The sequence below is a fragment of the Protomyctophum bolini genome (genome assembly GCF_963924005.1).
Source record: "Protomyctophum bolini genome assembly, chromosome: 1".
Classification (NCBI taxonomy): Eukaryota; Metazoa; Chordata; class Actinopteri; order Myctophiformes; family Myctophidae; genus Protomyctophum; species Protomyctophum bolini.
Window position 1 is genome coordinate 2,534,110 of NC_137862.1, and position 72,089 is coordinate 2,606,198.

General features: G+C 42.7%; 1 protein-coding gene across 1 annotated transcript; it reads right to left on the minus strand.

Annotated features, from left to right (window-relative positions):
- Positions 1-1,350: 1,350 nt before the first annotated feature.
- Positions 1,351-35,037, minus strand: LOC308314390 (LIM domain only protein 7-like; the record flags this gene model as incomplete). The annotated part of the gene is made up of 30 exons (XM_080762008.1): positions 34,888-35,037; positions 30,489-30,559; positions 30,302-30,371; positions 29,699-29,805; positions 27,930-27,960; positions 27,258-27,371; positions 26,743-26,893; positions 25,246-25,402; positions 21,967-22,284; positions 20,329-20,382; positions 19,491-19,629; positions 19,204-19,394; positions 18,320-18,509; positions 14,517-15,416; positions 13,860-13,922; positions 13,462-13,576; positions 12,648-12,809; positions 11,648-11,820; positions 11,500-11,548; positions 11,317-11,376; positions 10,786-10,821; positions 9,856-9,881; positions 9,415-9,525; positions 8,843-8,935; positions 6,949-7,406; positions 5,392-5,444; positions 5,115-5,295; positions 3,138-3,341; positions 2,336-2,444; positions 1,351-1,479 (listed from the first exon to the last, which is right to left on the minus strand). Exons 1-30 carry the CDS (start codon positions 34,954-34,956, stop codon positions 1,351-1,353), a joined length of 4,584 nt encoding a protein of 1,527 aa, XP_080618134.1. The 5' UTR covers positions 34,957-35,037.
- Between the last annotated feature and the right edge of the window lie 37,052 nt (positions 35,038-72,089).

The following is a 72,089-nucleotide window of genomic DNA, read 5'->3' on the forward strand; positions in this document are numbered from 1 at the left end:
AATGAGCAACAGTGAGCTTGTGACTAAATATCTACGTTGGATCCACTGTCTGGAATAGTTATTAATTCTCCCCATTTCCTGAAAATGTACCGTTTACACACGTTTTCTATCCTACAGCGACAGTATATTTAAAAAGGCTTTGTGAGTATTACATTGCATAGATTGAAATAGCTGTTTTGTGTAGTGGTTAGTTTTCATTAGAGCAGAATGAAGTATATTTGTGTAGTGGTTAGTTTTCATTAGAGCAGAATGAAGTATATTTGTGTAGTGGTTAGTTTTCATTAGAGCAGAATGAAGTATATTTGTGTAGTGGTTAGTTTTCATTAGAGCAGAATGAAGTATATTTGTGTAGTGGTTAGTTTTCATTAGAGCAGAATGAAGTATATTTGTGTAGTGGTTAGTTTTCATTAGAGCAGAATGAAGCAATGTGTCTTGAAGTTGGCTTTTACTCCTCAATGAGCCGCAATGCATTCTGGTCACATGGGGGGGGCAGAGCCATCTACAAAAAAATGAAAGTGTAGAAGCACATGATTTACAGAATCTGTCTATGCTCGACATTCCACCTATTTCCAGACGTTTGATGCGTGTAGGTCACATGCAATGATTCGGAGCGACTAAAGCCCAACACACACCGTCTGTGCGCAGCGACACGGCACAGGCGTTGCCGCGCGGCAACGCCTGGAAAATAGAACAGTGGCGTATCGGAGCGTCAGGCTGAGGCGTGAAGTGAACGCGCGCGTCGGACGCCGCCGGTGTGGGATAGGTTCATTGAAAATAACGGAGGCGGCTGCTTTGACGCGCGGCGTTCGCAGACGGTGCGTGAAGGCCTTAAGGCAGGGATGTCAAACTCAAATACACGTTGGGTCAAAATAAATAAATTGGTAGAAGTCAAGGGCCGGACTGTGTTTCAACACACGGGCACCGCGGTCAGGAGGACGTCCCATAGGTCAGGAGGACGTCCCAGGCAAATAGCAAAAAAGTAAATGCATTTAAAACTGAAAATGCATTATTATTAAGCTCAGGTTCCTGTTCTATGATCCTCACAAAGCAGGACTTGTAGTATTATGGTGGTCCGTGCAATATACCAGAGGGCCAGTTCTAATACTAATTAAATATCATCCCGCGGGCCAAAGATAATTCATTCACAGGCCTGATTTGGCCCCCGGGCCTTGAGTTTGACATATATGCCTTAAGAGATGGCGCGCATCAAATGTTGACAGCCAAAAGTACAAACAATTATAAAATGAGGAAAACTGTGGAGAGGGTGAGGTGTAAACTGTGGAAAGGGTGAGGTGTAAACTGTGGAGAGGGTGAGGTGTAAACTGTGGAGAGAGTGAGGTGTGTAATTTGTTATTGAGAAAACATATCAAACTCACATTTGAGCTTGACGTAGCACAGGTCACAGAATGGCTTCCCACTTCGGATTCGAACCTGGGATCCTGCCTCTGTTCCTCCCAGATGTTGGCCACATTCCACACACTGGGGAGGGGGAGGGGGGGGGGGGGAGGTTGATTATGTAAGAGAAGTTCAGCTGACAGAGTTTACGGACCATCACCAAATTGTTCACCTCAGCAAAGCTTTACTGAAAGACCTTCACTGTTCAGTAAAGAAGAGTTTCTACATCTATCCATCAATTCTAAATCGACCCCAGACAGTACAGCTAAATGTGGAGATCCCGTTCCAATGACAAACCTACAGTGAACATGAAAAAGTCAAGCTTCCTCTATTCCAGGGGTTCTCAACCCGTGGGTCGCGACACCTCGGGGGGTGGGGGTCGCTAAATTATTTTGGGGGGGTCCCCAAATTATATTAAAAAAAAAAGAAAGGGTTATTATTATAATTGTTTTGCAACTGAATGGCTGGAAAAGGAAATGAAGAGTTTACATATAGTACACATAGTACAGTACATGCATACACCTTCCCTAAGGATTATATCTGGTTTCAGTATTTATTTATGGTGCATTGTCTCTATTATTAAGGTTATTGTAGCAGTCAATTTATATTTGGGGTCGGGAGGGGGCTGGGCGGGGCGGGGCGGGGGTCCAGAGACATTGCCAAAGTATTTCCGGGGGTCCCCGGCCAAAAACGTTGAGAACCCCCTGTTCTAGTCTACAACTTCAACCCTTCAAACTGAAAGGAGAGGTAGAAAGATCCTACAAACTGAAAGGAGAGGTAGAAAGATCCCACAGGACTGAAAGACTACATAGTGAGAAAGGAAGCGTTGAAGTGAAGGAAAGGGAGTCTCTGAGATACGTGCGTGTGCTTATAAATAAATAAAAAGGTAATAGCAGCAGCCTTTGGGATCTACAGCTCAAACCCATCTGTGACCTCTCACCTGGAAGCAGGTGAAGTGGAAACAGAGCCCCAGGGTCTCGATGACCATGGCCGCCCCCCTACCCAGGACATGCTCACACACACAGCAAATCCTTCGGCCACTCACCAACCTGGGGCAGGAATGACCAACTCTATGAACATGCACACTCAAATATCAGTTGCAGAGCCAGGTTAATATAAATGTTTTGATCGATGTATCAGTAATTATTTGGCTTTTTTGACGACATCAATATTGGAAATAGGCCTGTGAATCTTTGGGTGTCTCACGATTCGATTCAGATTCTTGGGGTCACGATTCGATTCAAAATCGATTCTCAATCCAAAAACGATTTTCTTTTCCCAGATTAAAAACGATTCTCTATTCAAAATGATTCTCGATTCAATACATAGGATTTCATCACAATCTACTCCAGCCAACTGAAGTGACTAATACTACAGTAACTTGAAAATGACTGAAGACATGTTTACTGTGACTGTAACAAAAAAAAGTTAAAAAATAAAAAACGATTTTTGGAAATTATGAATCGATTTTGAATCGTTCATAACGGGAATCGCGATTCTAATTCGAATAGATTTTTTTGACACCCCTAATTGGCAATTGTCATGTCAATATAGGTGAACATATTCACACGTTTTCAAATGTGTCAAATGTCGATCGTTTGGTAGTCTACTACGACTCTCCAAAATCAGGTCGTAGCCTAGACAAAAACAATCTGGGGTCAGGCTCTAGAAAGAAACGCCACACGAAAACACACAACATGCGGACAATGTAAAACAGTCCAGACTGATTCACATTATAGTACCTGGTGCCTTGCTGAGAACTGGGCAGGGCTTGGGCGGACGGCTCCTCTCTCATGGTACAAGATGCTAGTCTGTGTGTCATCTCCGACCCCAGGCTGTAGCGTGAGGTGCAGTTAGTGGTGGGGTATCCAGCCGCCGACTGAGGACGTGAGGTGGAACCTGGGGCCTGATGCCAGGAGGTGTGGATGTTATCCAGGGACTCGTACCTGATGGGACAACATAAAGTACTGTGAATGTTTGAAAAATGTCCACCTGGTTGAAAGTGCTTAAGCAGTGCCTCATAGCTTAATTGCTTTGTAAGCAAGACAGACAAACATTTGCCCCAAACTTACAAAATCTCAAAACCTGATGTACAGATGTACAAGTGCACGGGCAGAGCTCAAAATGCAAGAGGTTGTGAGCTTGTAGATTGGTAATTATCACCATTTGTCATACAACAAGTTATATATGGGCTTAGGGGTGGTTAAGCAGGTACCCACCTCCTCAGTGGAACTCAAGCAGGTACCCACCTCCTCAGTGGAACTCAAGCAGGTACCCACCTCCTCAGTGGAACTCAAGCAGGTACCCACCTCCTCAGTGGAACTCAAGCAGGTACCCACCTCCTCAGTGGAACTCAAGCAGGTACCCACCTCCTCAGTGGAACTCAAGCAGGTACCCACCTCCTCAGTGGAACTCAAGCAGGTACCCACCTCCTCAGTGGAACTCAAGCAGGTACCCACCTCCTCAGTGGAACTCAAGCAGGTACCCACCTCCTCAGTGGAACTCAAGCAGGTACCCACCTCCTCAGTGGAACTCAAGCAGGTACCCACCTCCTCAGTGGAACTCAAGCAGGTACCCACCTCCTCAGTGGAACTCAAGCAGGTACCCACCTCCTCAGTGGAACTCAAGCAGGTACCCACCTCCTCAGTGGAACTCAAGCAGGTACCCACCTCCTCAGTGGAACTCAAGCAGGTACCCACCTCCTCAGTGGAACTCAAGCAGGTACCCACCTCCTCAGTGGAACTCAAGCAGGTACCCACCTCCTCAGTGGAACTCAGGCAGGTACCCACCTCCTCAGTGGAACTCAAGCAGGTACCCACCTCCTCAGTGGAACTCAAGCAGGTACCCACCTCCTCAGTGGAACTCAAGCAGGTACCCACCTCCTCAGTGGAACTCAAGCAGGTACCCACCTCCTCAGTGGAACTCAAGCAGGTACCCACCTCCTCAGTGGAACTCAAGCAGGTACCCACCTCCTCAGTGGAACTCAGGCAGGTACCCACCTCCTCAGTGGAACTCAAGCAGGTACCCACCTCCTCAGTGGAACTCAAGCAGGTACCCACCTCCTCAGTGGAACTCAAGCAGGTACCCACCTCCTCAGTGGAACTCAAGCAGGTACCCACCTCCTCAGTGGAACTCAAGCAGGTACCCACCTCCTCAGTGGAACTCAAGCAGGTACCCACCTCCTCAGTGGAACTCAAGCAGGTACCCACCTCCTCAGTGGAACTCAAGCAGGTACCCACCTCCTCAGTGGAACTCAAGCAGGTACCCACCTCCTCAGTGGAACTCAAGCAGGTACCCACCTCCTCAGTGGAACTCAAGCAGGTACCCACCTCCTCAGTGGAACTCAAGCAGGTACCCACCTCCTCAGTGGAACTCAAGCAGGTACCCACCTCCTCAGTGGAACTCAGGCAGGTACCCACCTCCTCAGTGGAACTCAAGCAGGTACCCACCTCCTCAGTGGAACTCAAGCAGGTACCCACCTCCTCAGTGGAACTCAAGCAGGTACCCACCTCCTCAGTGGAACTCAAGCAGGTACCCACCTCCTCAGTGGAACTCAAGCAGGTACCCACCTCCTCAGTGGAACTCAAGCAGGTACCCACCTCCTCAGTGGAACTCAAGCAGGTACCCACCTCCTCAGTGGAACTCAAGCAGGTACCCACCTCCTCAGTGGAACTCAAGCAGGTACCCACCTCCTCAGTGGAACTCAAGCAGGTACCCACCTCCTCAGTGGAACTCCAACATAGGCAGGCTCCTTGCATGCAGTGGGGATGCGTTGGCGAATCCAGCTGTTGTCGTTTAGAAGCTGATTTCTCTTCCTCATTTCCTCCAAGATCTGCTGCCTCTCTTTCTCTGCCTTTGACACAGATGGCTCAAAAACACTTTTTTTCTTGTGTTCATCTCCTGGAACCACGAGATGAACACAAGAGACATTAATTATACCAGGGAATATTGTATACCCAGAGTTAAAACACTTTTCGCCACCTTGTGTAGACTAACCTTTTGCCTGCTTGTGACGGCCACCTAATGCCGGAGTAGACTTTGACTTTCGCCTGTGAGAGGAGAGACGGGGCAAACGGTAAGTATACATTTCATAATGGAGATTTATTGCATAGGACCTTTACACCAGAGATGCAGATGGCAGTTATTAGCCTGGCTAATAAGCCAGACTAATATCACACGACACTGGCTGATTCGGTCTGGCTTATTAGCCAGGCTAGGAGGTTATAGCCGCAGTTGCCACAGTTCAGTCAATTAAATATAATTATTAATTAATATAGTCTAAACCTTGGGTGAAATAATGCGGGAAATAAATTAATGACATCTATAGAGGGTGGCGGTGGTTCAGGGGTAGAGTGGCTGGACAGTGGATGGTAACCGCGAGGCTGCCAGTTCGAACCCTGTGGGCTCCCCCAGAGCTTAGTGTCCAAGTGTCCTCGAGCAAGACACTGAACCCCTATTTGCTCCCGATGTGCTGGTCGGTGCCTTGCATGGTTTCCGCCGCCATCGGTGTATGAATGTGTGTGTGAATGGGTGAAGGTAATGCACAATCTATGCAACTATAAAATAAATAAAATAAATGGTGCATTTAAATAGCGCTTTTATCCAAGGCGCTATATAAATGCACCATTTATTTTATTCCTTTTATAGTGCCTATAATAAAGGAGGAATAAACGTTTGAAGTGGGACCGGGAGGGATTTAAGTTCTTAACCCTGAAATGAGAAAGTCAATTAAGACTTAACGGCTTGTTATCATGGATATGGATATATACGATAATGAACGACAGTGGTGAGTGACCATTTGTTGTACAAGTACATTCGGTGCGTGCAGATAATATAAATAGGACGAGGTGATTAATGCGGTTGGATAATGGGCGGATAATGAAAAGTGTACACTACATTTAAAGGGGTTATTTATAACACCAAAAGCCCAAGTGAGTAAAGGATGCACTGACCTGTCGGCAGCAGACAGCTTCACAAAGCCACAAGAGTCTCCAGCCCTAGAGAAGCAGCATCCGCAGCAATTAGACCCAGCCAATGAGCATCAGCAGCAATTAGACCCAGCCAATGAGCAGAAAGAGCAATTAGACCCATCACACATTTAACCCATTTAGGCGGGGAAAAACATTTCTTTTTAAAATGTATTTTTTTTCTGAAAAACCTCATGTTTCTATATCAGTGGTTCTCAATATTTCATGTCAAGGACCCCAAAAATGATATGCAATATGCCGCCGACCCCCATCTGGAAATATGTTGTTCCATGGACCCTCCCCCAGAAGCAAAGATTTGAGTTAAAAAACTGAAACTCTGAAAAAAAGGATTTGAGGCACATTTTCACGATTTTTCAAAAATAGTAGACCTACGAGTGGCGCGCTACGAGCCTGTAGATCTGCTATTTTTCAATAGCTAAAGTATAACATAGTGCTTAGTTTAAAACACCAAAAATGGGTTAAACGTGAAGCGCTTCAAAGTGGACATGATTGCACCCAGGAGAGTAATAATAAGCAGCAGCAACAGCATTAATGCTCATCACATCAAAACATAAAGGTTGTTTACCACTGTCGTTCTGTCTGGTTGTCGTGTTTCTCTCCCAGCTCCTCCTTCTGGGGGCTTGAAACTGGACTGTTAAACTTGGAGCGCTCCTCTGCAGCGCTGTGACTGGTCACTCCATTCACACTGTTAAACTTGGAGCGCTCCTCAGCAGCGCTGTGACTGGTCACTCCATTCACACTGTTAAACTTGGAGCGCTCCTCAGCAGCGCTGTGACTGGTCACTCCATTCACACTGTTAAACTTGGAGCGCTCCTCTGCAGCGCTGTGACTGGTCACTCCATTCACACTGTTAAACTTGGAGCGCTCCTCTGCAGCGCTGTGACTGGTCACTCCATTCACACTGTTAAACTTGGAGCGCTCCTCTGCGGCAGTGCGTTGCTCAACGTCCTTGTTGAGACCACCGGTCACTCCATTCACAGCCTGGGGTCGGCTTACAGTACGGCAGGTCAACTCACAGGAGCTCTGTTCCAAATACATTAAGTAAATATAATTATACCACAGGTCGACGTTTTCGAGGAAGCAATCTGATTGGGTTGAAACATTGCCTTCTAGCCGTGGATTAAACCAGCACCCTCACAAAAAACATGCAGTAATCCTGGTCTCTAAACTGCCTCCCCCTGGCCAGCCGGGGCGCCTGATGGAGGGGAAAGGAACTGGTTGGAATAACGTGTTCCTGCCACGCGCTACGTCCAGCCAGGGAAACTCCCCCCTGTCAGGTGTAAAGGAGCAACTTGGACACTCAGGCATGAAGGAAGCATGAGTTCAAGTCCGTTGCTCTCCCCAGGTTGGCAGAGGGTGTGTAGAGACCAGGATCACATTAGATAATTGACACAGGAGTGAAAAGCACCATTCACCACCTAATCAAAACAACAAGAGTTCAGCTTCTGTTCTCCCAGAGCGCTAGCAAACTCGGTGGCTTTAGGCTAGCTAGTTTCTTGGGACATTTGTGGTCATAGTGACTACATCTGTCATTAAAGAAAATATATTCTTTCAGCGATTTTCTTAGTTTTAAGGGTAACTGTTGTATAATTGCAATATCTACTTCAGTGATGCTTGCGGAACTCGACTACGTCTCGTTCCTGACCGCATCACTGTCGTGGCAATAATCACGTTAAACCACACCCTCTTGTGTAATATTGCTTAATTATTATACAAATTATGATCCAACAGTGACTCCAAAAATAGGCCACATAACCAGCCTTTCTTTTGCCAAATTTAATTTAGGAAAAAATAACTACCCACTGGGCCACCGGTACATAATGAATTAAGTTAATTATAATGTAATCTAATTGAAAAAGATCAGACATATTTTCAGAAGGGGGTATGTAATGTAATGTAATGTTGGAACAATGGTATGAAAAAATAAAGCAAAGCCGTTTAGGAATCCCTACTTTCGAGCAATGTTTCTTTCTTAAATGAATTCAATGACTTTCAATTAAGGTCAGGTCAGTGATTTGATGATTTTCACCCTTAACCGATTTAGGCCAGACATTGAAAAAAAAAAAAAAAAAAGTCTTCTAAATACTGACAGTTTTCTGAAATACCCTATGTTTCTATATCTGTGGTGCTCAATATTTCACGTCAAGGACCCCAAAAATTATATTCAATTGGCCACTGACCCCCCCATCTGAAAATATGTTGTTCCAGTGACCCCCCCTGGAAGAAAAGATTTCAGTTAAAAATGTTCGCTGTGAAAGAATATATTTAAAGATTTGCGCCACATTTTCACGATTTTTCAAAAATAGCAGACCTACAAGCTCGTAGCGCGGCACTCGGTGCCGCGCTATGAGCTTGTAGATCTGCTATTTTTCAATAGCCTAGCTAAAGTATAACACATGATGCTATAAACACCAAAAGGGGTCCCCGCCCCCAAAATGGGTTAAGATACACCTATTCACCTCTGGTCTCTTGTACTCTTGGCCTCCCATAGCATCATGTTGATCCCTCTGCCACTCTGCATCCAGCCTCTGCTGATCACGCTGGTACTGCTCCTACACACCAAATAAAACAAACACAGCCGCTTACAACAAAACAATCATTTGAATCTACAGTTTTATGAAACGTACTGTGGATTTTTTTTGTATTGTGCTAAGCTTACAGTATATGCTCTCAAAATGAAGACAAGTCATGATTAAACCCACTCCCAAAGAGTGGGTTTAAACGGCTGATTCGGTCTGGCTTATTAGCCAGGCTACGTTATTGGTTCTTCAAAGGGCTCCATTTTCATCACCGCTAAACCCCTTATCCCTAAACTTCTATGCCTTTTTTTTTTTTACCAATCTACATTGACACGTTGTGAGCTTGTAGACTGGCCATTTTAACTATTCAAAAATGTTTTGCAAAATAGTAAAACAAGGCAAAGAAGTTTAGGGATAAGGGGTTTAGCGGTGACGAAAATGGAGCCCATAGTGATAAGTCTCTGTGTAAAAGTGAGTTTTGAACCCAGTAGTGTGCTAGTACTTATTCCGACCTGTAGGAGGCGCTCCTGTTCCTCCTGCCACCTCTCCTGGCGCCTGCGGTCTCCTTCAAGGTCCCACGACCAGCGGTCGGATGAGGGGGGATTAAGAGATGGCACCTGCAGCTGGTGGCGCAAAAAATACAACTGCACTGTAATAATAACCCATTCTGACCTGAGATCAGATTCTAAAAATGTCTTCTACATCCCGACAGTTTTCTGAAAAAGCTATGTTTCTATGTCAGTCGTTCAACGATTTTTCAAAAATAGCAGACCTACAAGCTCATAGCGCGCCACTCGGTGGCGCGCTATGAGCTTGTAGATCTGCTATTTTTCAATAGCTAAAGCATAACATAATGCCCAACACCAAAAGGCGTTCCCACCCAAAATGGGATAATGCTGATTCACCACAACCTTGCTTCTGATCTAAATGGAAGTGACATCTACTATACTTACATCTGATATAGCAGATTCTGATCCTCCTATAGGATGGAAACACAGTTAATACGACAGGAGACGTCAGCTCCTGTCAATCATACAGATAAAAAGGGCACTGCGCAACAAAAATACTCAAAGCAGTTAAAGGGGAATTCCACCATGTCATTAATATACCTTAGAGCTGTTGTGTGGAAATAATTGTTAAAAGATTTTTTTCAGACCTACAGGAAACAGAATGGGGGGGGGGGGGGGGGACTTTTTAAAAAATTATTTCCACACAACAGCTCTAAGGTACTGTATATTAATGACATAGTAAAATGTTGAAAATGAGTGGAATTTCCCCAAAAAAAAGACATAACAGCATGCAATATTATATCATGCCTAAATATAAATAAAGATAATAACAGCCTAAACAAGATAAAGTGCCAATCGGCACAGGTCTCCACCAGGGCAGGTCAGGTTGTGGCCTCCTGGTGGCACTATAATAGGCCGTTGAGGAATATTTGGGGCAGAGGTTCGTCCTTGGCATCCAGGGAGTGTGTGTGTGCAAAGTTTGGCATGGATCGGGCCAACGGTGGCGGAGATTAGCTGATAACGGACGTGTGTTTTGCCTAAATCGGCCTCATGGTGGCGCTATAACAGGCCGTTGAGGAATATTTGGGGCAGAGGTTAGTCGTTGGCATCCAGGGAGTGTGTGTGCAAAATCTGGCGTGGATCGGGCCAACGGTGCCGGCGATTAGCTGATAATGGACGGACACACGGACGGAAGGACGGACGGAGTGCAGAACATACTCTCCCCCCTGTCCTTCGGCCTGGTGGAGACAATTAAATGACACACATAGCTGCAATGTGTGTAATGGGTTGCAAAAAGTAGCCAGTCAGCACACGACACAACTACTGCACCACATCTAGCATGCTCTTAAAATGCACACCACACAAGTACTGTACCACATAAGTACACCCATGAGCTGACCCCTTGACAACCTGCAGAGAGAGGTCACATGTGTATAAGTTGTATTCCTGCCTTTCAGTCGTTTACTTTTCTGTTTGGATGTACGCGCTGTCAAGGCCAGAAAAGCCACTGTACTTTCGTCAGGCAGCCTCTGTAGACATTTTTAAAGCACAGCTCAAGACCCACTTCTACAACCCTTGCTTTTAATTGATCTTTTATTTTTTGTTATTCATGTCCTCACTGTATTGCATTACTGCTCTTGTTTTTTAATGTTTAGGCCTTGCTTTTATTTAAAAAAAATCTCCATTGCTCTGTAAAGCACTTTGAGCTGCATTTCATGTCATGAAAGGTGCTATACAAATAAAGTTTTATTATTATTGTATTCCCGAGTGGAGTCCATCTTCGTTACCCTCAAATGATTGACCGGTACTAACCTTTCATTCTCATTCACCATCTCTACATGTTCTGACAGACAAGCCAAAAGCCACCAAAAGCTACAAGCAGCTGCAATTCAAGATAGCTTTTACCTTTCGGGGTGAAAAAGTCTGCTCTCCTTTGCCAGTTTTTCAAAATAATATGTCCATAATCTACACATGGGGAGTGTTGTGCAATGCAGACAAGTGAGACAAGTTTAAATGCACTATACAAAATAATTACTAGACTGGGTTTCTCTTGGAGATTAAAAAACAGAGTTATGTTATAATTATTACCTTTACTTCTTCCAATTAAGTCTCCATCTGCTTCTTGACATGCCGTCCACTGGGGAATTGAACAGATCAAATCTTCACCAGTCCCACATCATCCATGTCAATTTATCATATAAAAATGAAACCACATAATAATAGTATTGCAGCTCACATTGACCGCCTGTCCATTTTGTTGGGAAGATTTGGTGACCGTGGTGGCTTCGGTAGAGACGGCGGTTTGGCGGTTTCGACCAATCAGCATTGGCCCTCCAGCTGTCAGATCGAGCGTCTTTCTGCTCTGACACACCGCCTGGTTGGGATGAGCTCCTCCATTGGTGCCCCAGTCTGTTGAGAACCAGCCAATCAGAAACATTGGTTAGATGTACTGCATGTGGCCAATGGTAAACGTCTATCCCTGCTGCTAAAAGGAGTTTCTTAGAAGTTGATTTGCTAAATACTATTCAGTATTTTAGCTGTGACGTGAGCGCCCCCTCCTAAGATACTTCCGGGTCCTACTTTTGTGTGTCTTTTGTGTCCCCATAAAGTTATACTGTGTCCCCATGGAGTTATACTGTGACGCTCCGTCGGACTAAATCTGAGACGAAAACAACCACGAAAGTCTCATTTTACCAAACAAAGCTGCTGCTCTCCCAAATCTGGCTGTGACAGGCCGTCTTCCCCACATGGAATACTATCGCCATTTTATTTTATTGTGTAAACTAAATCCTCATTAATGCAAACTAGATTCAACATACTAAAGCCTGCACAAATTCTAAATATGCCCCTGAAATATTTTATGGAGCAAATGGACTGTTGCCACCTTCAATAATAATGATAATAATAGTCTTTATTGTCTCCAGACTCGACATCATATATTTTTGTTGTCATGGACACTTGTACAAAACATTAATAATTCTACTCGAGTTGGAAGCATTAAGACCCATTTTAACCCTCAATGGCTTCCTTTCTGAAAAATAACGTCATTGTAAAAAGATTCACGCGTTTAGATATTCTATTTACAATGAGATGCGGACGGGAGCTGGTGCCACTTGGACCCGGACGTAACGTAGCACTACAAAATGACGTCAGACTAAAATACTGAATGAGCACAACTTCAGGAAGTAGGGTGTGAAAAAAAACAGCACTATTTTGCCCTCGATTCTTTCTCTCACCCTTGTTCCCGTAGCGTCGAATATCCATATTCAGATTGCCGATCTGTAAGGCCGAAGTCATGGTGTCCTTCCACTGGTCGTAGCTCATCTGTGTTACCGTCAACCCATTAATGTCCACAATCTCATCCCCGACACAAAGCTGGCAAAAGTCGGCTGGGCTGCCTGAGGACGAAATAAAGTCTTGAGGAGGAACTGTTCCAACAGCAAACAGAGGACGAATAGAAGCCACGAGTTGAGGAGCGATTACAAATGAAGGACTAGGTCAGTAAGGCTAAGACTGTTTGGCAGCGATCAGCATAATACTGAATAAGTCACACTTCTCTTGTCAAACATTCATGACAGTCCACACCGAACACTACAACAATCTCCTTTGCCACGGTCATTGTTATAGTTAGTTAGAATTAGTTAGAAAAAGTTAATAAAAATAATGTGGACCACCCTTCACCTACAACACTGGACAGGTTTTGCACTTCCGTTTTATTTATATAACCATTTACATATTGTTGCTGTCAGCCAGAAACCTTGCATCGCCATATCGTTTTTTCTCTCTAAATGAATAGCCTACTACTTTGTCGTACAGGAGTATTGTGATCTTGTAAGTCAACTGCCATTTTTGCCATTTCTTTGGAAGAACGGTAGCATTTCTAATCAGGCCCAGTTGAATTCTACATGTTTGACGTTGATCAGATTACACGGTGTTTATACAAAGACCTTGTTCAGATGAAAAGATGCATTCGATACCATGAACCCTAACAATAAAAACAACATCAAGTATACGACGTCAAGCTAGACGTTGAACACAGAAGAGTCTTACCGGGTTGAACGGATGTAACTCTTGCACCAGTGGAGTCCCATTGAGTCTGCAAACCAAAGTCTGGTCTACTGTTGGGTTTAAGAGTCAGACTCACCCGCATGTCACTGAAATGCACCTAGGGGGGGAGGGAGGGACGGACACACACACACACACACACACACACACACACACACACACACACACACACACACACGTAAAGGTGACACCTCATGATCCAATGTCCTGAGCTTCCTGGAGGAAACAGGAGCCGTTGATGGCGTACAGTACTACAAGCGAATAGGCACAGGGGATAAAGTGTGTGTACATTTTAAATGCTCCAACATAATTTAATAAGGGGGACACTGCTGGCAAATAAAAAGCATTACATCAAATAAAAGAGCGGCACAAAGAACACATACCTCAGAGGGGTCAGAGCGGGGATTCGTAGTCCGTATACACAGAAGGTCCTTATTGTCGTTCACCTGGAGAATTATTCAAACAAAAGGTGTGGGTAATAAATATACTGAATCATCTGTAGGAAAATGCAGGTTTGCAAGTACAGTGCTTTTTCCTGCGATGACATCTTTTCATCCCCTAAAATGGATCAACATGCAACACAATAATTGGAACGCTATTATATATTTAAACACCTACTACAAATACAATGTCATTATCATCACCCTCTCCTTTCTTAAATTATGCATTTTTATTGCGGTTATTCTGTGACAACCTACCGGTAAGTGCATGTAGGTGAGAGTGACACTTGTACTACTGTAAGTCAACACTAGTCACCCAACGATGCAGCAGAGGTTCCATTATTAATGGGAAAGGGGATCAGAGAATACTTACTGTAGGTAACACTAGATGTGTGTCACACAAATGCCCTCTTTTATACAAACACTTTGGAAAATGTTACGGTGAACAGCAATTATTGAGCATACTTTGCAGCATGCCATGCGTACAGTGGCCATTATCCCATGTTGGGGCGGGAACCCGTTGGTGTTAGTATTACGTTATGCTTATAGAATCTGATCTCAGGTCAAAATGGGTTATTTCAAACTCAAAGCTCAACTCACGTTACACTGTAGTCTGGCCAACGAAGAGGACACTCTGGAGGGCTTGCTTCCAAAAGGTCTGGCGGTGATGGCGGCCGACAGCCGGGTGGAGCCCTCTGAGCGTCTGAAACCTCGCGGCAGGCTGGCGGAGGAGGAGGAGCTCGACCCGTAGGACATGGATCTGGAGCTGTAGCGGTAGAGGTTGGCGGCCTGCTGGCCTCGGCTGGAAGTCTGCTGGGCACGGGCCTCCTCGTGATGCTCCCCTAGGGTCCCCTCGGAGGTCAGAGGATCCGCCGCTGGCTGGCCAAGCGGACTGCAGGCGAAGTCGTGACCGCTGGATGAGAGTTCCTGGTGACTTATTAAACTGTCGTCTGTACTCGATATAGACCTTTTTGTAACTGTGGTGCCGTCGACGAGAGTTGAGGCGGCAGGGCCGTTTGGCAACCATGTTACGGTCAGAGAAGAGATCTGGCTTGGAAGCTCTGGTCCCGGCTGGGCCTTCACCTCGTGTGTCTGTGAGCTGAAAGGAAGCTCTGGTCCTCCAGGCTGGGCCTTCACCACGTGTGTCTGTGAGTTGAAAGGAAGCTCTGGTCCTCCAGGTTGGGCCTTCACCACGTGTGTCTGTGAGTTGAAAGGAAGCTCTGGTCCTCCAGGTTGGGCCTTCACCACGTGTGTCTGTGAGCTGAAAGGAAGCTCTGGTCCTCCAGGCTGGGCCTTCACCACGTGTGTCTGTGAGCTGAAAGGAAGCTCTGGTCCTCCAGGCTGGGCCTTCACCACGTGTGTCTGTGAGCTGAAAGGGCGTTCCAACGAAGGGGTTGTTGTGACTCCTGCTGCCGCGTCCGAGCCAATGGTGGCCGAATGGAGGCCCTCTCCTCCGAAGACGGAGGTATCAGCGGCAGGCATGGCTCCAATAGCAGGTCCCTGGGTAATGTGGGTACATGTATCATTTGACAGATGTTAGTACGTTCTATAAAGCACACAACTGCCTGGCCAAAGACGGCTTTAATCACTAGACCCTATATTATGAATGAATGCCTTTATTGCAGACTCCTAGAGAAACATACAAAACACAATACAATATACATACATCCAATAAAGTACTGTCCAAATGTACATGTTAGACGGGCATTTGTGACAGTTAAAAATAAAGGCTTTTAAGCCAATGTCTTCTAAGGCTAGAGGAGTGAGTATCTAGTGCAGCTTTTGACAGTTATTAATACTGATGATGATGCTATTCACAGACTCATACAAGGGTTATTAATACTGACTATGATGCTATTCACAGACTCATCCAAGGGTTATTAATACTGACTATGATGCTATTCACAGACTCATCCAAGGGTTATTAATACTAACGATGATGCTATTCACAGACTCATACAAGGGTTATTAATACTGACTATGATGCTATTCACAGACTCATACAAGGGTTATTAATACTGACTATGATGCTATTCACAGACTCATCCAAGGGTTATTAATACTGACTATGATGCTATTCACAGACTCATACAAGGGTTATTAATACTGACTATGATGCTATTCACAGACTCATACAAGGGTTATTAATACTAACGATGATGCTATTCACAGACTCATCCAAGGGTTATTAATACTGACTATGATGCTATTCACAGACTCATACAAGGGTTATTAATACTAACGATGATGCTATTCACAGACTCATCCAAGGGTTATTAATACTGACTATGATGCTATTCACAGACTCATACAAGGGTTATTAATACTGACTATGATGCTATTCACAGACTCATCCAAGGGTTATTAATACTAACGATGATGCTATTCACAGACTCATACAAGGGTTATTAATACTGAAGGTGATGCTATTCACAGACTCATACAAGGGTTATTAATACTAACGATGATGCTATTCACAGACTCATCCAAGGGTTATTAATACTAACGATGATGCTATTCACAGACTCATACAAGGGTTATTAATACTGAAGGTGATGCTATTCACAGACTCATACAAGGGTTATTAATACTGAAGGTGATGCTATTCACAGACTCATACAAGGGTTATTAATACTGAAGGTGATGCTATTCACAGACTCATACAAGGGTTATTAATACTGAAGGTGATGCTATTCACAGACTCATACAAGGGTTATTAATACTGACTATGATGCTATTCACAGACTCATCCAAGGGTTATTAATACTGACTATGATGCTATTCACAGACTCATCCAAGGGTTATTAATACTGACTATGATGCTATTCACAGACTCATCCAAGGGTTATTAATACTGACTATGATGCTATTCACAGACTCATACAAGGGTTATTAATACTGACTATGATGCTATTCACAGACTCATCCAAGGGTTATTAATACTGACTATGATGCTATTCACAGACACATGAATCTATGCATTAAGTTCCGGAGAACAGCTTGAGAAGTATTGACTCTTGCAGCCACAAACATTTCACTTGCACTGCACCGTCTAGGCTTGTTGAGTAAAGTTCTCATGGCATCATTATATGCTACTTGAATTGAAGCTTTTTTGTAGCTTGACCACAAGTGGGCAGTGTAGAGTGGTGTAGAGTAAGCTCTAAATAGAGTAATGTTAACTGCTTCTGAACACAGTGAACTTGCATGCGAGGGTGTTCTGTTCGCCTGAGCATACATCCTACAGACAACTGTCTGTGTATATCATTATCATTTGTCAACTGTTGACCACTGTATATGGTGACCATATACAGTATTCAGCCCCTCAAACAGGGAACCTTTCAGTGCACACATGCACGCGTGCGGACATGTATACGCACCACAGGGTTAGCATACAGACAGACATCAGCCTCAGTGTTGAATTCAAACAGGCAATGCATTTGTTAATGTTTTCCGGTGAGCATGAGCAAAAACCCATGATAAACGTCTATGCAACCACTGAAAACAACCATTATTAATAATTATGGTGAAGACGGGGACAATTTTCATAACGACATCTGGTCACCGTACCCTGCATATACTGTACCCTACCCCAATACAAGCTCACAATGTGCCCCCCGAGTCAAGACACGTGGCTTTTGAATTTATTTGAACAGTTGACAATTTTCACCTATAATGATGACATTCCCAAAATAGGGATACCAGAATTAATCTGGATGATAAACCAACATAAAAACAAAAGGTTAAACATGTCAAGAACTCACACGCACATATGAAAGTCTAATGTTGTGAAAGATGATTCCAGCAGAAAACATCTTCTAATTAATTATTATTTACTAATGTGGTTGCAGCAGGACAGCATTGTGTGAGTAGTGTTGTTTTCGTCGACTAAAACTAAGACGAAAAATGTTCGTCGACTACCTTTTTCCACTGACTAAAACTAAATAAAAACTAAATAAAAACGAATCTATGATGACTAAAACTAAGACTAAATATACTGACAATTTCTTCAACAAATAAAAACTAGACTAAAATGTTAGTAAGGGACTAATGGACAAGAGATCCAGTTTTATGCTGGGTTGCATGCTGAAAATAGCAGATATACAAGCGCGACGCGTTGTGAGATTGTATATCTGCTATTTTCAGCATGCAACCAAAGTGTAAAACATGTCATTACAACTACATCAAGGCCTGTCAAAACACATTTTAGTCGACTAAATCAACTGTAGATTTAGTCGACTAAAATCGTATGACATTTAGTCGACTAAAACTAGACTAAAACACTAGAACATTCCAGGTGACTAAAAAATGTGACTAAAAACTAAGTGAAAACTATTCAAGAGACTAATGACTAAAACTAAAATTAGAAATTTGCTGCCAAAAACAACACTGTTAGTGTGACTCACCTGCGTGTGGGGGGCCTGCAGGGCACCAGGGGGGCTGAAGGGGGTCTCGGTGGCGTAGCTACGGGCCAACAGAGCTCGAGTCCGGGGTCGTAGATCACAACGAGACTGCTTTGATGTCGGAGGAAGAGAGGTGGAGTAAAGGGTATAGTTGGCAGGGTTGCTGCTGCTGCCTGATGACTGCTGGAGGTCCCTGGGGAATTATTGGACATGAATGGAAAGGCGATAAGGAAGAAAAGAATGGACACAAGAGCAGAGATAAATGGGTGGGGGGGGACTGGGTGGGGTGGGGGGGGTGATTGTGTCAAGTTACACTTGACTGCAGGATCCTCCAACAGGTCAAACTTACATGATGCAAGTCAGCCGTTCTTAACCCACAGACACTTCAGAATATAGCGGTTTGGCAGTTCAAATAATTATAAAGCCTCATCATATTTAACCCATTTAGGCCTGACGTCGGGGGGAAAAAATGTCCCGACAGTTTTCTGAAAAACCTTGTTTCTTCATCAGTGGTTCTCAACATTTCATGTCAAGGACCCCAAAAGTTATATGTAATATGCCTCTGCCCCCCCCCCTCCCCCAATCTGAAAATATGTTGTTCCAGGGACCTCCCCAGAAGCAAAGATTTGAGTTAAAATGTTCACTCTGTAATGATATTAACCGGTATTCAAAGATTTGAGGCACATTTTCATGATTAAAAAAAAATTGCAGACCTACAAGTTGCCGCGCTATGAGCTTGTAGATCTGCTATTTTCCCAATAGCTAAAGCATAATGCTTAACACCTAAAAGGGGTTCCCAGGGGGCCCAAAATGGATTAATTATAAAGCCTCATTTATACTCACATTTTTTAAAGACTTTCAGAGGTTGTATGACAAACTCAGCCTACCTCTCGAGCACGCCACTCTTCTTCCCATACTCCGTGAGGCTCGCCACAGCCCCGATCCTCTTCTTCCCATACTCTGTGAGGCCCCCCACCGCTCCGATGCTCATCTGAGTGATGACATGCTCTCGCTCTTGTGACTGCTTATAGAGGTCCAAGCTGGTGCTTCTGCGGCGAATCTTCCATTTTGTCAACTCCTAAATAAACACAACATAAAACAAGTAACTTACTAATCTGAAAGCTACTTTTCATTCAGTGTGGACTGGAGTTAGCTTTAGCGACGTTTGACTTACATCCTGCCACTTGTTCCAGTCCCTTGGCCCGCCAACGGCCCCTACTGTGCCGAGTGTGTTCACATCAGGGGGGGCGTTCCCCCCAGAGGCTTTATGGACAGTAAGAGTCATCATTGGGATGTCACTCGATGATTTACTCCTGGTTTGGGATGCAGGGGAGACGCAAGAGACATAAAGACATTAAATGTTAATTTTGAACAACAATGTCAAAGGCATAAGCTGTGTGAATTAAGATTTCACTTGTCGTGTAACAGCACCATCTTCTGGGACGCAAGTTGCATAGCAAGCATAAAGCATGTAGAAATCCTACAGGCCACACACACACACACACACACACACACACACACACACACACACACACACAGAGTACCATGCAGTCATGTTCCCATTACCTCACCAAGATACTCAAGTATGCATAACATTAGAGTGATGATGCCCGATATTTAATATGGCCGTAAGCAAATTCTAATAACCAAGAGCAACATTTAACGGCTAGGCGTCAGAGAACAGTGACATCATTTGAAAGGAGGTAATGAGGTAATGCATTTTAAATGTTACAGCCAGTCAACGATAAACAGCCCAGTATAGCGTTAATATCTTGGGTAAGAACATAAGGTGGTAGGCTTTGATACATATAGATTCCAGTTTGGACATAAATGCAGCTTTTATGCGACAGAAAAGCAAAAAGTGACAACCACAGACATGAAGGCCTTTCTCAAGCTTCCCACAACCTATACTCAGGAATCCTTCTCAATGTTCAAGTTGTCCTATGAGAAGGAAACGAGAGTTATGAAGAATAAAGCAAAAAACAATCTTCCAAGAATTTGTTCAGACTTACCAAATCCAGCCAGGGTTGACCTGAGCTGGGGTCCCGGGTTTGGGTTTGATCGTTCTACAGAACCAAAGAAACAATCCTTTGACCAAAAGAGCCATTTGAAAATGTATCCTTTTTGATTTCAAGATTTAATTTAGTGCAATTCAATATCCCAATAATTAAAAAAAAAAAGTACTGTAGGTAACGGGTGTGATGTCGAAAGACAATAGAAATGCACACTTCTGGGATATTAGAAGTGTGGTTGCATCGACTAATTTCAAGATTTGAGTCTTGCATAAGTACAGTGTGATGATGTACAGTATGAACCCACATGAAGTCACAACTAAGGGACCCTGATTTGACATAATTATGGCTCGAGTAATAAGGCAACTACTGTATTCAGTTTGGCAACCACACTAAAAAAAGGCTTTCAAAACACATCCATGCATGAAGTCACATACAGCACTTTAATTTCAACTGACACTTTATTGACACCATTTCAAAGCACACACACACACATTGCTGGTAAAGCACATAGGGTAGAACAATAAGTCTGTTATGGCGATCACGTGAGGACTCTGTGAGTCATCTGCTCCGTTATCAGAACGATGGATGACTCATGATTCAGCAGCATTCATTATTTGGATATACACAGTAGATGCATGCCATCAGTACCATAAAAAGGTGGCTGTATAAATACCAGATAACGGAGCATACAGTGCTTAGGAAAATCTATTTGGATAGGTTCAAACTGACAGAAAGGGAGCTTGTACAGCAACAGTATTATATGAAATAACCTATACATAAACAGCAGCACCATTTTGCATGTCTCGGGACAAATATCTGCAACATGTTGTACAGTATGTACCAATATACCAACACGCTGTGCATAAATGTAGGGTAGATGTGTAGCGTGTGACTCAAAGTGTGCATGGGTGGAAGAGTAAAATCAGACAACAGTGTCGCTTGCTCAAGATAATTTAGGCCAAGTATGGCCTTAAATCAAGTGTATGGATCTATTGGGCAGTGAGTGAAAGGGTGTATGGTGTTTGGGGTGGTGGGGGGGTACATATTAAAAAAGGGAGTCTGCTTAAGACACTTGAGATATTGCAGGAGACAGGTTCCATGCAGCAGTACTGTAACTACTGTAGGTGTCACAAGTTCAACCCAGGATTTCATGACTCATGGCTCAGCGATTGATGAAGCTGAGGCCTTGAGGCTATAATAAAAAAAAAAAGGAAAAGTATAAAAATATAAATAGTCAACAAATTTAGAGATTAACAGTAGAAAGCTGACAGATTAAAAAAAAAAAAAAGCATTCCAACAAATCCATGCAGAGTGAGAATGTTAGACTGAGCATTCTTGGTTCTCAACTCTTGAGTTTATACATTTACATGTGGATAATAAGATGATTGTTGGATTAGTAGCTAAAGCTCAAATTAAAATGCAAGACGTTACAGAACAGAAACAAATTACACAGAGCAGGTTCTTGTGGTTTCCAGTAGCAGTAGCTGTAGCAGCCAGTTAATGCACCACCAAAAGGGACAAGATGGAGATGGTTGTTATTGGGTTAATAAAGTTAAATCTGCTTCCATTACTTTGCCATTCTTCAACATTGCCTTGCATAGCAGAAGCCTTTTTTAAATATCGACACTGACGGACCTCTTGTCAAACAGTTTGCGATACCACGGCCTCTTCCTGGAGCCCTGGTAAATCTTTTTCACCTGGACGGCCTCCTCGGGCGTCCAGTGTCGGGGCAGATAGCGGTCATAGTTGAGGTTGGTGGACGTCTGGTGGTGGCTCAGCTGAACCCGCCGGGTGTAAAGGTCGTCCAGAACGGGGTCTGCCTCCGTGTACTCCTCCTCTTCGTCAGAGTCTTCCTCGCACACGGCGGCTCTCGGGAAGAGCTTGTCGTCGATAGCACTTTCGGAGAGCGAGCGATAGAATTGGGGAAGAAGGGAAGGTGTCGCGTCTACCGCGCTGCTGGAAAGAGTTGGTATATTTATTTATGTTGGGTTTATTCAAGAATGGCGAGGGTCAAAGGTCAAACCATTTAGACCTGGGAACCATTCTACAAAGGGCTTCTAAATCTCCACAGTTTTCTGAAAAACCCATGATGTTTCTATGTCAGTCGTTCTCAAACATTTTCATGTCAAGGACCCCCATGTAATTGCCCTCAAAGATTTTAGTTAAAACGTTTGCTCTGAAAGAATATATATTTAAAGATTATTATTTTTTTAAATAGCAGACCTACAAGCTCATAGTGTGGCACTCCACGTGCCACGCTATGAGCTTGTAGATCTGCCATTTTTCAATAGCTAAAGTATAACATAATTCTTGGAACACCAAAAAGGGGTTCCCGCCCTGAATGGGTTAAACCATTTCACACCATCTCCATGCCGAGTTAGATGGTAGAAAGTAGAGGTTAATCCTCAAGATAGCAGCCTTGTTTGCAAATGCCTGAACTATACCCACCTGTAGTATATTAAAAAAAGTTAAAACAAACATTAGAGCAGAGCAATGTTATTGGAGTTAGGCGAGACTGATCTAGGTGTGATGAAATCCCATAATATCCCTAGATGATCATTACTGGGGGCTTAGCTGCCCTGTGGGCTCAATGGAGGGGCCCACACTCCCACAGGCCTGGTCGCAATTGAGATAATCCCTCCTATTAGCTAATAGTGTAGATTTTCGTCTTACACAAGCATTCAAGTCCCATTGACAACGAATGGAGGAGAGTCTGGTAGGACGGAAATAGCCAATTTGCTCCAAGATTAAATTCCCATTGACAATGAATGGAGAATTTACGTCATGTGTCTTGATCAAATCTGCATTTTTGTCCTACACAAAAATTCCCATTGACAATGAATGGAGAATTTGTGTCTTGATCAAATCTGTATTTTTGTCCTACACAAAAATTCCCATTGACAATGAATGGAAATGTTACCTCAGTGTCTGAGCAAACGGGTGCGATTATTTATATGTACCAATATTCAAGGCCAAAATTACAACTAAATCAATTTGTATGACATTTGAGAAGTTGTGACGAATAACAGTTACAAATCCATAATTTATTCTGACCTCTCCCTGAAAAGGCCTAGCTCCAGTCCTGACCCTCATCCATAATTTATACATTATGGATAATTAGTGTAGACTTACTGTTATTCGTCTCAACTAATCGGCAAGTAAAACGTGACAACCGTATCAGGGTATTGTGAGCGTAATGTACGAGCGGGCGAGGTCATATTATCACATTCTGACCTGAGATCAGATTCATACGAGGTTTCCACTGGACACACACACTGGTCTGATTAACACATTCTGACCTGAGATCAGATTCAAAAAATGTCAGTCGTTCTTCGATTTTTCAAAAATAGCAGACCTACAAGCTCGTAGCGCGCCACTCGGTGGCGCGCTATGAGCTTGTAGATCTGCTATTTTTCAATAGCTAAAGCATAACATGATGCTAACACCAAAATGGGTTCCCGGACAGAATGGGTTATTATGCCTCCAGGTCGAGAACTGTATCCTCAGAGTCACGGTCAAAGTGTCAATAATATGGTAACCACGAGTCCAACACCAGCTTGTCCTCAGAGTCACCGTCAATATTGGTAACTAGTACTGACCACCGGCCAATTGGAAAAAGATCTTGGCAGGAGAAAAGGTTATGGCCAGCTGGTCTTCACCAAGCAAAACACAGAGCCAAATAACCCATTCTGACCTGAGATCAGATTCATACGAGGTTTCCACTGGACACACACTGGTCTGATGAACCCATTCTGACCTGAGATCAGATTCTAAAAATGTCAGTCGTTCTTCGAATTTTTCAAAAATAGCAGACCTACAAGCTCGTATCGCGCCACTCGGTGGCGCGATATGAGCTTGTAGATCTGCTATTTTTCAATAGGTAAAGCATAACATGATGCTAACACCAAAATGGGTGCCCGGTCAGAATGGGATAAGCAACAAAATGACTGGACAATGATAACTGCTGTCCAACAATAAATTCAAACACTATTTGCATGGTGATCAAAGCCGAGTGCCAAACACACATTCTGGAGATGTTCGTGAGTATCGGTATCAACATTTTCATGTTGATAATGCAATGTTATTAGCACTAAAAAAGAGTTGTATTAAAGAAGTTACGCTAAATTGTACAAGTGCAGATGCGTAGGGGGGGGGGAAGAGGGGTAAAAAAGGTATAAGTTATAAATTATAAGTTCTGAATTACTATTCAAACTGTAGTGTAAAGATGAGCTCTGCAGAGTTCCATCAAAAGGTGCCTTTAAAACAAGCGTGTAAATTAACAGTTAACTTGTATTTCTTGTTGGGCCTACATACTGTAGCACAGTAGGCTACAGTGGTGCAGCTGTAGTTCACCTTCACTTATATTATGCCTTTGTTGAGATTCTCTTCCCTTTACAGTGAGTCCTGAGCAATGCTGCAGTCTGACTATTTGTGTTGCAGGATGCATGCATGCAGGCATGCGTGGCATTTGACACAAAGGCTATGTGTGAGTGAGGATGCATAACTTACAATTAATCACAGTTGCCATCTGTTTTTTTTCTGTGCATGTTGTTGGTTACCTCATGTCTGGGTGAGGACTTGTGAATCTGATGTTGATAAAAGCACGGAGCTTGTAACTTTAAACTGTAGGTGCCTATTGTGTCTGTATGTTGTCATTTAACCACTGCACAAATTATTCACTGAATTAAAATAAAATAAAAAACAGTCATCCCAAGTGTGGCAGTGTGCACAAATTCAGTACAATGCCTGTGTACTCTTGACGAAATAAAAGTCACAGCATTAAGGAATTTAACTACAAACTGAAGAAGAAAACACACAGGCCTCAACAGATTAGGTCAGTTATTCTATGCGATTAGGTCAGTTATTCTATGCAAGTTAACAGCACATCTGAAAGCGTCACGCTAGCTACAGTACCTAGTGAGAGGGCTGGGGCAGCCCATTCCATTCTCCTGCCCTCGCTTTCTTCGTAGGAGCGCTGCCGGGCCCGGGACGTAGGTTCTGTTCTGCTGGGCCGCCGGGTGCGTGGAGTCCATCCTGAAACCCTGGTCTGCCTCTGCGTCACTCCCGCACCCTGGAGACCACACGGAAACATTACAAGAAGCGACAGAGCAAAAGCAAAAGTCAAAGAACAACTAGAATGAAGAGCATGAAATGTTTACAACAGGAAAAGAGATGAAGAGCAAATGCAAATGAAGGAAAAAAATATCCAAATATCAGGAGAGGAAAGAGATGAACCTTGACTGGACAACCTGCTAACAACCAAGAGTCTCCGTGCCAGAGTCCCTCTCACCCCACTTTATCACCACGGTGTGGGAACTGACAGAATCTCTCACTTACGCACACGGAGCATAAACATGAAGGCGTTGTATTCAAGAGGAACAACACATTCAGATTTAGGGATAAGGAGATTAGATGGATTCATTTACTAGGAATTCTCCCAATAAGGCTGAATATGTTACTTTTCAGGACATAAAAAAAACAAATCACACCCGTGTGAAGTGAGCCAGGAGGCCGGAACCGAGTTACCGTATGGCGATACCTCTACTGTACTGTACTGGGACACCCGAAAGCATATATATATATATATATACCAGGGGTCAGCAACGTTTTTCACATGAAGTGCCATGCTTTTATTTTCTTGATAGTCAGTGTGCCATATCAACATTACATTTTATTATGACACCACATCGATACACAAATATTTCCAACAGATTTTGATTCCCATATTCACGACAACCTTATTTGTTCTTTTTGAAATATTGTCTTAACATTAGGCCACTTCAGGCCAACTGATGAGTAGACCTAATGGAGGAATAAGTACCCACTTATCTTCCTCTCAAGTCAGTTTGAATGAATGTAGAATTATGTGCCGGATGTGATTTGCACACTGATGTGAGGAGACTTTAATATTATAAAATAAATGTCCTCTCTCACACTTATGTCAGTGTCAGTGTGCCAGTGATCACCCTCCCCTGTGCCAATGTTGGCACCCATGCCTGAGGTTGCCTACCCCTGATATATACAGTCAATATGTGCGTGTGTGTGTTTGTGTTAGGTTGCGCACAGGTGGTGAAAAATAACTGTTTTCGTGCTTATAACCCAGACACCCACCCAGCTCCGTAAGGGAGTGGTTGCACCACTTAAATTAAAAAAACGAAGGTGTTCCAATGGATACAATGAATAGCCGATCTACAAGCTCACCATTCACTACTTTTGTGCGACAAGTATAAAATAGTATGATATTTTCATTAATTTATATATATAAAAACAAAAGCCGATATACTGAAGGGGTAAACTGAACCGGCATCATATTATGCTGTGCATGTAGAATTGTGATAAGAATGCTTTATGGGCTCACGTGTACAGAATACACAAACGGTAATAGATGCAAATGTCAAGTATAACTTTTACCGTGAAGGGTTTGTGAATCCATGGAGTCGACACTATCCATGGAGTCTTGTCTCCTGTAGTCTGGTCTTGGGCGCTGTGGCTCGGTTCTCCCCTGGTACCGGGACTCGTATCCACCGTCCTTTATAGCACGCATCGTGTCCTCCTCCAAAGCCTGCGTATAAGGGATTTAAGAGATTTTTTTTAAATATATTTATATCCCACCATTTTGTAACCCATTTTTCACCCCTGTGTCAATCATCTAATGTGATCCTGGGCTCTACACACCCTCCACCAACCTAGTCCCCATATATGGGGGACAAGGGGAGAGCAACGGACTTGAACTCATGCTTCCTTCATGCCCGAGTGTCCAAGTTGCTCCTTTACACCTGACAGGGGGGGAGTTTCCCTGGTTGGACGTAGCGCGTGGAAGGAACACGTTATTCCAACCAGTTCCTTTAAGAGGATAAGAGCATTGATGCTCACATACTGTAGCAGAGCAATGAACTCGCAAACAAGAGCCTGTCAAATAAACCTACCTTCGACAAGGCTAGGCCTAACAGCCCCTCGAATGCCTTGAAGTTCAGATGAGGTCCATTGTAGCACTGGTCCAGCTGAGCTTTCCGTCCCAGCCAGTAGACTGTAATCAGAACCTGACAAAAGAACCAGAGACTATTCTCAGTTTTGTGTCATTTTGTTTTAGATAATAAACCTGGCGTCAGACTCCCATTGGCTTATAATGCGGCATGGGGTGGGACTCCCATTGATGACTAGCTCGCTTAAATTTCATGAGCCGTCATTAGTCAAGTTTCACCTGACAAAAAAAAAAGAAATACTACAAAATGTTCACACAAGTCAGTTATTTAAATCTCATATCCAATGTCATGATCTCATGGCTATTCTTTTAGATAAACAAATAAGTCTGTTAAACCAGATAAATATATACATTAAATATTAAAGTAGCAGGGGTGCGTCGATTCCTTATTTCTTTATTCATTTAGTGCAGCGATTGTGGTTTTAGGATGCTTCTAGTTCACAAACAGCAAGGAAGCAACTTCACTCAACTCATATGAATCTGCCAGTACAAATTGTATTGACATCTCATTTTCCTAACCTCAATTCAAGGACAAACTGATGCTTACATTCTCAAGTTAAGCATTAAAACAATACATGTGTAAATGTGTAAGCACAAATAAAGAGTCATTACTTACATTTTTGAGTCTTCTACTGCTTTCTTCGCATCTAAAAAGTGAAAGATTTAATTAAATTACCACAGAAATGAGACACTCCTTTTAGTGAAAATGGTGACCACACCCATATAGACCATTTTCACAGTAGTGGTTACCATTCACTTATTAATTCCACTCTATTGTAGAATGTTACATTTTTTTTAATATATATTTATTTGGTTTTTAACATTTTAAAGAACAAAACATTTCGTTCCCCCCCCCCCCCCCCAGCATAAATACAAATACATCATTGTCCACTTTCTCTGTCACATCTTTGTGCACACTATGTTTCCTCACATGAAAGGAGAGGATAATAAACATTAATAACTGCAACAACAAAAGATAACAACGAGTACATATGTAAATATACACAACAGCAAAAAGAGATAAAGAATAAAGAAAAAAAGACAGCTTCAGGATAGACTTTGAGTATACCCTTATTCATCCTTTCCCTTCCCACCTGTACGCCAGCTTTAGGCCTGGGTAACAAGAGGAGATCGATACCCTCTACCAAGAGAATGTAAATTCATGATGGTTTGGGATGTGCCTTCACTGCCTTCCACCAACGCTAAAGGCTTGCAGACTGCAGGTCAAAATATTGCCTGAACAGCTCTAGCCTGGAAACCAGACCAATCTGCCATTGCAAATATATAAAAAAAAAAGTAAATGCCTTCTGTAGATTTGGTCTGGCACCAATCAATTGTGATTGGATGTCACATTGTCACTCCCTCCCAACTAGTGAGGGAGACAATCAGGACTGAGAATGCAAACGGGTTTATCACCAGAGGCTTTTCTTTTTTAAATTCACCCCTTGGAAATGCAGTTTCCACACAGATTCCAGACCAATATCTAAGAAGTGATATTATTCTGGCCATGCCAGGCTCATGTTCAAGGTGTCGACTACATTGACTCATAGGAATAGACCATGTGACAACCAGGTATAGTCTGGTGACCACCGGAGAGCCGGAATGCGGACGGCACCCCGGGAGCATAATTAAAATAAGATCTGGTTGCAAAAGGGGTGAAGTGGCCGTTTAAGATTTGAACGACCATAAAACATGTGGATGTAGAAATGGTGGTGAAGTTTGCTGGGAGTAAAGTGCCTCGTTCCCCCCTCCATCTTTCTAGATGTCTTGGCACTTACTGTAGAGTAAATACATTCCCCACCAGCATTAACCCATTCTGACCCGAGATCAGATCCATACGAGGTTTCCACTGGACACACACTGGTCTGATGAACCCATTCTGACCTGAGATCAGATTCTAAAAAAAATCAGTCGTTCTTCGATTTTTCAAAAATAGCAGACCTACAAGCTCGTAGCGCGCCACTCGGTGGCGCGCTATGAGCTTGTAGGTCTGCTATTTTTCAATAGCTAAAGCATAACATGATGCTAACACCAAAATGGGTGCCCGTTCAGAATGGGTTAATCAATGAATTCACCTCGTATCGCAAAAGCTTTCCCCTGTTCAAACCTTATTTTGAAGGACCGGATGTTATGATGACATAAGTGTTGTCGCACATCACTACTGGTCTAACAATGACAGCAGAGAAAGGGCTATCACAGCGTCAGCTATCTGTGCCGGACAGCAAGGGAGCGGCGTCATTTGAATGTACTGTAGCTTGCCAGGCCTCAATCTTCAAATTCAAATGTTTATTTTCAATATTCAAAATAATATAAATTCATTGATTGACCTCTTATTATAGATGAGAAGTAAAAACATCTTCAGACACATACTGTGTCCAGTTATACCTGAGTGTTACGCGAGAGGACAGGTCCTGAAGGTCTCCTGGATGAAACAGCTGCGATTCGTTCAGTCCCAGCTTTTCACAGGCCTTCAGGAACACACTCACGTTATCCTGAGGGTTAGAATAGAAACACGCTCACATTATCCTGAGGGTTAGAAACACACTCACGTTATCCTGAGGGTTAGAACAGGTAAAATAAAACAAGTTCAGGAGATGTGACCATTGAAAGAATGAGAAAAGGCAAGGGAAAACTAGGAAGGCATAAACTTAAGAGAATTAAGATGAGTTTCCCAGTTTGTAATGCACATTTTTTGATTTGCAAAACCAAGTAGAAGCCACATCAGGTTTTAATACCGTTTCACCATGGATACAACCTAGTCGAGTCCCTCTCAAGTCTCAAAGCCATTATACGGTTTCAGGATCAGTCGACTAGAGAAACGAGTCACTGTCTCTCACCAACTTACACAGGAAACCACACAATGCGGTAAGACTTCCCTGCTACAAGGTGCTGTCTCCGTACACATGTACAAGACTTTGAGAAAGGCTTCCCTGCTACAAGGTGCTGTCTCCGTACACATTGTACAAGACTTTGAGAAGTTGGACTCACCAGGCCAGCAATGGGAGTCGAGCGCCTGTTGATTCTATTGATGAGTCCAGGTTTCAACTGGTTTATCAGACTTGGAAAAAACAAATACAAGAGAGTTACAGTATGTATACATGATATATATATCATCAAATCAGGAATTAAATGTCATGAGTTAGGTCATTGTTTTTTACTGTAGATCATCACTCACTCGCAAAGCAGAAGTCCATTTTCTAGGCCAGCTCGGAAGTCACTGGAGCCAAAAGATTTTTTGGTAACTTCCTAAAAACAATATAAAACAACACAGTTACTGTAGCTGTAATCCATTTCCATTAATGTATCAGTCAGTGCATTCAACAGATGTAAGCCATACAGACAGCCATGTTGTTGTTTTTTTTTAATATATCTTTTATCCCACGATTTTGTAACCCATTTTTCACCCCTGTGTCAATGATCTAATGTGATCCTGGGCTCTACACACACTCCACCAACCTAGTCCCCATATATGGGGGACAAGGGGAGACCAACCTAGTCCCCATATATGGGGGACAAGGGGAGAGCAACCTAGTCCCCCATATATGGGGGACAAGGGGAGACCAACCTAGTCCCCATATATGGGGGACAAGGGGAGAGCAACGGACTTGAACTCATGCTTCCTTCATGCCTGAGTGTCCAAGTTGCTCCTTTACACCTGACAGGGGGGAGTTTCCCTGGTTGGACGTAGCGCGTGGAAGGAACACGTTATTCCAACCAGTTCCTTTCCCCTCCATCAGGCGCCCCGGCTGGCCAGGGGGAGGCAGTTTGACAGCCATGTTGTTTAAATGGATCTTACAACAATAAGAACTTAAAAATCGTAAAACTAGAAAATAAGTGACCACAAACACAACAGTTCTACTTCAATGAACCTGTACCAGAGTAAAGACTAGAATGATTTTAACCCATTCTGGGCAGGAACCCCTTTGTGTTTTAAGTTTTTATGTTATAATTTAGCTATTGAAAAATAGCAGATCTACAAGCTCATAGCGCGGCACTCTACGAGCTTGTGGGTCTGCTAGTTTTGAGTATCACCGACATAGAAACATGAGGTATTTCAGAAAACCGTCAGGATTTAGAAGATTTTTTTTTTTAATTTCGACGTCAGGCCTAATTAAGCATGATAGTAATCAAGGACAATGAAATGAAAATGACAATGAAATGAAAAGGGCTATAATAAAATGGGAACACGGGGGAAAAAATGGGTTATTGTTCAGCCCCTATGCCTAAACACTGACTGAGCCCCAACGGCTGATTCTTCTCACTAATTAATTCCCTCAGGAATCCACACAATTGGGCACCAGCCGTGGTATGGCTGGTTCTGTGGACTCATGCAGAAAATCCAGTCCACATTAACCCATTCTGACCTGAGATCAGATTCTAAAAATGTCTTCTACATCCTGACAGTTTTCCATTCTGACCTGAGATCAGATTCTAAAAATGTCTTCTACATCCGAGTTTTCCGAAAAAGCCATGTTCGTTCTTCGATTTCTCAAAAATAGCAGACCTACAAGCTCGTAGCACACCACTCAGTGGCGCGCTATGAGCTTGTAGATCTGCTATTTTTCAATAGCTAAAGCATAACATAATGCTAACACCAGAAGGGGTTACCGCCCAAAGTGGGTTAATGCAACAACACATAATACAAGGCCTACGGTATGTGGACAACACCACCCCCCCCCCCCCAGCCCCTTGCAAAACCTAATTTTAATTGGCTATTTCAATAAACAATTGCCCCGGTACAACGCGATTCCATAGATTACAGCCATATGGTTTAACACACTTGTCAAAGCTCTATACAGCCCCATTGGTTATTGTCCATCAAGGGCAGGTCTTGTACGGACATAAATAAACATGTTGTGGCACATGTAGGGACCACGTTCGGGTCGCTCAAATGAATAACAACTACTGTGGCAATTGATGAAAAGGTCACAGTAAGCAGAGTTCAGTGATGGATTTAAATGGTTTTTTTTTTTTCCTCTCCTGCCATCAGACACAATGAAACACATTTCACAGCCTTTTTTAAACATAAAAGTATTTGATATTTAGATTTATTTTATTTTTACAAATTGTAATTGATCAGACCTGCATGTCTTAAAAAAAGGAAGTGAACACGTGCTTTAACCATTTTGGGGCGGGAACCCTTTTGGTGTTTTAACTAAGTTTTATGTTATACGTAACTATTGAAAAATATCAGATCTACAAGCTCATAGCGAGCTTGTAGGTCTGCCATTTTTGAAAAAATCGTGAAAATGGGACTTTTACATTTTGGTGTCAGGGCTAAATGGGTTAACTTTGACACATCGTATGATGATACCTGTAAACTATGTACTGTAAGCTACCTGTAAGCTACATTATAAAGCAACATAAAATGGAAGATACAAATGTGCAAACCGTGTTCAATTATATAGAGTAAAACAATGGGTTATTAGCTTATTCTAGTGTTGGCATAGGGCACAGAGTGTAGCATTTCATAAACACGAGTCCTTCAGTGCACTGCAATATAGCCAAGCATAGGTTGTGATGTGGGTTCATGGGTTATTAACCGTTCCATGGTTCATGGGCTACTCTCCCTTGGGCCTTTTGTCTCTCACACACAGACACACAGTTCTTTCTTTCCTGGCTTCAACTCATCCTTTTAATCAATCATTTCAAAGACACACAAAGGGTTGAAACTGGCATGGGCCTCCGGCCAACAAACTGTTGTCATAACTGTTCACTTGGGTACACAAACTACAACAATAGCCACATTTAGAGTTTAGACTGTTATTTGTCAACATCTCTGTACTGTACTGGCCAGATTCTAGTTTATTTGTCAACATCTCTGTACTGTGCTGGCCAGATTCTACAAGTTGTTATTTGTCAACATCTCTGTACTGTACTGGCCAGATTCTAGTTTATTTGTCAACATATCTGTACTGTACTGTGCTGGCCAGATTCTAGTTTATTTGTCAACATATCTGTACTGTGCTGGACTGGCCAGATTCTAGTTTATTTGTCAACATCTCTGTACTGTGCTGGACTGGCCAGATTCTACAAGTCATTTGTCAACAACTCTGTACTGTGCTGGCCAGATTCTAGTTTATTTGTCAACATATCTGTACTGTGCTGGCCAGATTCTACAAGTCATTTGTCAACAACTCTGTACTGTGCTGGCCAGATTCTAGTTTATTTGTCAACATATCTGTACTGTGCTGGCCAGATTCTACAAGTAGTTATTTGTCAACATATCTGTACTGTGCTGGCCAGATTCTACAAGTAGTTATTTGTCAACAACTCTGTACTGTGCTGGCCAGATTCTACAAGTTGGGCTTCATAGATTGTGACTTAGGTTCAGAACATCGCACACAGCACACAATGTCTATTCCGTAGCCTACAGAAAACAACAAGTATGAGCTACAATTTGCAATGAGATGTGCAGTGCCATCACTGCCAAAATACAGGGAATTTATGTGGATCTAGGATCTTATTTTGAATATTAGGAACGATCAGTATTCGAGTGTCCAATCTAGTGCGGCCCTCACATCACCCAGTGATGGATGGACTGTGGACAATGCACACCATGCAGGTCAGTCAACACAGCACAAGTACATCAGAATGGTGTGCGTCAGTAGCCTACATATAGGCCTTCTGCATGACCTCTATATCTCCTCTCTGAGTATTTATTAACAGTTTGCAGAATTACAGTATATTTCAAGCACAACTCAATACAAAAAACGTGTTCAATTCATCATAACATTTAGAGACATACAAATATACACTTCTTTATAGCCAAAAAACAGGAAATAATCATAATAAGAGGTAAAAAGGGAAAAGAAAGTATGTGATTCCATGTGAATCCCTATGGCCAAACTAGGGGTCAAACTAGGGGGTTTTCATGATTCTGAACCCATATCATGACCTCATCACATTTGTGATGATGGCTATGGACTTTAAGCCCAAGGAGTGTTTTTCGTGCAAAAACTAATGCTTGGAATGGATTCAGAATCATGGGGTTTGGCCATAGCCACTTGCCCAAATGTGCCCTAATGTGCTGACCTCATCACATTTGTGATGATGAGTGTTTTGTGCAAAACAACTAATGCTTGGAACTTTGCTGTTACACTTTGCTGAACACTTTGTTGTTACCATTGTGCTAGTTTAAAATCATCTTTACAAACACCTAGGTTTTTGTAGGAGGCTTTGATGAGTTCTACACCAAAGCGTTGTGAGCACAGCAGTCATATATTGTACATGTATGCAAATGAGAACACAGGACTTCTTTATGCAAGTATACAAGCATGGAAAACCCTTTTTACATTTTATCAGTGTGCATTTGCATTTTAGTGCTGCTCGACTGCTCGAGACAACCACAACAAAGGATGAGGCAAGAAGGAGTTGAGTAGAGGCTTTATCACTTGCTAAATTGAGCGCGTTTACACAATTAAACGTTCTTACACACCGACAGGCAGCTTCCCATGCATCACAATTCATCCGTCTAAAAAAAACAGGCTAACTGAATGAAGTTGCAGCCGCTGCAGGACAAATGAAATGAAGGACTCGATTAAGTTTGAAGTAGCCTAATCAAATCAACTTACCTCCATCCAACGCTGAGCCTCGTTGAAGGCATTCACACAGCTGACGCTCGTGTGTTCACGCCACTCCATGACAAATGTTTTCTGACGAGTATAGTAGGCTGTCTACACGATTATAATTGTCACGTTTCACCTAAAAAATGAAATAAGCTAAATACAAAATATTCCGGGTTGCCTAATGCCTGTTTGTTTGGTCACTAATCACAAAGAAAAGACTGGCATTGCCTACCGAGTGCTGATTATGCACAGCCACAAGTATAAGTTCCTGCTGATTCTGTTTGCAACTGAACTCAAACGCCAATGGTGTCTCATCCAATAGGTCTCAACCCATCAGTTTATTGACATTTCTAATTGTAGTTGATTGGATAATAAAGTTGAAAGTCTCCACCCACTCTCTGTGCAGAGGCAGAGCCATGTGGGTGCGTTCGGAAATGCGCACCGGGAGCGCAGTCGCCTATTAAGTTTGCATTGCACAGTGCGCTCAGTGCGCTCAGTGCGCTGTTTCCAAGCGCGCCCATAAGAGGGGTTACCAGTGTTACCACCTCGCTGCGGCCAAAGTGGAGAGCACTCGCCGCGAATAATAAAAAAAAGGACATGTCGCCGGAACTGTGGACAGTTGTGATGCAACAGAGTTTGCTGTGACCGTTTTTATTATGGGTGGCTCCCTGAGGTCCCTGATCCCCATGGGGTCCAACAGTGGTCATTGAAGGGTACACACACGCGTGCACGTACACATGCACCTACACACGCACAGGCGCATATGCACACCAGGGACGGATTAACCCCCACGAGGGCCCCTGGGCCGGTACTATTTGCAGGGGCCCCATACGGCACGCGCGTGCGCGCGACATTTTGGTGTTTTTCTGTGTTTTTATCATATTTTTAACCTAACTTTAACAAAATCAACAGCTAATGAAGAGCCCCAGGAGCCCTTTTCAGGGTGTCAAATCCAGTACCTGACGGTCCAATTTCCCCAAAGGGCCCCTGAGAGCCAAGGGCCCCTGAGAGCCAAGGGCCCCTGGGCCACGGCCCCACTGGCCCAATGTCTAATTTGTCCCTGACACCTGGACCTGTAAATGAACAACAACACAAAAACTAAGGCACTGGTGTCGGACTTCTGGTTTACCGGAACGGGGTTCAACTCCCTGCAGTGCCCTGCTCAATGTGTTTACTTGGTTCATTGGTCCATGGTCTCACTCAGGTCCCTCGGTCATTGAGCGGCGCGCTATAGTGCGCGATTATTCATCATTGTTGAGGATTTAAAAAAAGGTGAAAATCAAGGAAAAGCGAAAGGCTATAGTCCATGGTCACGGACCGCATACTGGTCAAGGTCATTTATACTGGTCAAGGTCATTTACTAGTCTTATTGCTCAAGGTCATTGATATTGGTCAAGGTCATTAAGTGGCATGCTATAGTGCGCGATTCTTCATCATTGTTTAGGATTTGAAAAAAGGTGAAATCGCGGAAAAGCGAAAGGCTATAGTCCATAGTCTCGGAGCAGTTTTCTGCTCATTGTGTTGCCTTTTCATAGATGATAACCCCCAGGTTCTTTACTGTGTTTGCACTCCCTACAGTTAGGTTACCAAGTATATTTATGTATTATTTCTGTTCACTATAGAACTAGAACCAATTAACAAAGTAGGCTTTCTAATGACACAACTCGCCTTTGTTTTGATGTTTAGCAAAAAACTTTATTTTTATTCACGCCAAAGAGTAGAGGCTGGTCTGCATTCATGCGAGCGGCGGAAGTTTCAGAGTAACATAGCTCTAAATGAAACGCATTAGAGCTACGTATGGACCAGAGCTAGTGGTCATAGCACTTCATGGTGTATATATATAGTTTCATTATATAGATATATTAAACAGAGAGGACTGGAGTCAATTGGGTTATGTTTAACACTAATTTGAAGCTGTCAAAATCTGACAGACTTCTGGCCTTTATTGGTTTGCTTAGTCCCCAGTACTACACAGTCCAGCTGGTGGCGGTAATGCACCTTGATAGGTTTGCCAACCGCCATAAAACCTGAAAGAAGAAGAAGAAGAAGAAGAAGCACTTCCAAAATCCAAACTCTGACACTTAGAAAAATAATCAAATGCAGGGCCTTTCTTGACAGAAAGTAGCTCATAATGTTTCCATGGTGGATTTTCATGAAACAAACACTTTGCAAATAGAAAGAGGATAATCCAAGCTTTTCATACAGCCGCAATGTTGGTGAGTTTAATATTGTTTTAATGCAATCAATCAGACTTCAGACAGGACTGTTCTGTTTGGATGAATGGGCTGTCAAGGCCAGAAAGTAGTGTTTTTCTGCCACTCAGACATGCCTGCGTTCCTGCATAACGTCCAGGTAAGATGATGTCACACTCATACCCTCTATAGCACATTTGAATGTGCCTTTTACAGTAGCCTATACATGGCACTAACTGGTCTGTTGTGGCTCCGATATGTATGACGTATGACTCCCCTTCTGTCTACACTCTACACTAGGAATGCTTTCTGAACATCTTTGATTATATTTGAAATCCACTGTTAGAAAATCCATACAATGTTAGATGACAAGCTCCATCAGTCCAGTCTTCCATGGTCATAATATACTGTACTCTCTGTGTGTGTGTGTGTGTGTGTGTGTGTGTGTGTGTGTGTGTGTGTGTGTGTGTGTGTGTGTGTGTGTGTGTGTGTGATCCTAATTGATTTTATTAATGAAGTGTGGCACACTTGAGAAGACAGACTGTCTGATGCTTATCATCTCTAGTACATGCAGGTGTGTGTGTGTGTGTGTGTGTGTGTGTGTGTGTGTGTGTGTGTGTGTGTGTGTGTGTGCGCGTGTGCGTGCGTGTGTGTGGGTGATGTATAAGCTGATCTACCACTGATGAGATCAGATATACATCAGAGTCGGCTTACAGTGAGTGGTCAGCATGTCTGTCTGTCCACGTCTGTACATCATACACTGTACAGTAACTCCTGCATGGCTGTCTGTCTGTTAGGCCATCAGGGGTCTCCTTAAGTCAGACCGGCTCACTGGATAGGCCTGTTGGTCTCATAGGGCTGTATTTTGTGTGTCTTAAGTACCAGGTCTTATTCCCTAACTTGAGTAAACTAAAGACCTGGAGGCGTGATCAATGCCATTTGGCCACTCAGAATAGCCAAATGGCATTGATCACGCCTCCAGGTCTTTAGTTTACTCAAGTTAGGGAATAAGACCTGGTAGGCTACTTAAGACACGCAAAATACAGCCCATAGTCTCTTCATTAGATTTAATTTAGTCTCAGTCCCATTTTACTCACCCGGAATGTTGTAGTGTTAGTCTAGTTTTAGTCGACTACATGTCATGAGATTTTAGTCGACTAAATCTACAGTTGATTTAGTCGACTATAATGTGTTTTGGTGGGCCTTGATGCCGTTGTAATGACTGATTTTACACTTCGCTGCGACGCGTTGTGAGCTTGTAGATCTGCTATTTTCAGCATGCAACCAAGTGTAAAATGACTTTTACTGGATCTCTTGTCCACTAGTCCCCTCTTAACATTTTAGTCTAGTTTTTATTTGTTGACAATTGTCAGTATATTTAGTCTTATAGTTTTAGTCACCGGCATAGCTTAATAGTTTTCATTTAGTTTCCACTTAGTTTCCGTCAGTGAAAAAAGGTAGTCGACGAAAAAATTTCAACAAGCTCAAACCGAGTCGCAATGCTTGTATTTCTTGAAATGTTTTTGTAACTTTAGGTCCCAGAGTTACTTCAATGTCTCTACTGTATACTCTGTACAGTAGGTCTATGTATGTATCACACTCAGCACGGTGCAGATAGTGCAGGAATAAACAGAGAATTGACAGTATTTATGGTTGTTGTTGTATATACAGTATTCTATTCTATTGGACATCCATTTACCGTCACAACAGCTGAACTCACAAATATTGCTGTGCTTGCACATTGTACATCAACCAGCAGATATTAACTTTATTTTTTATTGGTTTTAGTCATGTTTTCAAACTCTATTTGGGTGTCTGTGGGAAGTGTCTTTGATATCTTGGTACAGTTGGCAGATATACAGAAAGTGCAGGTCTGTGTGTGTGTGTGTGCGTGTGTGTGTGTGTGTGTGTGTGTGTGTGTGTGTGTGTGTGTGTGTGTGTGTGTGTGTGTGTGTGTGTGTGTGTGTGTGTGTGTGTGTGTGTGTGTGTGTGTGTGTGTGTGTGTGTGTGTGTGTGTGTGTGTGTGTGTGGTAGTACTGGGAAGTTAGGTTTTTCTGCAAACGTCAGTGTTTCAAAGCGACACCCTATCACAATATTAGTCACAGCCAGTAGGTGTTGCTATAATACCTCTGTATGTAAATGTGTGTAAATGACACTAAAGGGGCCGAAAGTGATGTTTGTGGATTTGATTGAGAAGAGAGATATGTATAAAGGGGGGTGGGGAGGGGGTGAAATGGGCAGTGATGATAATCAGACTCGCTGTAGTGTGAAGCAATTATATCCCGTCTAATCGTTCCCTTCCCCCCTGGGTCAAGTATTATGCATGATATGCCTTAACCCATTCTGACCTGAGATCAGATTCATACGAGGTTTCCACTGGACACACACACACTGGTCTGATTAACCCATTCTGACCTGAGATCAGATTCTAAAAATGTCAGTCGTTCTTCGATTTTTCAAAAAATAGCAGACCTACAAGCTCGTAGCGCGCCGCGCTATGAGCTTGTAGATCTGCTATTTTTCAATAGCTAAAGCATAACATGATGCTGAACACCAAAACGGGTTCCCGTTCAGAATGGGTTAAAGCTGCATTTAAAATACCGACTCCTTCAATTACATCCACGACTACATCACAATTATCGACATCAACAACTAATCAGATTTCCATTACTTTCCAAATTAAATTGAAAACCAAGAGAGGGACATTTCACCCCAAAGCAATTACCGTACGGCACACGGGAGCCCCGCCCGCCGATGGAGCCACAGGAAGGAGACACTAGAAAACATAACAACACAGAAAATGAACCAGGCTAATGGAAAAGTTCATATAAAGTGCTTTCACTTCATTCTGCTTTCTTGAGAGGTTTTGTTGAGACCACTTATACTGAATAGGTTACTTACATTATAATCCCCCTATTTCCTACATGATATGTTTATACATTATTACCATGATACTCACTGTGACCTCCTCCTTCAGTCCTAGTACAGTGGTCAACAGCAGCGACTAGTTATTTTTGAGCGGTGCCTAACCGCTCTAATGACTGCCCGCGTCTGTCTGTCTGTCTGTGACTCCAAGGCACCGCTCACTTCACATTGCAGGTGTGTTTTTTTTTCATGACGAGAGACACGCTGCAGTAACATGCAAAATGTAATTATGCAGAGTATTAATAAATCATTTACTTTGTTTGGGGTAATATTCTTCTTCGCTGTGTTTGCTGTTTAGTGTTCTCTAAAATGCATACAAAACGCTATACTGTACATACACGTCCAAAGTAATCAAAGAAAAAAACAAACAAAACTTAATAATATGGTTGTCCCAATTAAGACTCCCAACCTTGTGGACCTTTTCACACTTTGACAGCATAAACATTCTAACTCGGTCCAGGTCTATTTCCTGTTGCAGTGTTTACGAATTTAGCTGACATGAAACTTGTTCCCTAGCAACGCAATTCCACGGACAAGGTCTACAGTATATGGGAGCAAATGTGTCTTGAGCTCCACGCCTTCATTTTTATTTTCTACACTGAGAATAAATATAATACTGTACATTCTTCAGGAGCAAAGTTTTGCCTCAAAGGGTCACAGAGAAAGAGCATTTTCAGTACATTTTCCATGTACAGTAATTGCCATTTGGTAGGTGTGTAGGCCTAGTAGGCAAAGAGGAGCAATTCCATAATATACATTTCTCCAAGCTCTTGGAGGCTAGAAGTTTACCAGGACTGGATGAATCCACAGTCTCATAATGATCACAAATGTACAGTATTATGTCCTGCACGTCAACCCGTCAAATTGCTTTATTTTATTTGTATTCAAAGTTTATTTAAGTCCTGCTGAGATGGTGTCCATCAAGGCTGTCTTATATTTATAACATCTTCCTGGAGAACATATCCATCAGAGGAAAACCCATCTCCAACCTTAAAGGACCTTACACTGTAGGAAAAGATCACCGTCAGACAGGGATCCTGTTAAACAGCCACCAGACTTTGATCCTGTATGGTCAACAGCCACAACCATCTTAACACCAATCAAAATGAACGGGCAGAACACTGAAAGAATTAAGCAAAGGACGTCTTAAATACCTCTGGTAGAGAAAGTCCTGCAGGCTGCAGCTTCCAAACCCTGCTTGGCACAGCAGAAGACGGAGAGCACTGTCTGGAACCCTGCCTGCCCAAAGCAGATGATGGATTGAGTGAGCAAAGTGAGAGAGATTCAAGACCTCGGGAGCCCTGTTCCATCTCTGAATATAATATAATTGATATTATTAATTAACCATGCAGCGCCCGTTGGGTACGGCCTATACTCGGGAACTATGCAAATAGTTGTCAGAGTCCCACCATCTGTGTATGCAGGCTGTGTATATCCTTTTTGTCCATTATGGAGATCCCTGATGTTATCAGTATATGGCTATTCACTAGTAGGAGGTTTAAGGGATTTATTGACGATATTCCCCCCGTAGGAACCTGAGAAGGAGAGGAGAGAGTTTTGTTTTAATCATTTGATCCACTTTTGGTTTTGGCAAGGTGAATGTAATAGTTCTAGTGGAGAAAAAGCTCCTTTGGGGGGAGCGGGGGAAGGGGAGGTGAGGGGGTGGGGTGGATGGTGGGGGGGGGTGGGGGTTGAGAGAGAAGCCTGTAGGAAGGAGGCTAGTGTGCGACGCAGCGAGGCGGGCGAAACATGAAGGATTCTGGGTGGTACTGGGCAGGTATAAATGGGGACAGGTAGATTGGCGTGGAGGGCGGAGACTAGAGTGGCGTGAAGGGCAGAGTCGATGTGTGTTTCTCCTCCTCCTGAACATCTGTTCTTCCAACTCCATTATGAGCATGGTCAAGAGGTGCACGCACATCCAAATATTACCATAATAATAATAATAATAATAATAATAATAAGCTTTATTTATATAGCACCTTTCATGCAGGGTTGCAGTTCAAAGTGCTTCACAGGCAGGATATACATCAAGTGCTTTACAGTTACAGTAGGTCATATAGGTGAGATCAAACACAATACAAGACAAGACAGTGAATGTGCATGACATCTACATTGAGATAAAAATAGGCATGAGAAGGTCCAGCATTTAAGATATTTGTTAAGAGAAAAAATATATATAATGCGTGCAGGATCCAAAGAAATTACTGAAAAAGGAAAGTGGAGATCCGCACCCTAAAAAAAAATCTCCCTTAAAATCTCCCAAAAAGATTTATTGATATAGAGCGGACTTTATTTACTGGTGTATGTTCTGCGCACCTTGCTACATTTATGCTGTATTTATGGACCAAATAAAAGGAATTTAGCAGAACAAGCAGCATGCAGCCAGGCATCCAGTCCACCTCCTTCTCTTCTCCAATGCCCAACACAGTAAAATGCTTGGTGTTAATCTAACTCTGACTCAATTTGCCGCACTCGGACTCAGAATTAATTCAATATGGAGGATTTTACAGTGTGTTTCTGTGTTGTCCCTGCCAAGGACTGAAACAGTATCACAACAGGATGTGGGCTGGGGGTAACACTAACCCATTCTGACCTGAGATCAGATTCTAAAAATGTCTTCTATACATCCTGACAGTTTTCTGAAAAAGCTATGTTTCCGTGTCAGTCGTTCTTCGATTTTTCAAAAATAGCAGACCTACAAGCTCATAGCGCGCCACTCGGTGGCGCGCTATGAGCTTGTAGATCTGCTATTTTTCAATAGCTAAAGCATAACATAATGCTAACACCAAAAGGGGTTCCCGCTTAAAATAGGCTAAAGAGTGCTTCTTCCTCCCTCCACGGTGTCAGTCACCTGGGAGCTCCGTCAATTATGCTAGGAAGCATTTTGAATGCAATACCCAAACCTGAGCTGTGTTGTAACCCAGGGGATGCAAGTGGGGCTGGAAACACTCCACGAACCGGACGTTTTGTAAAAGACCAATTTGATCTTGTTTCCTTTTTTTTCATCTTTTTGCTTTTGATGTACGTAGGCGGCTACATTTAATATCCTCGGTGTTCATTTATCTTCTAGAGTTTACTGTACATTTGTACAATTATCTTGGTGATCTGCAGATTATTGTATTAGCATGTGAGATTAGACAAAAAGATTAAGGACCGCATTGTTGAAGGCCTTGTATTAATTACAACGTCTCTTTTTATGAGACATATTTCATGTGAGATTTTGATTCTCTATGGCAAAATGTCTCATGGCTCTTCTTAACTAATGATGAGACATACTGTATAAAACGATTAAAAAAGGCACTCTGTACTATAGGCGGCTACCGTGATCAGTTTACTTGGGTTTGGCAGGCTTGATTCACAAACTGCACACAGAGTACATACTAATAGCTAAACATTGGACAAGTAATTTGAGGACTTTAATTTATCAGCAGCTCAATTGATGGGCTTTTAACTTTGCCACACATGAGCAACAGTAGCGGTAAACCTGCTAACAGACTAAAATGTTGGCATATAATGAAAATAGACAATCCACCACTCTGCACTTTGGCTTAATTATTGCATTTTATTGCACCATTTTATTATGGGTCTGTACTCTGTACGTGCTCCCTATCCTATCCAGTCAACTTGGTTCTCAAAATGAAAAAGGTAAGAGTTGTAATATCTTCTTAGCCGGTTAGATAAGGCTGTCGTTACCGTTGTCAGTGCAGTAATGGCTGATACACCCACATCAGTAGCATCACATGCACAGACTCCCAACACTCCAAGTAATCTTGGCACTAGAAAGGAGATTGCATTAGTGCCTTCACTGAACAAAACAACTGCACTGAGCTGTAGGCAAAGTGCACCAGTTTCCCAATCTCATACTGGAGTACAATTTGGCGCTATAGCCCTCCTCCTATATACAGCTTTGGTCCCCGCAAAATGTCCGCAACACAAAAAATCTACGTCATCTTGTCCCGACACGTCTCATATTTTCCATCGACAATGAATGAAAGGAGAAATTAGGTCAAATGTCCGCCAATATGACGTAAATTTGTGGCAACAGGCATTCTGATTGGCCAGTATAGATGACCAACTCATATCTTCTTCCCGAAGGTATAAAAGTCCTGAAAAACTAACATTCATAATTAGACTATAGGATAAGTTCTATAAAAAGTGGGATCTCTTCTCTCAGCCTAACGATAATGCAAGAGGATTTCAATTAATGCATTTTGTAATATGAAAAATGCAGCCTTGTCCTGTTCTCGTAATGATTGTTTTGTTGTCTCTGTTTTGTCTTAGATAACAATTAAGTGAAAAAAATAATAATCTTGAATATACCTACTGTAGGTACTGTATATATGCCCCTGCCGGAATTATTCAAGACAGTATATCTTATACTAAACTACTGCATAGACATACATAATCCAAATAAAAATGACATCCAGACAGTATAGTCTACTCCAAGCACCTCACCCAAACGTGACAGCTCAGATGAAGACAACCTGACACAGCCTTGTTCTTCATGGCCCCAAAGTCCAACAATTGTGAACTGACATACTTGACACAATATCAAGAAGAGCCCTAGCCGTCCAACTAGGGCGAGAGCTTGTATTAATAATTCTGTGTATACTTTGTATCTGAGATGCTCAGACAGCTCACAGTGGCTATTGCCTCAAGAAAAATATATGATTCAATAACCTAACCAACATTGTATTATGTTTTAATATAGAGAAACAATTCAACAATCTGGTCACACAAAATGTTTTGTTACACTTGTTTGTTACAGTCAGTGCTATGAGTTGATTTGTATGCTTTAAACTGATGCAATTGAGAGTTGATGCCTCTCACTTTGACACTGTTCTTCGGTATTTAAATTAACTCAATGTCTGCCAAGGACTTAATTAACTGTTTTTTTTATCAAGCTTTGAGTAAATTTTTTTTGAAAATTATTGACATTTTTTTCAATAATCTGAGCTTGTGACACAGAAACATTATGTCATACGCTGACACGGCTCATACGCATCAAACATCGCCCTGGACGGAAACTATTACTTGTGCGCTCTAAGTAATAATAATAATAATAATAATAATATGGGGGAAAAAAACAAAAAAGGAGACAACGGAGACAGCGCCTGTTTCATCTGACAAACCCTCTTGTGGGGAAATAAATTGAGTACCAGATATGTTTCACCCAGACCGCTTTGGGCGAAGCACCGAGGTCCCCTTTTATAGACAATCCCCTTTGTAGACAATCCACGGAGGTTCCCTGGGCGCAGCCATAGCTGAGGTGTACCATTAAGCTTAAATGGCTATGGCTGCTCCCAGCAGGGCAGCGCTCTGTGGGTTCCTTTATAAGTGGCACTGTTGTCTGTGTATGTCATTCACGCTGAGGACCGAGACGGGTATGTTCTACTGCTGGGCGTGAACTTGTAATAAACAAGAAATCCTAAGTGGATCAAAAGTGAGTCATGCTGGTATTCCTTTCTATAGACTAATATTTATATGTTATTATTATTATTTTTATGCCAGCACCGTGCATCCGATACACTTACTGTGAACTGAGTCTGAGTGCTTCATGCTTCTCTTCTTCAAGCCAACCTAAACGTTACCCGACTATACTGCAGACTATCATGTTTTTCTCATAAGCACGGATAGTTGACGGCTTCACGGCGCGTTTCGCCGTTTTAGCACTCCTTCAGCAACCTTCGCGTATACATTTCGTGCAATCTTGCAGCGATAGTTTTTTCTTTTGCCTGGTGGTGTCCATCTTAAGGTGTCCACCGTTGTGATGCAGTCCGGCCTGCTCCATCCTCAGTACATGTCCTATAGCCATCTCAGTCGTCTGTGTGTAATGTCCTTGGTAATGCTCCGGCTCCCTGTTTGTTTGTACAGTTTGTATTGTTGGATATTTTATTTGGCCAAAAGATCTGACATATTCGTCTTAGGCATCTGTTATATGGAACACTTCTATTTTCCTTGTGTCTGTCTTGACCACTCTCTCCAGCTCTCAGATCCATACAGCAGAACAGACTTGACATTGCTGTCGTGACTATACAGCGTTCTCTAAACTGCTTATTCATCTGGATCAAGTCGGGGTGGGAGGAGAGAAGAGGGCGACTAAAAAAGGCTAGGAAAAAGGACATCAGCACGATGGAAGGAAAAAGGTGGAAGTAGGAGCTGTAAATCAGGAAGAGAAATGTGTGTTAGGTCGGTTATGGGAGGCTGAGTATAGAAAGGGTGGATGGAGGGCAGTAGACTGCAGGGAATAGAAGGTTGGAGGGTATAACGTTGGGAAATTGGGGAAGGGGTAAAGGTATTAAACAGTTCTGACCTTGTGCCGAGGGTTCCGTCACAATGTTCTGTCCATCCAGAAACATGAAGAAAAAAAAAGAAAAACAGTGGCTGGATTGCAATTTTATTGATCCCCTTAGCCTTTCCTCTATAGCCATTTGCAAACAAGGAATACTGTGTGTATTAATGGACGGATTACCATGAAACTTGTTAAGCAAATCCAATTCTCCCAAGAGGATATGAACCCGGACTATTGGAGTGATCCATGACCTTTGCTCTAAAGAGCCACACTCGGGGCCAAAATGTGCACGTTTACATGCATTAATAACTCATAGATGAACCTACTAGTGATAAAATGGCTATTCCTCTAGCGCCACCTTTTGGCTAAAATGTCCAGTTGGGGAGCCGGCAGCACAGACTATTGCACTGCTTAGTTTAGACTCTTTTTACTCTTGTTTTGTACTTGCTCCGTTAACAGAAATAGCACATTGATGTATGTTTCACTTATTATGTTTCATGTAAATACAAACTCCAGCACTATACTGTAGGTAAAGTGTACAAAAACACACATTCCTCCATTTTCAACTTCATATTTTGGTCTTCACTGACGCTCATTCTAAGATGGGACCAGAGGTGGTCTATGGGCCGTTTATAAAAACCTGCTACCAATGACATCATCAACGGGGGTTCCAAGCTACAGTAACAGACATTAATTAGCACACTGAAACAGAAGACGATGTTCTTTGAAAATTTAATTTACCAAACCTGCCAAGGATTGTGCAGGTATAGGCATGTTTCTGAACCTCTTATAGACACACAGAGCGAGTAGACAAAAATTGTACCATCTTGTGATTAGTGTCAACCAATTATGTGAAGTCAACGTTGGAAAATGGATGAAGTGCTTCTTTAAATTTATTTAAGTATTCAGAAAATGGGAACAGCCTTTCAAGGTATATGGTAATCAGGCATATACAGCTAGGAACTATATCGATTGGTCATTGGTTTGCTCACACTCCCCGATGGCAGCAGAGAAAACAGTCCATGCCTGGGCTGGGTGGCGGTGGTGTTGGGGGAGCCATTGATTATTTTTCAGCCCTTACCATTTACGGCAGATGGATGATGGAATCCGATGTCCACTCTCTCTCTCTCTCTCTCCCCTCGGTTGAGATATGAGGCCGTGCAGCTCCTCTCAGAGTAGGTGGTGATTCAGCAGGGGGGAACGCTTTCTAACGGCCATCTGTAAAAGTTCCTCTTAGGAGAATCCGAAGGCCAAGCTCGCTGTGCTGGCATTTCTTTATAACTGCTCAGAATATGTGGCAGACCCATGTTAGCTTCCTCTACACTAGCTGAGCTTGCAGAGGAATCTGAAGATTTTTCTTGATTTACCCACATCATAGGTCATAGGTCATAATACAAAAATAATAACTGCATCCAGAGAGGCACCCCTATAGGTTTAGCTTTCTACTATACCTTCTTCTGCCCATAGAGAGACAGAGCAGAGGAAGGTTGCCATGGTTGGATGTCTGCCCAGTGCCTTTTCTAATATGCACTACTAAATCAATGTGAGAATAGAGAGATCGGCTTTCCTGATTTTATTATTTATTAGGCCCCTGTGTCGTGTCGCCAGAAGTGTGAATGTGGAGGAAGGGTCATTCTCCTGCAGCCCAGTCCGTGCCACTGTTGCCAATGCTCAGTGGCGTGCACAGATAGACACTAGGAGGTGCTAAAGCACCCCCTGCCCTTTTGGCAATTTTGCTCTTTAAAAAAATAATATATATATATATTATTTAGTTTTTTCTTAATTTGTAGTGTGTGGACCATGCGGTGACATTGATCAAATCTTGATAAAAAACACTTTTTTTATTTATTTATTTTATATTATTTAGGCCCCCACAATCTAAAGCTATGTTTCTATGTCAGTGGTTCTTCGATTAAGAAAAAATAGCAGACCTACAAGCTCGTAGCGCGCCACTCGGTGGCGCGCTATGAGCTTGTAGATCTGCTATTTTTCAATAGCTAAAGCACCAAAATGGGTTCCCGCCCCAAAATGCGCTGCACAAGGTGCCCTTTTCTCACTTGAGCACCTGCCCCTCTAAATGTCTGCACGCCACTGTCTCGCAGTGCGTGGCTGCGTGCACCCATCAACAACAATTCTGTTACTTAAACCGGGACGTGAGGGGGGGCCCGAGAGTGGCCGGAGAGTGGAGGTCTGCTCATTGGCAGTGCATGCGAGTCACACACAGTGAGGGAATTAATGAATGTCACCATCTCTCTTCTTGACTGGAACATTCTGCAGAGTTGGTGAATGTCATTTCCCTCTTGCTCTAGATCTAGAAGACAGCTCCCAGGTGTGAGTGTGTGTGCATATATAGGCTAATATTTTCAACCACTCCAAGGAACAGCAATGTCTGTGTTAACCTATGTGACTATGTGTTAACCTATGTGACTACCGTATGTATGTGGCTACAGTACAGTATGTGACTTTAATGAGTACCAGTAGGGGCGCTGTTGTGCCAGAAACAGAGAGAGAGATGGTGCTGCACTATTGCCTGCTAATGACAGAGAGAGAGAGAGAGAGAGAGGTGTGTGTGTGTGTGTGTGTGTGTGTGTGTGTGTGTGTGTGTGTGTGGGGGGGGGATAGAGTTGCACCACTCAGTTCACACGGGTGTGATTTTTTAATAAAAAGTACATATGTGCGTGCGCATGAATCACTCATACTGACGTATGTGTGGTTCTTAACCCATTCTGACCGGGAACCCGTTTTGGTGTTAGCATTATGTTATGCTTTAGCTATTGAAAAATAGCAGATCTACAAGCTCATAGCGCGCCACCGAGTGGCGCGCTATGAGCTTGTAGGTCTGCTATTTTTGAAAAATCGAAGAACGACTGACATTTTTTAGAATCTGATCTCAGGTCAGAATGGGTTAATCAGACCAGTGTGTGTCCTAGTGGAAACCTGGTATGAATCTGATCTCAGGTCAGAATGGGTTAATAGTGACTTGGCAAGATAGACAACATGACGTCCGTGTACAGTACTATAAGGCAAAATGCCACTCATTTGGTTGGCATGGGATTAGTGCAAGGATTTTACAAGTAAGAAAATAGAGCATGGGTAGAATAGTAAGAATGGTATGGCACCTGCCTTGGGACGCTGAGGAGTTGATGCAGATGCAATATGTTAATGATGGATCTAAGAAGAAGGGGCATTAGGATGCATCAGCACATCTGACTCCATCCCACAGATGGAGGGGGAAGCAGAGATCAATTACGCTAGATTAATTACATTGTTAATCCATTCTGAACGGGAACCCATTTTGGCGTTAGCATCATGTTATGCTTTAGCTAGTGAAAAATAGCAGATCTACAAGCTCATAGCGCGCCACCGAGTGGCGCGCTATGAGCTTGTAGATCTGCTATTTTTGAAAAATCGAAGAACGACTGTGACATTTTTTGAATCTGATCTCAGGTCAGAATGGGTCAATCAGACCAGTGTGTGTGTCCAGTGGAAACCTCGTATGAATCTGATCTCAGGTCAGAATGGGTTAAGACAATGCAGCTATAGGGCTTACTGTGCACATACTTATGTTCTATATGCAGGTCGAGAGGAGTTTAAAGATGGAGTGCCACCATTTTTTCCCACCCTAAAAACATGATCATCAGGTATTATTATAATATATAAGGAGGAAGAACTTTTTTCCCAAAAGTGTTTTGTTAAAATCATGCTTTTATGTGGGCACGCCACCAGTTCATTAAGTATGCCTCATGGTTTGCCTGGTGGGTGGTGGTGATGGGTGGTGATCCACCTGCACTGAAGCTGCACCCACAGCTGTAGTTGTATGACAAAGGGGGGGAGGGGTTGTTGATAGTGTGATGTCACTATTTTACTGTTCATTTCAGTTTGACTGTGAAGGGTTCAGCCTCCAGGAAGAAACCCTAAATACAAAGTTAATACACCATTGCACTTAAAAACGACTCCAGGTTGTCTAATATGAAGTACTGTCACACGTCATAGACACATGGAAAAATGGAAAAATACAAAAGTTGTGGCACTCCATCTTTAAAGAATCACAGTGCTGTATCAGCTACAGTGGCTACACATTTATAAATGTTTCTTCTTATTCTTCTTATCTCAAACCATTCATTACTGTCTTCAATGAGTAAACTAATCAGTGGCCCTGCAGTATTTGGTGGAGATGCTTGAACATAATTATCTGTTGACCAAGTAATGTGTCACAGTTACAGCATTCAAGCCATCATGCTAATAAAATGGTGTGCAAGGGATGGGGTGTACTTATGTCTTGTGCTATAGGTGAAAACCGAATTCATTAGATTTGTAAAAACCCAATCCTTGAGGTGAGTTTGGGGATGTCATTATTGCCGTCAATATTACTAACTAAAACTATCTTGCATCCTGACTATACTGACACAGCCGGCTTGAAACAGCCTGCTTAGTGTTTCATAAACTACAGCAATAACTGTCTGGAAACAGCCCCTCATTATTTTAAAGACCAAAATATGCAAACAGTAAATTTCCCTCGTGATCCCATGAGGGAAATGCAGCTGTCATGGCCACAGTTATTAAACACATGACAGATTGGCTACAGAAAAACCGATACAGCAAGGAGTCAAATAAAAATAAATAATCCAGCTTGCTTTGCCACAACTACAGTGCTGGATCACTTTTAATATTTTTCAGATTTGCCACTTACTAGTATAAAAGTTGTACCAGCTCAGTGGCCTTTGTGGTTAGAGTGTCCGCCCTGAGACTGGGAGGTCGGGGTTCGATCCCCGGCCGGGTCATACCAAAGACTGTAAAAATGGGACCCAGTGCCTCCCTGCTTGACACTCAGCATCAAGGGTTGGATTGGGGGTATAAGTCCCTGTGACATACTAGCGTCATGTCCAGGGGGTGTACTTGTACATCAAGCTGCCTCACGCTACAGAAACAGGAGATAGGCTCCTGCCCTATGGGCTTCATGGCTACAGAAACAGGAGATAGGCTCCTGCCCCTATGGGCCTCATGGCTACAGAAACAGGAGATAGGCTCCTGCCCTATGGGCCTCATGGCTACAGAAACAAGAGATAGGCTCCTGCCCCCTATGGGCCTCATGGCTACAGAAACAGGAGATAGGCTCCTGCCCTATGGGCCTCATGGCTACAGAAACAGGAGATAGGCTCCTGCCCCTATGGGCCTCATGGCTACAGAAACAGGAGATAGGCTCCTGCACCCTATGGGCCTCATGGCTACAGAAACAGGAGATAGGCTCCTGCCCCCTATGGGCCTTATGGCTACAGAAACAGGAGATAGGCTCCTGCCCCTATGGGCCTCATGGCTACAGAAACAGGAGATAGGCTCCATGCCCCTATGGGCCTCATGGCTCGGCAAGGCTACTTACTATAAATTGTTTGGTGTTTGCAAAATGGGCCCCTCCCACAAACTTTGGAAGCCAACCATACAGTATAGAGCGACTAGAAAATATTTTTACTTTCTGGCACATTACTTAATTGGTTTGAATCATACTGAAAGGACAGACTTGTGTCTATAGGTAATTACACATCTGAATAGGCAAGCAGTTTTCCAGAAGACTCCTTTCTGGCTGGGGCATTTACATGAGTTCACTGGCTCAGATTATGGATAACAACAAATTATTATTACCGTAATGCATATATATGACACAGAACCCATATATCGCAGGTCCAATGCAAGCACTGATTAAATGCATTGAACACATCAATGTGTGCCAGAATTGTCTTTGAAAGACAAAACCAAATTACCATAATTGTTTTTCGGAGCCAAGGAAGAGCTATTAAAAGTCAGTGCTCAGCTTCAATCGGTGTGGAAAAAAAACCTCTTGTTTTTCTTTAGATTTTGTGATTAATTTATTGTGCACTGTAATTTTGTTCTATGGTTTTATTTTGACGTAGTCTATTTTAATTGTGTTTCAGTGCCCTTTTATGACGTTGTTTCCTTTGCACTTAACCCATTCTGACCTGAGATCAGATTCATACGAGGTTTCCACTGGACACACACTGGTCTGATGAACCCATTCTGACCTGAGATCAGATTCTAAAAATGTCAGTCGTTCTTCGATTTTTCAAAAAATAGCAGACCTACAAGCTCGTAGCGCGCCACTCGGTGGCGCGCTATGAGCTTGTAGATCTGCTATTTTTCAATAGCTAAAGCATAACATGACGCTAATACCAAAATGGGTTCCCGTTCAGAATGGGTTAATGTCTTAATGTCTTGTGTTTTGTGTTGAAGCACTTTGTTTATGATTATTCTCTGTTTATTGTTGCTCAGCAATGTCTGCCGTTGCTTTATAATGAGCCTATTATTTTTGGTTTTAATGCTAATTCAATATTGTGGAGGAGGTGGTGTGATCGTCTTGCCTTTCAGGATTTATCCGTATCGCTCTTCATTCTGTTGCGTCAAACCAATTTGCTCAGCCACAGTTTTAGTCAACACGGTTGGCATTGCAATTTGTAAAGAATATTGCTGCAGCAGTTACAGTATAGTATATACAACGTATACTGTATAACATACAGTAGTGGTTGTACAGTATATTATAGGCAATCTTGTCAGCAAGACACGGCATCTGATAAAGAATTTAAGCTCCTGCTGATCCAACAATAAATCCAGCCTCCAACATCCCTCTAGTTCTCTCCTATAATAAAGAAGAAATACACATGAGTATCATATATTCTCCACGGATTTGAATGTATTAACCCATTCTGGGCGGGAACCCCTTTTGTGCATTACGTTATGCTTTAGCTATTGAAAAATAGCAGATCTACAAGCTCATAGCGCGCCACCGCGCTACGAGCTTGTAGGTCTGCTATTTTTGAAAAATCGTGAAAATTGTGCCTCAAATTTGGAATATATTTTTTTCAGAACGCATGTTTTTAACTTAAATCTTTGCTTCCGGAGGGTCCATGGAACAACATATTTTCAGATGGGGGTCTCGGAGGCCAATTACAGATCATTTTTGAGGTCCTTGACATGAAATATTGAGTGATATAGGCCTAGAAACTCCAAAAAGCCTCAGAAAACTGTCAGGATTTAGAAGATTTTTTTTTCCAGGCCTAAATGTGTTAAACTGCTCCCACAGTCATAGTTCCCTTTATTTACGACCTCCGTAGATCATGATCAAAAAATTTACTTTTGTCTGATTTACCCCTTGATGGAATCAGATGAGTATCAGCGAGGCTTCCGGAGAAAATGCATTTTCACGGTATATTGGCCTCATGTGTACCTTGATGGGATTGTTGGAGGCAGGGCAATAAACACAGCGATGATAATGAATCATGTGCAAAATAAAGGTCAACACAAACGCTAAATTACAAGCGCACACACACACACACACACACACACACACACACACACACACACACACACACACACACACACACACACACACACACTGTACAGTACAGTACACGCATGCATGCACGTAGGGGGCTTACAGGTGGGATCTGCTAAAACCGATTCTGTACACACACACACACACCCACTACTGCTAGTTTAGGTTATTAAAAAGATGCATCAATTTAGCAGAGCAAAAGTACAGTAACTACAGATACAATACATACAATGAAAATATGGCTTATTTTCTGCTGCTGGTGGATCCAGGGGTCGTAGAGGGGTGGTGAAACTTACATTTTGTAACCAGGAAGGGAACTCATCATTTGCATCATTTCTGAGCCAAATTCAGCTGACCTTTTCTGGCTGACAGAGCGATCCAACGTGAGTGGCATTGAGGCACTAGCGCTCCACTTGGCCTTGACTAGACGAAGTGTAACGCTGAACTATACTTATAACCGGTTGGGAACTAAAGTGTTTCATGGCTCTGAAAGCTGAGAAAGAAAGTGAGCATTTATGGTTTAGAAACTTTAGAGTGAAAATGTTTTTCACATCAATCTTCTTTATCCCAACAACACGTATATACATTACCTTCATAATGGAAATGGTTAAAAGATTGTAAGGCCAGAGCTACCAAAACCTTCTTCATTCGTTCCTTCTTTCATTGGAAAGAAAGGTTAGAGCATAAGGGATGTAGGGTTGTCCCGATCCAATCGCCTGATCGGAAATCAGGGCCAATTACGTCATTTTCAAATGATCGGAAATCAGATCTGGAGCAAAAAAAAAGGGACATCCCATATAGTATATTTTGATGTTAGACTGGATTTTGTCTGTGATTTTGGATAATCTATACTATTGTGATATGGCATATTATTTATATTCAATAAAAATATCAGATCGGGACAAAGTTGTATCGGCAGATACTCAAAATCAACGATCGGAATCGGATGGGGAGCAACAAAAAAAAACGTGATCGTGACATCCCTATCTCTAATCCTTTTTTTTAAATATATTTTTCACCCCTGTGTCAATCATCTAATGTGATCCTGGGCTCTACACACCCTCCACCAACCTAGTCCCCATATATGGGGGACAAGGGGAGAGCAACGGACTTGAACTCATGCTTCCTTCATGGCTGAGTGTCCAAGTTGCTCCTTGTTGTTCCTTTCCCCTCCATCAGGCGCCCCGGCTGGCCAGAGGGGGGAGGCAGTTTGGAGATGATGTTTTGAAGGACAACCCCCCTCTGGCTCTCTCTCTCCCCTCATCATAATGTCTCTCTTAGTTCTGCAACCTCATCCATTCACGTTACGACGAGGATATGCTGTGAGTGCTCCGTGGTCTCATCAGCGCTCTGGCCAGGTTATCAATGACAAACACCTTGTTCACACAAGCACGGATAAGAGGATAATAAATATTAATTCTAAGCCTGTTTCATTACATTCATAATTAAGAGGTGATATCTAGCAGCAGTACTGCACACCTTTATAATTGCTCATTTTTCCTATTATTTTTAATCAACTTAGTTGACGTCACCCTATCTATCCCCAACCCTCGTTTTGTACTTTCCAGACTGCCTAGTGCATAGCTAGCTGCCTAGTGCCTAGTGCATAGTGTATAGTGCCTATAGTGTATAGTGCCTAGTGCATAGCTAGCTCATGAACTAGCATCAGGGCAATACATGAGTGTGACACCATGATGTGACATCTCTGATCCACAAACGAATAATTAATAACAAAGTGATGTCACCATTCAGAATCTCAGAAAATACACCGATCCTTCACACATTCACACATGTATCCATATCTTTAGTATAGCATTAAAGCTGCAATCCAGGAATATATACATACAATTAAATGTTATATATTAACAATTATGTATGGTATAGTATGTTAAATAGCACATCTGAAGTGTAGACACTGTTGTTGGGCAGGATACTGGTTCCCTGCCTGAAGCTCTGGTCCATAGCGTTCTACTGCTTCTATGATTAGAAGCAGTAGAAGGCTATGGACCAGAGCTACCCTGCCTGAAGCTCAGCCCAATGGCCAACAAGGATTCCCTCTTACAATGTAGGCATTAAGCACAGACACACTTAATCCAGAGCGATTTACAGTGTCTGTTTACCCTGTAGTTCATCCATTGTATGCGCCTGTAAGGTTGTCGACGCTATAGTGCCAGTGCTACGGCAATTAAGTGATGACTCTTGATGAGTGATAGTTGTTTTGTTTCCCACGGAGGAGAAAGGGGTTTGATATGGCTAGTTGGCTACACATGGATGGTCAGTGGTTTGATATGGCTAGTTGGCTACACATGGATGGTCAGTGGTTTGATATGGCTAGTTGGCTACACATGGATGGTCAGTGGTTTGATATGGCTAGTTGGCTACACATGGATGGTCAGTGGTTTGATATGGCTAGTTGGCTACACATGGATGGTCAGTGGTTTGATATGGCTAGTTGGCTACACATGGATGGTCAGTGGTTTGATATGGCTAGTTGGCTACACATGGATGGTCAGTGGTTTGATATGGCTAGTTGGCTACACATGGATGGTCAGTGGTTTGATATGGCTAGTTGGCTACACATGGATGGTCAGTGGTTTGATATGGCTAGTTGGCTACACATGGATGGTCAGTGGTTTGATATGGCTAGTTGGCTACACATGGATGGTCAGTGAAACTAAATGTAATGAACAGGCCAGAAAACGGGCAGAAAAACCAGACCAGACAACAGCGTCTTCGTAGTTATGTGACCTGAATGCTTTCTGCTTTGGCAATGTAAACGTATGTTTTCTCATGCCAATAAAGCCCTTTGAATTGAATTGAATTGAATTGAATGCAACCCTTAGCCTTCCCCATGCAGCATCAATGTTCCAAGATAAAGAAATCATTCCATTCAGCCCAACGGTAAAACATCTTGTAATAAAACCACTACTCAGATCTCCAGCAGGAACGAGGTCAGCAGGGACGGGTAAAACAGGGTTACCAACTGACGCACGCACACACGCACGCGCACACACACACACACACACACACACACACACACACACACACACACACACACACACACACACACACACACACACACACACACACACACACACTCTCTTACAGTAGATGAGTGAAGCAATCATTTACACTCCAGTAAGGAGTAGATCTTGTGTGGCCTTTGAGAAATCCTGGTATAAGCTTATTTTATATCCATTCCAAAATGCACATCTCCAATTTCCCTGACAATTTTTCTCACATACTCCGTTTTATTACTGTTTTCATTTGTTTAGTTTTTTTTGCCAGGTGCTTGAAAAGCACATGGACTACATTTCCACTCACCACTACTGACGAATGTAAAGACAACTTTAGTGGCGACTTTAGTGACGACCTATAGTCACGATTGGCTGCCTTCTAACAACCTTACTATATATAGCGACCTATCGTGATTGGCTGCCTCCTAAGCCAATGATACCAAACGCCACCAACAAAAAATATCCATCATTCAACATCAATGACTACTCTAGTGCTTTAGTACTATCCATGTTTTACAAATCCCTTGAGAGCATTCCTATTGTTTATGCAAAATAAATATTAAGAGCTTAAAGCAGGACAGCCTGAGGACATTGTCAAGGAAGACCTCACTCACAGCATCCATTACACCGAGAATACCAATATCTCCCCAACTTCCCAGAGCTCCTTCAACTATTATACCACACAACAAACACGTACTAAACTACTAAACCCAGAACACCGCCATTATTATATATAATTTAAAAAAGCCAGGGGCTGAGACGCAGACCGGGACCATCTGTTTCCCTTCTGTTTCCCAGGTGGCCTCTCTCTCTATCTACTGTATATTCACCCTGGTTCCTAGTTGATATCAACAATAAGCCTCTCCAACCCCACTTTCATTAAGCATTCACTTCATCAGCTCAGTTTGAGTGTTAAGACACTCAATCTGGTACTTCTGAAGATTGTTCAGATCTAGTTTAATTAGTGATACTGTATACAGTTCAAGGTGTCATCGCATAAGAGGGTTAATTTGGAACCCTCTGTTGATTACTTTCTGAGTACATGAGGGTTAAGAGAAATGACTTGCTTCTCAGGGAGATGCGTACGTACGCAATACACTCCTCAAACGATCATAAAACATTTTGCAATCTGCTTATTATTAGACTAGTATCGTATGTGCAAAATGGACATTTAGGGTGGCGGTAGAGTAACGCTCGTCGGTAGCGCTTCAGTTCATCCTCCAGGTGGCGGTATAGAGTAACGCTCATCGGTAGCGGTTCAGTTCCTCCTCCAGGTGGCGGTATAGAGTAACGCTCATCGGTAGCGGTTCAGTTCCTCCTCCAGGGGGCGGTATAGAGTAACGCTCATCGGTAGCGGTTCAGTTCATCCTCCAGGTGGCGGTATAGAGTAACGCTGTACAGTACAGAGTACACAATAAATTCCATGGTTCACCCGTTTCCCCAAAAGGACCCATTATCTTAACTGCTAATCTATACGCCAAGAAAGAAAACCCGAGCGATAAAGGGAGCATACAGTATAAGTTGTACCTTTAGTAGTGGAAGCTGGCTTTTTTTTTTGTTTAAGGAAATTAAAGTTCTGGCACATTCAACTAAAGGAGAATTAAGAAATACAATTGTGTTAAAAGAAAAGAAACAAGAAGAAATACATTATAAAGTCAGGTTTCCCTGTGGTAAATCTCTCATGGCTCCACATCCCTTTCAAAAGACATAGACATTACACACACACGCGGTCGCACACACGCACAAACGCACGCACTCATGGTCGGGGGGGTAGGACCAAGTCTCATGGGATTTGGGATTTGTTTATAAACATTTTGGTATTTGTTTATAAACATTTTGGTATTTGTTTATAAACATTTGGGATTTGTTTATAAACATTTGGGATTCGTTTATAAACATTTGGGATTTGTTTATAAACATTTTGTGATTTGTTTATAAACATTTTGTGATTTGTTTATAAACATTTGTGATTTGTTTACAAACATTTGGGATTTGTTTATAAACATTTGGGATTTGTAAGTCTCATGGGGGGGGTAGGACCACTACCAGTTGGCCTGTAGTAAGTCTCATGGTCGGGGGGGTAGGACCAAGTCTCATGGGATTTGGGATTTGTTTATAAACATTTTGGTATTTGTTTATAAACATTTTGGTATTTGTTTATAAACATTTGGGATTTGTTTATAAACATTTGGGATTCGTTTATAAACATTTGGGATTTGTTTATAAACATTTTGTGATTTGTTTATAAACATTTTGTGATTTGTTTATAAACATTTGTGATTTGTTTACAAACATTTGGGCTTTGTTTATAAACATTTGGGATTTGTAAGTCTCATGGGGGGGGTAGGACCACTACCAGTTGACCTGTAGTAAGTCTCATGGTCGGGGGGGTAGGACCAAGTCTCATGGGATTTGTTTATAAACATTTTGGTATTTGTTTATAAACATTTGGGATTTGTTTATAAACATTTGGGATTTGTTTATAAACATTTTGGGATTTGTTTATAAACATTTGGGATTTGTTTACAAACATTTGGGATTTGTTTATAAACATGGGGGGAGTAGGACCAGCAGGGCCGGTTCTAGGCATAGGCGAACTAGGCGGTCGCCTAGGGCCTCAACCACTGAGGGGGCCTCGTCACAGGGAGAAGATTTTTTTTTTTCATGTATCCCTTACATGGGCTACTGGCCACATGTGGCCCCCACCTAGCTTCTTAATTTTGATCTCAAAGTGCACCAGATTGAAGCATTTTCATGGCAAATTTACAATTTTTATCCGGCGTGGCAAAGCAGGAGGGGGGGGGGGCCTCTGTATAATATGTTGCCTAGGGCCTCAAAAGGCCTAGAACCGGCACTGAAGACATTACACACACACGCGGTCGCACACACGCACAAACGCAAGCACAAACGCACACACACAGGCTTCAGCAAGCAGATAGACCAGTGTAGCTATACTTCTGACAGGCTCTTTGAAAGTTGTTGTGTCAAGCGAAGAAAGATGTAGCTTAATACCGGTAAATATATCTGTCAAAGATAAGTATACGTACAGTAGGTATAGGCCTTGGTGGACGGACAGACGGACGGACGGACGGATGGAACAGTATTTAGCTGAAAGGCAGTAAGAGGTCTGGTGCATAGGAATCCATCATGGTGCAGTAGGCCTATAGTGAAAGGCATGGGTAATGGCCGGTCGGTGAGCACATTTCAAAGAGTGAAGGCCGGTGTTTTGCACACAGTGGTCGATATGCTGTAGACTAGAGTTATGTCTCAGTGAAGCCGTCATACGCTGCATATTATTTTCAAGCCCTGTGACTTATATATACCAAACATATTGCATAATGCAGAGCAAGTGGGGACAGCTCCCCTTTCTCCTTGATATATAAACACCACAATATTAGTTAAAATGTCATATTGTGAAAATCAATAAAAGGAAATAACCCCTCTATGTCATCTTAAGCATGTGCCAGTAATATCTGTTTACACGATAGTGTCTATTGATTGTCAGCAATATATACGAATCAGCCTTGAACAGTAGCAAAGGACTTCTCCATCGAGCAACGCCAATGGCTTTAACAGTAAAAGGAGGATTATGAACTAAAGCAGACTGTTGAATGAATGAATGTTACAATTTTCTACTTTAGCACAACCAGTACTGCGCCACCTCGTTCTGATTTTCTTGACAACATAATCAAAATATAAGTGGCACACCGCCACTTGGTTCAAGAGATGTATTTATTTAACCCATTCTGAACGGGAACCCAGTTTGGTGTTCGCATCATGTTATGCTTTAGCTATTGAAAAATAGCAGATCTACAAGCTCATAGCGCGCCACCGAGTGGCGCGCTACGAGCTTGTAGGTCTGCTATTTTTTGAAAAATCGACTGACATTTTTAGAATCTGATCTCAGGTCAGAATGGGTTCATCAGACCAGTGGTGTGTCCAGTGGAAACCTGGTATGAATCTGATCTCAGGTCAGAATGGGTTAAGAATCATAGCAACGTTTCGGCCTTTTCGGCCTTCTTTCAGGCATGAAGATGCTGAAAAGGCGGAAGTCGTCTCTCTATGATTACCGAGAGAAGGAAGGGGATAGCATCTGTCAGAATATTTAATATCTAGGGACATCAATCTCATCCAAGATGATCTTCTGTCAAGAATATTGGTCCCAAATAAGCGATTGACAAGTGATACGAAAATGTACTTTGATGGTGTTGGGTGATCCTCTGATACTAGCTATAACTGTATATAAGGGGGTCTGATGGTGAATGGATCAAGACATGCAGTATTATGGTGGCAAAGCAGATCATGAGGATCAAAACTGTGGAATGCACTTCCCGTCGCAGTCAGAAGTGCAGCATCACTCCCAATCTTCCGCCGTAGTCTGAAAACCCACCTTTTCAGACTCCATCATGGCCCATAGCACTTACCCTATACCCCCTTAGATAGCATTTCTGTAGACTTAGATAGCATTTGATACAGACTTGTAGCATGTTATGTAGACAGCACTAGAATTGCATTGTATGTAGTCATAGCACGTCATAGTACATATGTATAGCATAGTAGTATATATGTATAGTTTATATGTATAGTTTCATTATATAGATATTCCACTGTTACTTTCTTAGCTTACGCATGTTTCATGATAAATGCTTTTATGTGATGTATTCCCATGCTTTTGTTCTTGCTTAATGTAAATCGCTCTGGATTAAGAGCGTCTGATAAATGCCTAAATTGTAAATTGTAAATTGAGGCAGTGGAAGACTGTGCAGGAATGGCTGGGAAAGGTTGCAGCATAGTGTTTGATCTTGAGATGGCTCTGCATGGTGCAAATCTGCTCATCCGTTGGTTGGCTGTAGGGCCGGAGACCACGGGGCGTCCCGTTGCGGATTTCACAATAACACGCCAGACTTCCCGGTCCTTCATTGCAATCCCCAGTTCCTGCTTACTGATGCCTGTGTCCCTAGCGATGACATCAGGGAACAACAGTTTTCTACCTCTGGTCTGTCTGTGGCCAGCAAACTGTGTTCTTTTCGATCGGATTAGTGAAGAAACACGGGGAAGGTTGCCGTATATTAGATCAGTCGATGGGTGGCTCTTCCAAGACAGATATTGCGCTCTCATTAGAAGGCCGGTGTAAGTGCCATCCAACCGTTTCTCTAGTTTCTTTGAAAGTGTCCATGTCTCGGAGCCAGACTTCGTAGAATCGGCTCAACGGTCGTCCTAAATATTTTGTTTTACTTTGGAGACTATATGCCAAGCAAAGCCCAGTCCGTCTCAGTGTGAATCCCCTATAAGACTCCTTAAGTAATTAGCCTAATAGCGTGTAGGTGTAGGTGTGGTACGTTTATGGTTTCTGTTATAGGATCCTGAGTGAGTGAGTGATGTTTTTCAGGCTGAGATGTACAAATCTATTGATTACCTTATTTTTATTTTATTATTTATGTATGTGTGACTGTGTGTGTGTACAGTATATGGGTGTGTGTATGTATGTAGCCTATATTGGTACAACATCTTGTTTTTAAGTGCTTTTTGTAGGACATTTGTATTGTTTTTCTGTCGCTAGTTGTTTCATTTTATGTCTAAAAAGGAAAAAAGCTAAATGAAATCATTAAGAAAACAAGCTTCTCGATTTTTCGATGAATCGAAAAAGTAATCACTAAGAAAATAATCGTGAGTTATTGCAGCCCCTATACACTCGACTGGACCATAATAATCAAATCCCAGCAAAAGGCCAGGATAGACTTCAAAAATATCAGATGTGTAATTCAGTACCCGACACACAGCAGTACAGTACAGTAGCATTGTGTAATTTGGTTGTCAAAAGGTCAAGGTTATGGCGACGATGAGCCAACGAAGCTGAAATATGCACACCTCTAGGTTTTGCCCTTTCATGACGTTTCATGATGTATTTACTTGGGAAAAGGCTCTGAAGGTCCTGGGTTCAAATTCAGTTAACCCATTCTGACCTGAGATCAGATTCATACTACGAGGTTTCCACTGGACACACACTGGTGGTCTGATTAACCCATTCTGACCTGAGATCAGATTTAAAAAATGTCAGTCGTTCTTCGATTTTTCAAAAAAATAGCAGACCTACAAGCTCGTAGCGCGCCACTCGGTGGCGCGCTATGAGCTTGTAGATCTGCTATTTTTCAATAGCTAAAAGCACGACATGATGCTAACACCAAAATGGGTTCCCGTTCAGAGTGGGTTAAAACCCACAAATCCAGGGGCACACCAGAAGGTGTGTGGTTATAGTGTACAGACTCTATGATTGCACTGTCTTCAGATTATAGCCAGAGCCATTGTGTTCCCTCTCTGCCCTTGGCTGTCTCTCTGCATTCTTCAAGCAAAAACAAAAAGGAAGAAATCTGTGAACACATCAACACTCACACACACACACAGCCACACACACACACACACACACACACACACACACACACACACACACACACACACACACACACACAGCCACACACATGCAGCACGGTCGCACGCACACACAATGTGACCATGCAATTTAATTCAAAAGAGAGCACAAATAATACTTTGGTCTGTAAATCCCAGAGTTTCTCTGCAATTCTGCTAAGAAACAAACAATACTAGGCCATGATTCAACAAATCTTAAATTGCTCAGATTCTTCACAGCACGTCAAAACTGAGACTGAGCAGATGGTAGTGAGAAAGACAAACATAAAAATCCTCCCAAGCATAAATTAACAATGACAAAAACAAACATTGAAGTTGTTTATTGTGCTGTCCCAGAGGAATTAATTTGACCAACAAGGGTGTATATGCAGGCGTTCAATAAGGGACCATAATGGTATTTGCAACAAATTATTACATTTTAATGGGCTCAGACTTCGGAAGTAAAAGATCACCAAGATCATCCTTGCCCTGCAATATTATAAAGGAGGGTTATATGCTCATTGAAATATTGCCTTTAAGTTGGGATATTTTAATTATTAGAATGAATATTCTAATATTCTTAGTTTTCCCTTCACTGGAATTACACAAACAAGACCGGGTGTGGCTTCCCTGTGCAATCTGTCGCTACAGTACGGATACTGTAGGAACCATTATGATGCTGCTATATTATTATTGGTTAGGTTGGCATATTATTTTTGAACACTTGGTGGCGCTGGGCTTTAGATTTGACAGCACTGGGTGTGTATTTAGGGTCACTCAGGTGCACTAATCAGATCACTAGACACAGGGAACCAGGGAGCAAACCGTTCTTACCAGTAGCAGCAGCACAGCTGCAGCAGAACAGAGACAAACTTGTAACATCTACTAATAACATCACTGGTATGTTCATGTTCATGATTTAAACTGCTCACTTTGACTTCTGATAAATAAATAACACTCAAACTGGATCAAAGACTGGACATCCATCTGTTGCAATTATCTGTGTGTGTAGGATCACTCCCATACCTAGTGTGAGGTAGCCCCGCAAGCAGAACCCAAATGTAGTAAAGTTTCTGACACTTTGATTACTTTACACATTGGGTCCTGTTTCACGCTGGGCTGCCGCCAGTTACGCACACACAAATACAATGTAAACACGTAAGGAGAAGTCGATCGGCGCGGTTTTACGCCATTTTTACCTGTGTTGGTTTACGAATGTGCGAACTATAAGTACCTTACATACCATACCGACACATCTCCTGTGTCGCGGAAGCCGTTAAGTATTTTTAATCCATGATTGATTAAAAATGTCGCTTCTTCCTACCTTGTTTATTGACACCTCATTGTACCGCCTATCTGGCTAGCTAGTGGTGCTACAGCTATGACGGAGCAGATCAGAGGCAGGGACGTAGCCCGCAAAGCCAACCGCACATCGGGAGGCGGTACAATAAACGGTAAATAAACAAGAAGAAATCAAAGCGCATTTTTAATCAAACATGGATTAAAAATACTTAACGGCTTCCGCGACACAGGAGATTTTATCAGAGGTATGTAAGGTACTTATAGTTCGCACATTCGTAAGTGAACACAAGAAAAAGCGTGGTAATAGCGCGCCGATCGACGAAAGGTTGAGTTTGTTTATATCCGCGTTCCAACAATCGCATTGGAAAATCTTAGCATGGCCAGGAACCCTATATAAAGCGACAATCAAATTTCATAAAAGCTTTATGTAGAGTTCCGAGAGGGGCTAAGTGTGAGGTAACTGCAAAGGAGACTGGAAACTAGAAAAATGGCAGTTACAGATAGCATAAGTTACTTGGTGTGCAGTTTGTGAATGAAGCACTGATGTGTATTGTGCTCACGTGCTGACATGAATTTTAGTAGTGTGAGGTGAGCTGTGATTGGCCGTGGCAGTTGGGTATACTGTAGTTATATGCATATCCTGAACAATTATTATTGTAATGTGCACTGTGCACACGTCACCAATGATAAGCCGACATTCCAATGTTATCCATCTTAAAATGGAAATGGAAAATTATTCAGCTTACTGTACTGCTTTTTGACACAGATGGTCTGCACAGGGGACATACACATACACGCACACACACACACACACACACACACACACACACACACACACACACACACACACACACACACACACACACACACACACACACACACACACACACACACACACACACACACACACACACAAACACACAACCACACAACACACTGTTATAGACCAGAGGCCCTTAGGGGCATTCAATGGGTTCCCAGGAAAAAATAGGAATAGTTTATTTCACTTATTTATTTCAATGAGAGATTCCATAAGAATGATTATTCAGATCATAGGTTTCAATTTCTCCACTGTCTCCCCACCTATTAGACAGTACTAAATCTAGTCTCTAAACACATGGAATCTCTTCAATTGATTGATTGATTGAAATATGTATTAACAGTTTGCAGAATGACAGTACAATTCAAGCACAACTCAATACAAAGACTGTTAACTGTGAGTGGACGACCCAATAAAGCATTACACTCGTTTACGTTTACAAGAGGGTCCACCTTGTTCAATTCATCAAAACATTTAGAGACATACAAATAGACACTTCTATATTATAGTCAAAGAACAGAACAGGAATTCATCATAAAGGAGGTAGAAAGGGAAAAGAAACATACGGTGAGGGGGAAAAGGGGTGGGGTGGGAACCGTGGGATTCCAATTTTACGGGGGCCAGTTTCGAATTGCAGCCGTCCGTAGGTGCCCTTTTTAGAGCGGTTTTGAAGGAGTCTAGGGATTCGCGTTGAAATGGGAGTCTATACGGAATAATAAGTATCAATGTGGGGGTCCTTGACAATGTATGAGAACCATGGACCAGAACCATGGACCAGTACCATGGACCAGTACCATGGACCAGTACCATGGACCAGTACCATGGACCAGTACCATGGACCAGTACCATGGACCAGAACCATGGACCAGTACCATGGACCAGTACCATGGACCAGTACCATGGACCAGTACCATGGACCAGTACCATGGACCAGTACCATGGACCAGTACCATGGACCAGTACCATGGACCAGTACCATGGACCAGTACCATGCCATAAGAAATAATGAAAATGTGTAATTGTTCTATAGACAGTGCTATGAATAATAATAATAAAATCTTCACCAAGTAACTGTGAAACAAACAAGAAGCCGATGTGTGGGAAGAAATGCACTGAACAATCCTCTGGATGATTAGAAGTTAATCCAGGATTCAGCTTGCTGCAGCCACAGCTGGCCCATCACTTACTTCAAAGTATTTAAAACTTTAAAAAAAACAGCTTAGTTTGGAAGTTTGATACTGCAGCAAGTCCTCAATTCACATTCATGAGGCACGCTGCATTTTATTCCAGGGATGACGCCAGGGAAACACTCTTTACCGAGCACCACCAATTAATATTTAAATGACTTTGGAAAAAGCTTGACAACTCCCTGTTGGCAGCAATATATATCCCATTCTGACCTGAGATCAGATTCATACGAGGTTTCCACTGGACACACACTGGTCTGATGAACCCATTCTGACCTGAGATCAGATTCTAAAAATGTCAGTCGTTCTTCGATTTTTCAAAAATAGCAGACCTACAAGCTCGTAGCGCGCCACTCGGTGGCGCGCTACGAGCTTGTAGATCTGCTATTTTTCAATAGCTAAAGCATAACATGATGCTAACACCAAAATGGGTGCCCGGTCAGAATGGGATATATATAACTGCACGCAATCTGGAGGGGAGGAAATAAATATTTCTGACCCTCTTGTCTGGGAGACGTATGTGCTTTCACTGTTGTGTTGTGTTAGACTACAATACATTTATACAATATACTGGTTTTTTGTAAGAATCTCTAGAAAATAAAGAATGCAACTGAATCATCACCCGATAATATGAAGGTTAACGGTCTATATAGGCTCTCTGTCAATATAATGGTTATCTGTCTGTAAGCACTGGGTGTTGTTGGGAAAGAGATAGTGTCATCTTTCACGTGATCAGTCTTACACACAGTGTCGTGACATAAAAGGAGCGCTGAATGCTATTCATATTTTCATTCTGTCCTCACAAAACGACACAATCCATTAAAACTAAATAGCTCTAAATATAGCTCCACTCACATCTGTTATTCCATTGGCCATTTTGTCTATAGCTGTAAAATGAGACCAGATATGAGACCATTAGGATGGGTGGTTGGGAATTATTAAGTGACATTTCTCTCGAGCAAAACCATGCTTGCATCTGTGCTGAGAGAATAAGAACATTCTGGGAATCTAAATGTAGCCTGGCTATAGATCAAGCGGTCATGAAATAATTACGACCTTGAACCTCCCACACAGTTCCATCCTCCTTGCATCTCTTGCCTACACTATATCTGACATCTAGATGAATGAAGTCTAGAATTGCATCCATACCTGCAATATCACAGCCCACATTAACATGATGTATTATGAAAAACACTGAAGTGAGGGGCGTCACGATCACTCCTTTGGTATTTATATTATATGACGTCACGTGACGTTTACTGTTGTAAACAAACGTTGAAGACGGGGGTTCTACATTTGTAACCCACTTTTTTGTAACCCATTTTCCACCCCTGTGTCAATCATCTACTGTGATCCTGGGCTCTACACACCCTCCGCCAACCTAGTCCCCATATATGGGGGACAAGGGGAGAGCAACCTAGTCCCCATATATGGGGGACAAGGGGAGAGCAACCTAGTCCCCATATATGGGGGACAAGGGGAGACCAACCTAGTCCCCATATATGGGGGACAAGGGGAGACCAACCTAGTCCCCATATATGGGGGACAAGGGGAGAGCAACAGACTTGAACTCATGCTCCCTTCATGCCTGAGTGTCCAAGTTGCTCCTTTACACCTGACAGGGGGGAGTTTCCCTGGTTGGACGTATAGCGCGTGGAAGTTACACGTTATTCCAACCAGTTCCTTTCCCCTCCATCAGGCGCCCCGGCTGGCCAGGGGGAGGCAGTTTAGAGACCAGGATTACTGCATGTTTTTTGTGAGGGTACCTACCCTAGGGGACACGGGGAGAACATGCAAACTCCACACGGGGGAAGACAGGGTTAAATGGTTAATAAGGAGCTAAGTTTCTGAAACAATCAGCCAGGCTATGGGATGTATCTGCGGCGTGGGCGGAGCTTCATTTCCATCCACCAGCTGTCTAAAAACCCGGAAATGACGCAAAAGACCGCTTCTTTTGTCCACGCATGGGATCTTAGGTGAAGTTACAGGGATAGCAATGCAGCATATATATTAACCCCTTGAGTAGCCTATATGTATGTGCCCTTGAGCACAGCATGAAACCCCTCGAGTATATCTCACTGAACTAACTGTATCATTTATCCTTATGCTCCATATTGTGGATATACATTATACTGTATATAATATACAGTATATCGAATTCATGAAGAAACTCCCCAGACAGATGTGGATGTACAGGACATAGTGTACATGCAGTAGGAGTATAGTACTGTACGTTTCATGATAAATGCTTTTTATATAATATTATGTGATGTATTCCCATGCTTTTTTTTGGTTCTTGCTTAATGTAAATCGCTCTGGATTAAGAGCGTCTGCTAAATGCCTAAATTGTAAATTGTATAATATCATTGTTTACCTGGCTGGTACATTGTTTACCTGGTATATTGTTTACCTGGTATATTGTTTACCTGGTATATTGTTTACCTGGTATATTGTTTACCTGGTATCCAAAGTTCATTTCGAGGCACGACATTGTTCTCTCTGCTCTGAATGTATGTGACTATATTTAACCTGGGTGTTTATTAGACTAGGGGGCATGCATGCTTATTACTGTACTCTGCTATTGCTGATTTCACACAAGTCGCTCTGGATAAGAGCAGCTGCTATAAAGGCCTACATTGTAAATGTGTTGTCGTCCCTGATATTATGTTCGAATCAAAAGGATTTCGGCTCCTCCCTGCATGCCAATTTACAATTTAGGCATTTAGCAGACGCTCTTAGTCTTAATCCAGAGGGATTTACATTAAGCAAGAACAAAAAAGCATGGGAATACATCACATAAAAAGCATTTATCATGAAACATGCGTAAGCTAAAGAAGTAACAGTGGAATATCTATATAATGAAGCTATACATATAAACTATACATATATACTATACTATGCTATACATATGTACTATGACGTGCTATGACTACATACAATGTAATTATAGTGCTGTCTACATAACATCCTATAAGTCTGTATCAAATGCTATCCAAGTCTACAGAAATGCTATCTAAGGGAGGGGGTAGGGTAAGTGCTACGGGCCATGATGGAGTCTGAAAAGGTGGGTTTTCAGACTTTCAGGGGTGCCAATCATGATGAGTTCCATAAAATGGAAGAGCGTGCAGAAAAAAAGGAGGCCACAGTGCAGGAAAGCCAAGCATCCATTATAAAACCATCTGTTAGAAAGACCCCCACATGCACAGTATGTAAGCTATGGGTAATGATCTGGACCTGCACCAACCCCCCCAACCCCCCCCCCCCCCCCCCCCGAAAACAGAAAGGTAAAGAAGAACCATTCAGGGACAACGGGGAAGAGATCTTCCTCATTATACATTATAAAACCATAACGTGTGTAAATACTGTAGAGCTGGAAGATGTTTATTCAGCACATCAGAGATATAGCTGCGTTTTATACAATAGTCTAATTAGCACTGCATGCAATACAGCTTAACCCATTCTGACCTGAGATCAGATTCTAAAAATGTCTGTTTGAAAATGACAGTTTTCTGAAAAAGCCATGTTTCTAATGTCAGTCGTTCTTTGATTTTTCAAAAATAGCAGACCTACAAGCTCATAGCGCGCCACTCGGTGGCGCGCTACGAGCTTGTAGATCTGCTATTTTTCAATAGCTAAAGCATAACATAATGCTAACACCCCAAAAGGGGTTCCCTCCCAAAATGGGTTAAAATGTGAAATGGTAAAATATGAATTCACAGACCAAAACGGGTATATAGCTTAAATTCTCTCTCTAAGGTTTAGAGAGAGAGAGAGAGAGAGCACACCATATCTCTGTGAGCAGGCTTTCTTTGTAATGAAGCAATACATCCAAACTGCGCTCAACATGTGACACATAGGCGTCTACATGACATTATGGAAAAGAAACTGCATGCTCAGAACCTGCTCCCTGACGTTGACAAGTTAGTTAATGTAAAGAGATGTCATGTCTGGTGTCTGGTTTCAAATTAGCAAGAAAAGAGAGAAATGTTTGTTTACCGTGTGACTGCTCCCTGTATATATTGTATTGTACTGTATAATAGGGTGTATAGTATATTTAGAAGTATGGTATATCTTATATTAGATGGTCTGGTGTATAGCTTTATATATATTATATTTATAGTACACTTTGGTTAGTTTATGGTTTCTTTACTTTGCTGTCCTAATTTCTGTTCTCCTTTGTCTTGCAGTGCTATGATGTCATGACAATCAGTCAAGCGGCGGCACCTGGGCCCGGTGCCGACGCCCTGTATAAAAGCCCGTCTAGGTGAGTGTCGGGGTTCAATTAATCCCCGGCCGGGTCATACCAAAGACTGTAGAAATGGGACCCAATGGGTGCTGCCACACTATCAAAAGAGACGCGCACGTTTTCGGCTGCGCACAGCTTCAAAACCGGGTTTTTAAGACAGCTGGTGGATGGAGAATAAAAAAAGCTCCACTTCCGCAGACGACTTGCGTGACGGCCAGCTGCGCACACACAGCTTATTCTGTCCGCAGCGCAAAACCGTTTTGCGCTTATATGTAGGTGTGGAGACCCCGAATGCCTCCCTGCTTGACACTCAGCATCAAGGGTTAGATTGGGTGTAAGTCCCTGCGACATACTAGCGTCATGTCCAGGGGGTGTACTTGTACATCAAGCTGCCTCACGCTACAGAAACAGGAGATAGGCTCCTGCCCTATGGGCCTCATGGCTACAGAAACAGGAGATAGGCTCCTGCCCCTATGGGCCTCATGGCTACAGAAACAGGAGATAGGCTCCTGCCCCTATGGGCCTCATGGCTACAGAAACAGGAGATAGACTTCTGCCCCTATGGGCCCCATGGCTACAGAAACAGGAGATAGGCTCCTGCCCCTATGGGCCTCATGGCTACAGAAACAGGAGATAGGCTCCTGCCCTATGGGCCTCATGGCTACAGAAACAGGAGATAGGCTCCTGCCCTATGGGCCTCATGGCTACAGAAACAGGAGATAGGCTCCTGCCCCTATGGGCCTCATGGCTACAGAAACAGGAGATAGGCTCCTGCCCTATGGGCCTCATGGCTACAGAAACAGGAGATAGGCTCCTGCCCTATGGGCCTCATGGCTACAGAAACAGGAGATAGGCTCCTGCCCCTATGGGCCTCATGGCTACAGAAACAGGAGATAGGCTCCTGCCCCTATGGGCCTCATGGCTACAGAAACAGGAGATAGGCTCCTGCCCCTATGGGCCTCATGGCTACAGAAACAGGAGATAGGCTCCTGCCCTATGGGCCTCATGGCTACAGAAACAGGAGATAGGCTCCTGCCCCTATGGGCCTCATGGCTACAGAAACAGGAGATAGGCTCCTGCCCCTATGGGCCTCATGGCTACAAAAACAGGAGATAGGCTCCTGCCCCTATGGGCCTCATGGCTACAGAAACAGGAGATAGGCTCCTGCCCCTATGGGCCTCATGGCTACAGAAACAGGAGATAGACTCCTGCCCCTATGGGCCTCATGGCTACAGAAACAGGAGATAGGCTCCTGCCCCTATGGGCCTCATGGCTACAGAAACAGGAGATAGGCTCCTGCCCCTATGGGCCTCATGGCTACAGAAACAGGAGATAGGCTCCTGCCCCTATGGGCCTCATGGCTACAGAAACAGGAGATAGGCTCCTGCCCCTATGGGCCTCATGGCTACAGAAACAGGAGATAGGCTCCTGCCCCTATGGGCCTCATGGCTACAGAAACAGGAGATAGGCTCCTGCCCCT